Below are 72,089 nucleotides of genomic sequence, written 5' to 3' on the forward strand. Positions count from 1 at the left end.
AAAGATTAAACAAAAGATATGTGAGTTTATTAATGAATAATAATTATTGCACAATACATGCATTCACACGAATGTGTAAATAATTAAATCTAGTCATCCGACTAGTTATATGATCACGCGAGCAGTCACACAAATGGCACAACAACAGCACTCGCAATTGTTAACATCTTCACATAATCACATCACGTGGAAATTAGTCAGTGGCGTCACCGAAACCCCTAATGAGTCGTCCTCTCACATGGCCCATCCTCTCATGACGTGTGCACCAGGGAGCCGATCCCCCATACATGGCCAACTGATCTAATCTTCACTTGACCATCCCTCTCATTGTTTTTCCATTCTCTCTTTTCTTTTCCATACCAACAGGAGGCCACCCTGTGGTTTATCCATATTATATCATCAGGTGCACACGCGGCGCCGATCTCCCATACGGCCAACGGTCTCGTAGATCGCCCTCACAAACCCATGGTGACCCACTTCATTCCAACTCTACACATACAAGGCATAGCATTATCACAACACAATTAATCGAGTATTGCAATTAAATGCAAGCATAGCAAACAATTAATTAACATGATGCAAATACACAAGTAGGCATTCATAGTTAATTATAATTAAATAGAGAAATAGTGATCAACAACATATTATTATAATAATTGATCCATCGAAAATAAATAAATAAATAAATAACTAAATAAATAAATAATAATAATAACAATAATAATAAAATAATTAGAAAACTTTATTTATTATGTATTAAAAAATAATTAATCTAATAAACCAATTAATTTAATTATTGATTAAGACTAACCTAGGTTCTATCGAAATTTCGACGGAATCTCCCCTAGAATTTGATCAAACCATAATTCAATAACAAATTTTCAAAGTCCATCCCTCGGGCAATTCACATCAACTCATCCCATCCGCCATAACTATAATCATTCATTTGATCTCTTACTCAATTCATACAATCCATTCATCGGGCAGTCAATCCAAATAACCCATCCTCCATATCAAATAATAATAATAATAATAATAATAATAATAATAATAATAATAATAATAATATAAATATCTAATCACAAAACAAAACTTTAGTTATTAATATTCCATGCTTAAGCATCATTATTGACTATTTACTATTTACACCAAAGATTTCTTTACCTTACTATCTAAGGTTAAGCCGATTTATAAAGTAATTAATGAACATAAACATCTACCTAACCTCCACATCCTACTAGTCTAAAGTATCCATATATTTTCAAATAACAACTAATTTACAATTTAGTTAATAGATAGCCAACTACTTGCCACTGGATTTGTGACATCCTACTGAATCGAGTCGTTGCATAGAGTTGAGTCGAGTCGGGCCGAACTAGAACCCGGTTCGAGCCATTTAACTCCAGAGTGGGGTAGAATGGGATGTAACTTAAATAAGTAAGAGCAGTGGACTTACTTGCATAAAACAAAAAGATTAAAGTATAAGGAGTAGGACTTACTTGCACTAAAATATTAAGTTAAGGTATTAAAATGTAACATGTAGAAAATGTAGGTATTATTTGGTAATTGTACCATACAATTAAAGAGATAGTTGGGAAGTGTACGAGACTTCCATTTCAGTTTGCTTTCTTCATCTTCATCTTCAACGTCTTCTTCATCTTCATCTTCCTCTTTATCTCCTTCATCTTTCTCTTCATCTCCTTCCTTTCTCCATCAATTTTCATGTGATTTAAACACTAAATTCAACCTAGAACTCTATCCAAGTAAGTAGCTTTTCTTAAAGTTCATACTTTTGTGATATTTTAGATGATTTATAAGAGTTATTATGTATAGGAGAGGGGAGCTCAAAGTAGGAGGAAAAGGAAGTTAAGAAGAAGCTTTAAAGCTCTTTTGGTTGAAGGTTTGATATCTCTTTTAGTTTTTTCACATTTTCTTGCATGAATACTTGTGTAGTGTGTTGATAATGAAAACATATATTACTGAATGTTGAATTAGAGGTCTGTAAATGGTGATAATGCATGGGATGAATTGAATGAATGAAGTAGATATTGAATTCATGCTGAACCAAGTTTGTTGGACCACTGACCAGTAACTTCACCCTGATTTTGACTCTGTTTAACGATGGAATTAGGAAGTGGTATAGAAGAGTTATTTGTTCCTCTATGTTTTAGATGAATTGAATGAATGAAGTAGATATTGAATTCATGCTGAACCAAGTTTGTTGGACCACTGACCAGTAACTTCACCCTGATTTTGACTCTGTTTAACAATGGAATTAGGAAGTGTTATAGAAGAGTTATTTGTTCCTCTATGTTTTATCTGTCCATGAGTTTTTGAATCACCTAATTTGGAGTTATAAATTGAGAGATATGACCAAAATAGTACAGACTGTGCAGGCTGGAAATCAACAGTCTAGACGGACTAGAAGTTGCTCATTTTGGTAAATATTTGACTACCTTACCAACGTAATTAAGAGATGTGGTAGAAGACAAATTTGTAGCCTAATGTGTTATCTAACCATAGAATGTAGAATCACCTAAATTGGAGTTATAAATTGAGAGCTGTGACCAAAATAGTATAACCTGTGCAGGCTGGAAACCAATAGCTGGGCAGACTGGAAGTTGCTACTTGAGCTCAATATTTGACTACCTTACCAACGTAATTCAAAGATGTGATAGAAGACAAAGTTGTACCTTAATGTGTTAGCTAACAATAGAATTTAGAATTACTACAATTGGACGTCTGAATATAGAGTTATGCTAGAATTTGTGAAACATGTGCAGGCTGCCCTGTCATATTTAAAGGCTACATTAGAAATGTTGTTGGCATGCATATGTAGCTTCATGCAACCTAAGATTTACTACTGAATTTGAACTTTCTGAGTGGAGTTAAATTAACAGCAATAAATTCCTTAAACTGACTGGTAGAAATTAAGTTATCTAATGATTGGTACAAGTTGCCTCACGGGTGCATCAATTAGATTTCCATGCAAATTATCAATTGTGTGCTTTTACTTCGATTTATCTATGATATCCTCTTAAAGCATGAAAGAATGAGACAGCATACAGGTAAACAACATGGGTTATGAATTTGATGAAGAATTGAATATGCTTTTGTTTTGTATTCTTGAAATACCGATAATATGCTCCATTGAGGTTAGGCAGAAACCATGTAGATAAGACTATGTCGCGACATAGGATAGCAGATCTGCGCTCCATACAGTTTGGTACTCCAGCTACAGGCCGTTGAGTGGATATGATTATATATGGGCCATATCAGCCTAGCCATCTAGTATTCATCCAATTTCATACAGTATTCATACGGTTCTTCTTATCTCTTCGGTTTCACTGTAACCTTATGGAGCCATACAGTTCGGAGATTATATTATTTCTCACTTATATGATGTAAAAATTTCATAAGTCATACAACATAATGAACAGTAAGTAAACTACTGAAAAGCTAATGCAATATGTGCTTATATGTTTATTTATACATTGATATCATGAAAGTATAATGATATGTGTGCTTGCATGTTTATTTATAAGTTGAGATATCCACTGAGCTTTATTTGCTCAGCGAGTTACTTGTTTAACTCGTAGGTTTTGGGTCTGAACCGTAGAGAATCATCTTACAACTGCTGCAGTTCATCTTTTGAAGATCCAGTCTTCAGGGTAGCTACTCATTTTGATATTTTACTTCTGTCTATATTTATCATGGCATGTACAGGGCTTATAGTTGGGCCCATTTCATTTTGGACACTAGTACAATGTCGTGTAAATATTAAGCACAGTACTAATGTAGAAAGCAACAGCATGATAGTATAGTCAGTATACATTATGATATCAGCATGACAGGACATAGAGTCAACCAGATTGTAGCGTCTCGACTCGGTTCATTCGGGTTTACGGGTGGACCGGGAAGGGATGTTACAAATTTTGGTATTAGAGCACTAGTTTAGTTCCTCGGGCTTAAATGCATATGTCATTATAGTGTACATGCCATGACTACCCTGATGAACTAAGCAGTTGTTATTCTTATAGGAGGATGTCACAGGAAGGTGAAAGCGAGTCACACGCCTCCAGAGTAGTGGAGGGTGAGGCTCCAGTAGCAACAGGTCAGGAGGTGCTGTTAAAACAACTTGCGGATACGTTTAGACAAATTGCAGGGGTAGTACCTCAGGCACCAGTGGTAGTAGACAGAGAAAGAAAGCCACCATTAGAAAAGATTAGAAAATATGGTGCGAAAGAATTCAGGGCTAGCAAGAATGACAGTCCAGAAACAGCTGAGTATTGGTTAGATGGTACTTTAAGAGTCCTGGAGCAATTACAGTGTACACCAGAGGACAAGTTGATTTGTGCCACGTCATTACTGATAGAGGAGGCATACAAATGGCGGACTACTGTTCAACAGAGAGTACCAGCAGAGCAGCGTACCTGGCAATTCTTTTTGGATGAATTCAAGAAAAAGTTCATCACAGAGGCTTACCTTGATGCGAAAAGGAAGGAATTCCTATACCTTAGACAGAACAGAATGTCAGTTGCAGAATATGAAAGAGAATTCACCAGACTCAGCAGGTATGGTGACCGAATAGTGGCTACAGAGGTAGAGAGATGTAAAAAGTTTCAGGAGGGCCTGAACGATGAGATTCAGATGGGAGTGGTAGCTTCTAGATTCAGAGAGTTCTCAGCTTTGGTAGAGGCAGCTCAAGAGATAGAGCGAATTCAGGCCAGTCAGCGTACCAGACGCCAGCGGTCTCAGCAGAAGAGAGATCAGACTCAGAGTGCACCCAGTACATACCAGTCGAAGAGCAAGAGATTCAGAGGTGCTAGTACTTCAGTTGGTCCTAGGCGTCCCTTTAGCCAAGGCACAGCTAGAGGTGCTAACACGCCAGCGGTATCAGTCGTGGCTAGTTCTGCCGGTGGTAGTTGAGGATCAAGCACAGGAACTGGTAGAGGCACCGGTAGAGGTACACGGTCAGATGGTTATACTTTTTCACCTTGTGAGCATTGTGGCAGACGACATGGTGGAGATTGTTGGATGGTGACTGGTAGATGCATGATATGCGGAGCATCAGACCATCAAAAGAAGGACTGTCCTAAAAGGGCAGAAGCTCCTACACAGTTCATAGCAGGTAGAGGTAGAGGTCGGGGTAGAGGTGAGAGCTCCAGAGGGCAGAGACAGCAGTCAGAGACTGTGGACAGACCCGATACCAGAGTTCCAGCCAGGGTCTATGCTATGCGAGCCAAGGAAGATGAGGAAGCTCCAGATGTCATAGTTGGTGCGTTTTCTTTATTTGATCATACAGTTTATGCTTTAATTGATCCTGGATCATCACATTCATACATTAGCATACCTAAACATTGGGTTAAAGGGTTAGCAGTTGCACATGTGAGTCAGGGTATTTTGGTTACTAATCCATTAGGAGATGCAGTAAAAACCCATACAGTAGTCAAAGAATGTCCAATTGTTATTCATGGAAAGGAGTTTCCAGGAGATCTTATGGAGTTACCATTCAGAGAATTTGATGTTATTCTGGGTATGGATTGGCTATCCAGACATCAGGCTATAGTTGATTGTGCAAAGAAAAGGGTGACATTATATACAGCAGCAGGAGAAGAGATTATAGTCGTCGGAAAACGGCGAGATTTTTTGGGTAATGTGATATCAGCCATGGCAGCAAAAAGATTAATTCAGAAGGGTTGTGATGCATATTTGGTATATGCACTAACAGCAGATAAAGAAAAGTTAAAAGTGCAAGACATACCAACAGTATGTGATTATCCAGACGTATTTCCAGAAGAGTTACCAGGGTTACCACCAAGGAGGGAAGTGGAGTTTACCATAGATGTCTATCTTGGAGCAGCACCAGTATCAATTGCACCTTACAGAATGGCACCAGTAAAGCTAAAAGAATTGAAGATTCAGCTGCAGGAGTTATTAGACAAAGGCTTTATTCGACCCAGTGTATCACCTTGGGGAGCACCAGTGTTATTTGTAAAGAAGAAAGATGGATCACTCAGACTGTGTATTGATTATAGACAGCTGAACAAGCTGACAATCAAGAATAAGTATCCATTGCCTCGAATCGACGATTTGTTTGATCAACTAAAGGGTGTAGGCATGTTTTCTAAGATCGATCTCAGGTCGGGATACCATCAGCTGCGGATAAAGGAAGAAGATATCTCTAAGACTGCATTCAGGACCCGATATGGTCATTATGAATTTTTAGTAATGCCATTTGGTCTCACAAATGCACTGGCGGTTTTCATGGATCTCATGAACCGCGTGTTTCATTCATATCTGGATCAGTTCGTGGTGGTGTTTATAGACGACATTTTGGTCTACTCCAGAGATAGGGTTGAACATGATAAACATTTGCGGATTGTACTTCAGACACTGAGGGATAAACAGCTCTATGCCAAGCTCAGTAAGTGTGAGTTTTGGCTGGAAGAAGTTTCTTTCTTAGGACGTGTGGTGTCATCAGAGGGTATCAGAGTGGATCCTAAGAAGATTGAAGCTATTATTGATTGGAGACCACCCAAGAATGTCACAGAAGTTCGAAGTTTTCTGGGTTTAGCCGGCTATTACAGAAAGTTTGTAAAGGGATTCTCCATCATTGCATCACCTTTAACAAGATTGTTGAAGAAAGAGGTTGTATTCCAATGGGATGATAGGTGTTAGCAGAGTTTTGAAACTTTGAAGAAAAAGTTGACTGAAGCACCAGTGTTAACCCAGCCAGTGTCAGGTAAAGAATTTGAGATTTACAGTGATGCCTCTCATACTGGGTTAGGATGTGTACTCATGCAAGACAGTAAAGTGGTCGCTTATGTCTCCAGACAATTGAAGCCACATGAATTGAATTATCCAACCCATGATTTAGAACTGGCAGCCATTATTCTAGCATTCAAAGTATGGAGGCATTATCTATACGGTGAAAAGTGTTTCATTTACACAGATCATCAGAGTTTAAAGTATTTACCGACACAGAAAGACTTGAATTCAAGACAACGGAAGTGGATGCAGATTTTGGCTAATTATGATTATGTCATTAATTACCATCCGGGCAAAGCTAATGTGGTAGCTGATGCCCTTAGTCGAAAATCATTGTATGCTTTGAGCTCAATGAGAATCAGCATGGAGTTGCAATAGCAGGGAGCTATTCTAGCACAAATGCAAGTACAACCATCTTGGGTTCAGGAAGTTACAGAAGCACAGAAGAAAGATGAGCAAATAGCACTATAGGTTAAACAAGTACAGGAAGACCATGGTGGGAAATTCAGACTGGATAACAGTGGCGTATTGTACTATGAAGACAGAGTTGTTGTACCACAGACAGGGGAGATCAGACAGAAGATTCTGCATGAAGCTCACAACAGCCCATATACACTGCATCCAGGCAGTACTAAGATGTATCAAGATTTAAAGAAAGGCTATTGGTGGCCAGGCATAAAGAAAGACATTGGAAACTTCGTAACAAGATGTTTGACATGTCAACAAGTAAAAGCAGAACATCAATTGCCAGCTGGGTTGCTTCATCCAATAACAGTGCCAACATGGAAATGGGATCAGATCACGATGGATTTTGTTACCGGATTACCTCAGACGCAGCGGAAGCATGATGCAGTATGTGTAATTGTTGACAGATTAACCAAGTCTGCGCACTTTCTACCAGTCAGGATGGACTATTCTCTGGACAAGTTAGCAGAAATTTATGTTAGAGAAATAGTTCGACTGCATGGAGTTCCATCATCCATTATATCTGATCGTGATCCAAGGTTTACATCGAAGTTCTGGGGTAAACTGCAAGACGCATTAGGAACGAAACTACATTTCAGCACTACATTTCATCCTCAGACAGATGGCCAGTCAGAGAGAGTCATTCAAATCCTGGAAGACATGATGAGATCATGTGTTATAGAATTTGAAGGCAACTGGGACAGATATGTACATCTCATGGAATTTGCCTACAACAACAGCTATCAATCGAGCATCAAGATGGCACCATATGAAGCGTTGTATGGTAGACGATGCAGGACACCTGTGTGTTGGACAGAACTTAGTGAGAAGAAGATTTTGGGTCCAGATTTAGTTAGAGAAACAGAAGAGAAAGTGGAAATCATCAGAAAACGGCTGAAAGAAGCAAGTGATCGACAGAAGTCCTATGCTGATTTAAAGAGAAAGGACATTGAGTATACGGTTGGTGATAAAGTATTTCTAAAAGTGTCACCTTGGAAAAAGATCCTAAGGTTTGGAAGAAAGGGTAAGCTTAGTCCTCGATTCATTGGTCCATACGAGATTGTTGAACGTGTAGGACCATTAGCCTATCGCCTAGCGTTACCTTCGACATTAGATCGCATTCATAATGTCTTCCATGTATCAATGTTAAGGACATACAGAGCCGACCCATCACACGTGTTATCAACAGAAGAGATTGAAATACAGCCAGATCTCACCTATGAAGAAGAACCAGTTCAGATCCTAGCCAGAGAAATTAAAGAATTGCGAAACAAGAAAATAGCATTGGTAAAAGTTCTTTGGAGGAATCATAAAACAGAAGAAGCAACTTGGGAATATGAAGAAATCATGCGACAACAATATCCGCATTTGTTCACAACAGGTAAACTTCGGGACGAAGTTTTTTATTTAGGAGGGTAGAACTGTGACATCCTACTGAATCGAGTTGTTGCATAGAGTCGAGTCGAGTCGGGCCGAACTAGAACCCGGTTCAAGCCATTTAACTCCAGAGTGGGGTAGAATGGGATGTAACTTAAATAAGTAAGAGCAGTGGACTTACTTGCATAAAACAAAAAGATTAAAGTATAAGGAGTAGGACTTACTTGCACTAAAATATTAAGTTGAGGTATTAAAATGTAACATGTAGAAAATGTAGGTATTATTTGGTAATTGTACCATACAATTAAAGAGATAGTTGGGAAGTATACGAGACTTCCATTTCAGTTTGCTTTCTTCATCTTCATCTTCAACGTCTTCTTCATCTTCATCTTCCTCTTTATCTCCTTCATCTTTCTCTTCATCTCCTTCCTTTCTCCATTAATTTTCATGTGATTTAAACACTAAATTCAACCTAGAACTCTATCCAAGTAAGTAGCTTTTCTTAAAGTTCATACTTTTGTGATATTTTAGATGATTTATAAGAGTTATTATGTATAGGAGAGGGGAGCTCAAAGTAGGAGGAAAAGGAAGTTAAGAAGAAGCTTTAAAGCTCTTTTGGTTGAAGGTTTGATATCTCTTTTAGTTTTTTCACATTTTCTTGCATGAATACTTGTGTAGTGTGTTGATAATGAAAACATATATTACTGAATGTTGAATTAGAGGTCTGTAAATGGTGATAATGCATGGGATGAATTGAATGAATGAAGTAGATATTGAATTCATGCTGAACCAAGTTTGTTGGACCACTGACCAGTAACTTCACCCTGATTTTGACTCTGTTTAACGATGGAATTAGGAAGTGGTATAGAATAGTTATTTGTTCTTCTATGTTTTAGCTGTCCATGAGTTTTTGAATCACCTAATTTGGAGTTATAAATTGAGAGATATGACCAAAATAGTACAGACTGTGCAGGCTGGAAATCAACAGTCTGGACAGACTGGAAGTTTCTCATTTCGGTAAATATTTGACTACCTTACCAACGTAATTAAGAGATGTGATAGAAGACAAATTTGTAGCCTAAAGTGTTATCTAACCATAGAATGTAGAATCACCTAAATTGGAGTTATAAATTGAGAGCTGTCACCAAAATAGTATAACCTGTGCAGGCTGGAAACCAATAGCTGGGCAGACTGGCAGTTGCTACTTGAGCTCAATATTTGACTACCTTACCAACATAATTAAGTGATGTGGTAGAAGACAAATTTGTAGCCTAATGTGTTATATAACCATAGAATATAGAATCACCTAAATTGGAGGTATAAATTGAGAGATATGACCACAATAGTACAAACTATGCAGGCTGGAAACCAATAGCTGGGCAGACTGGCAGTTGCTACTTGAGCTCAATATTTGACTACCTTACCAACGTAATTCAAAGATGTGATAGAAGACAAAGTTGTAACTTAATGTGTTAGCTAACAATAGAATTTAGAATTACTGCAATTGGACGTCTGAATATAGAGTTATGCTAGAATTTGTGAAACATGTGCAGGCTGCCCTGTCATATTTAAAGGCTACATTAGAAATGTTGTTGGCATGCATATGTAGCTTCATGCAACCTAAGATTTACTACTGAATTTGAACTTTCTGAGTGGAGTTAAATTAACAGCAATAAATTCCTTAAACTGACCGGTAGAAATTAAGTTATCTAATGATTGGTACAAGTTGCCTCACGGGTGCATCAATTAGATTTCCATGCAAATTATCAATTGTGTGCTTTTACTTCGATTTATCTATGATATCCTCTTAAAGCATGAAAGAATGAGACAGCATACAGGTAAACAACATGGGTTATGAATTTGATGAAGAATTGAATATGCTTTTGTTTTGTATTCTTGAAATACCGATAATATGCTCCATTGAGGTTAGGCAGAAACCATGTAGATAAGACTATGTCGCGACATAGGATAGCAGATCTGCGCTCCATACAGTTTGGTACTCCAGCTACAGGCCGTTGAGTGGATATGATTATATATGGGCCATATCAGCCCAGCCATCCAGTATTCATCCAGTTTCATACAGTATTCATACAGTTCTTCTTATCTCTTCGGTTTCACTGTAACCTTATGGAGCCATACAGTTCGGAGATTATATTATTTCTCACTTATATGATGTAAAAATTTCATAAGTCATACAGCATAATGAACAGTAAGTAAACTACTGAAAAGCTAATGCAATATGTGCTTATATGTTTATTTATACATTGATATCATGAAAGTATAATGATATGTGTGCTTGCATGTTTATTTATAAGTTGAGATATCCACTGAGCTTTATTTGCTCAGCGAGTTACTTATTTAACTCGTAGGTTTTGGGTCTGGACCGTAGAGAATCATCTTACAACTGCTGCAGTTCATCTTTTGAAGATCCAGTCTTCAGGGTAGCTACTCATTTTGATATTTTACTTCTGTCTATATTTATCATGGCATGTACAGGGCTTATAGTTGGGCCCATTTCATTTTGGACACTAGTATAATGTCGTGTAAATATTAAGCACAGTACTAATGTAGAAAGCAACAGCATGATAGTATAGTCAGTATACATTATGATATCAGCATGACAGGACATAGAGTCAACCAGATTGTAGCGTCTCGACTCGGTTCATTCGGGTTTACGGGTGGACCGGAAAGGGATGTTACAGGATTTATATTTCATGTTATAAAGCAGCTAATTCAAGATTTTATATGTATGTGTAAAACCAAGACTTCAACTAATTTTAAATCATACTAACAATAATCCTAATTATTTTATAATGCTAGTTAGCTCCAAATATGCACTTAATTGCACCTAATAAAATTCCAAATTCTATCCTTTAAAATCTATGATTAAATCCTCCTAAAATCTCCAACTAAATCACAAACTTCAACCTAAAATTTTCAAGTCCCACAATTAATTATCTATTAGGAATCAACTAAATTACCCAATAAATTAAGCTTGGAATTTATATTAAAAATTAAAATAAATTGGGTCTTAGAACATACTGATCGAAAATTGAACGACATTTCCACTATCCACGCTAGGAGATGAAAATTCTGTCCTTTAGTACCTCGCCGGAGGCTCGTCGGCCGGTCGCCGGACCGCCACTGTCGCCGCCGTTCACAGTGGCCGGAAAGTCGATTTTATTAAGGAAAGTATCTGTATTTATCTCTACCATAATTAGATAGTAGACTGATTTGCAAAGTATATCAATTACTCTTGTAAATAGCTTAATGATAGGCTGTAGTTTAGGAGTTAATTACGTTATTTATCTGTATAAATTGAGGTGTGCAGATTAATGAAATTATATCTTTCCACCAACATCTTCTTCATCCTTTTTTAGATTGCCCAGAATTTTGCAAGGACACCACCACTCCAATCAAATTTCGCTAATGGTTCCATTTCTGATGTCAATTAAGCGAGATGGGACCTCTAACTGGCCGGATTGGACTTGACAGGTGCTTGGAGCTTCCGTCCATGGCGGATTCCCTTTCTGAGCTCCATTGCCATGATTGATGGAGGAGAAACCATCGCATTGAGGAGATGAAGCGATCGGCGCCCCCCTTTCACCCTGCAATCACCGGCAACGGCGTGAATCGCTGGAAGTTGATGAACGCCAACTGTCAAGAAAGAACGGCTCCATTTCGCGCCAATGGAAGCTCTTTCCGCGTGAGAGGAGGCCGGAGACGAGACCCGCAGCACCAGACGAGTAGAACGCCACCTCGCTCTCGTTGAGTGGTGACCGGAAACGGGAGGCGTAGAGAATGCGCGCCCTTTGCTGGCAAAGAAGAAGGGAAAAAAAAAGAAAATGGCTTTCTAGAATTCTCTGGGCCATTTTGGTTTGATTCGAACCGATTTGGCTCAAATAAGAGATTTGACCCGATTTTGCTTAGTTTTCTAGTTTTTCGCTTGGTTTTCGAAAAATTTAGGCTGATTTACAGGTCCGATTTAGTATTAGTAAATTATTTTTCCGTTGATTTCATTGGTTAGGTTTTATGATTATATTTTTAAATGAAAAAGTTTTAAAAAGGATTTTTCGGGTCGTTTTACTTATATATCTTATATCTGATATAATATAATTTATTATTTTATCTATAAAATTTATATTTAAATAAAAAATTTATATCTTAATAATTAAACTAGCTTTATTTTCAATTAATAAAATTAAAATCCTTAAATTTTTATATTCTTACCATATATATCTTATATAATATATAATATAATTTATTAATTCATTCAATAAAATTTATATTTAAATAGAAAATTAAAATCTTTAATAATTAAATGAGCTTTATTTTTCAACTAATAAAACTAAAATTTTTAATAATTTCCTATTTAGAATTAGATTGAACTTCCTATAATTGCTAGAACATACTTAATAAATATAAATAAAAATTATTCTATTAATTTGTAAATAGAGAAAGGTAATATTATACTTAAAAACAAGAAAAAGACATCGTTACAAACTCAATAATTTCAAATTACAAAGTTTGATATAATAATTTTTAATAGTTAAAACTAATAAATTCGTGATAATCAATAATAATAAATTCTTAATAGTTAAAACTTAAAAGCCATTAAAACCGATGTATACTTTGACAGTGAAATATATATATATATATATATATATATATATATATATATATATATATATAAATTTTTTTTTTAAGGATAAAACGGAATAGTTGGTTTAGTTTGAGCATAGTAAAAGATTGGCGGTCGTAAAATTGACAGTAGAAGCAGAGGTTTCGGTCCAAAAGCGCGAGTTAGCGGTCCATATTATTATTATTCCTCCTCGTCTTCGCCTCTTCCTCTTCCTCTTCATTTGATGTTTTTTATGGCGTTAAATTTCTCGCTCTTCTGGCTAATTTGCCACCAATTTCTCAATTTCCATTGAGACCCACTTCAATTTACCTATATCAAGTTTTTTTTTAAAAAATTAATTTCCTTAAATGATTATGATGGAGGAGGGATCGCAGAGGGCATTGATGAGGAACTTGCAGAAGGAGCAAGAGAGAGAACGGCGTCGTATTAGGGATAGGCAAAGAAGACAATCTATGAGTGTTGAAGAGAGGGAAAAGCATCTCGCTAGACGGCGTAGAAACTACCAACTCCGTCGTCAGAGAGCTGAAAATGCCCGCTTAGACCCTCGATTCAACCAGAAAACAGCCGCTGTCACCAGCACCATTATCACCAATTCCGTCTCCCCTATCAAAATTGAGGAATACGCACCAATATTTTCCGTCTCAAATGTTAATGTTAGTGCCCAATGCAACACTGGTCTCATTTCAGGGCACAGTAATTGTATAGGTGAGTTTTTCTTTCTTTCTTTTGATTTTCCCTACTCTTTTTTCTCAATAGAATATCTACAGATGATTGATAGTTATTTATTTAATTTGATTTAATCATTATTTAGGTTTGGAAATTCCTGCCAATAAATTAGCAATAGTACCTAGAAGATTGCGTTTAAACCATTTGAAACATCTGGCGAGATCACTTGATGATCCTGTGGGTATTTCTAATAATAATCACAGCATTTCTGTAGATTTGATCATTAAAGGAAACGAAAATGCAAATTCCAGTTGTAAGTTTTTCCTTTATATTTATGAATTATATTATAAGCACATAAGTTTCTTTTAACTTTTTGTGCTGGTTTTAATACAAAGCTTATACGTTCGAGACTCTGGTTCAGGTGTGCCTTTAAAAGGGTTAAGATTAAATCGTGTTAAACGGCTTGCCCGGTCATTAAATTCTGATTTAGAGAAGGGTACAAGTGAAAATCATCAAACCATAATGGAAGGTATGAATTGTGTATATGTGGGTATTTTTTTTAAAGGAAAAATATAATTTGGTCTCTGTTTCTAAAAACTAACTATGAAGTTATAAATCATGACTCTATTAATACTTTGGTTCTTCCGTCCAAAATATTATTAATGGAGAAAAGATGAAATTGATCTTGTAACAAAAAAAAAAAAAAAAAAAAAAAAAAAAAAAAAAAAAAACAAAAAAAAAAACAAAAAGTGTCTTTAAGGTGGAAAAATATAAAATTGGTTCCTAGATTATAGTCCAGCTAAGTATGAGAACTCTAACTTATGATTATGTTGACATGTTACTACCTTTTGGACGAAATGACCAAAGTGTTGATAGAACCATAATTTAGGGATCTCTTAGTTAAATTTTTTAAAAACAAAGATCCTCATGTGTTAATTTGATTTTGTTTTTTTCACTTTTTTAATTATTCAATTTGGATTGAAGTCTGATCCTTTATCATAGTGGGCAGGAATCTGCCGACCCGAGAACTTCAGCCTCAACTGCTGAGTATGAGTAACAGTCTGTCTAAAGTTGATCAACCTTACAGTGTTAGATGTGGAAATGAATGATTCTGCTCCATTGATGGTAACAATTATGGACACTTGATTTAATCTGAAAACTGGCTGCTGCATATGTACATGAAGAATTATGGTTAGAATGTTTGATGTGGTTCTTTGTGCTTTGTTCTCAGAATGTGCTTCCCTTCTAAGCTATTGGAGGAAGATGAGGATTGAAATTCACTAAGCTCCTTGTCATTTTATCTCGATTAAATACACGTGAGTTTCATTTCCAATGATGCTTTTACCATCGTAGTATATACTATGTTTTATTAACTTGAACACTGAATCATTGGTTTGTTTGTTACGCCTTTGCTGGAGGTTATTAAGACTTGGTGCAAAAAGGTTTAACTTTGTTTTCTAATTGTTGAATTATCAGAGATTAGGTTTTTGGGAGAAATTAATTCTCTGTTTCTTATGTATTTGTGATTTACATGTAGGTGTACGTATACACATAAACCTACAACTATATAGAAAGTTTGTGATAAAGGAAATAAATCATGTAAGAACATATAAGTCAACGCTATCTCTCAAGTTGGTGCATAGGTATTGCACATTCCCAACTTGCAAACCAAATTGTGGAATTGTTTGCTATTAAGTCCTTTAGTAAGAACATCTGCAATCTGATTATCCGAAGTTTCACGAGTAAGCTTCAAAATACCCTGGATGGTTTTTTCTTTGATGAAATGTCTATCAATCTCTATATGCTTTGTCCGATCATATTAAACAGGATTTTGAGCAATACTAATGGCTAGGGATGAAAGTTAGACGGGTATCCGCTCTACTCCAATCCGTTTAATGAGGGTACGGATAGTTATCAATGAGTTTGAGATGGATACGGGTAGTGAAATTACTACCTACAACGGATACGGGTAGGGTACGAGTATTAGACTTTGGGTACCCAATACTAATCGCTACGGATGAAAGTTAGACGGGTATCCGCTCCACTCTGATCCGTTTAATGAGGGTACGGATAGTTATAAATGAGTTTGAGATGGATACGGGTAGTGAAATTACTATCTACAACGGATACGGGTAGGATACTTGTATTAGACTTTGGGTACCCGTTACCTATTACCCACTATAATAAACGATTTTCACCACAGTTACTCGTGGGTACCCTACCCATTTATTAGTGAAAAATAATTTAAAAAAATTTGGATTTAGATAATTTAAAATTTGCAGATGACCTATCCGTTTAAGGGCTACTTTAAATAGGTTTGGGACGGATACGGATAGTAAAATTTTAAACGGGTTTGAATATGGGTACTTAGATGGATATTTAAATGAATTTGGGACGGATATGGGTAATAAAATTTTAAACGGATATGAGTATGGGTGGTTCAAAATTCGCAGGTATCCGCCCCGCTTCTATCCCTACTAATGGCAACCTTGTTATCACAGATCAAAGTCGAACCTTCTCCTTTTCGGCATTCACAATTCTTCCATTGTCTTCCTTAGCCATAAGAATTTGCAAACCCTTTGAGCCATAGTTCTATATTCCGATTATGCACTCGAATGTGCTCCTACAGCCTGCTATTTACTTTTCCAAGTAACTAGGTCTCCTCTAACAAAGGTACAATTACGAGAAGTTGATCTCCTATTATCTGGAGGATCTAGCCTAGTCAACATTAGTAAAGGCTTATGTTTTGAGGTGACAATGCTTAGAGAAAAGTAGACCTCTTCCTAGAGCAGACTTTAGATATCTTTAATGCGAAAGGCAACTTCAAGATGAGAACTATAAGGATCATGCATATATTGACTAACTAGACTTAGAGCATATGCTATATCAGGTCTAGCATGTGAGAGATAAATCAATTTGTCGACTAATCTCTAATATTGAACCAAGTCAACCGGTGCTCCCATTCTTGCTTGTAACTTGTGATTAACTTCGATGGGAGAGTCAGCTGGTTTACAACTCAACATGCTAGTTTCTTTCAAGAGATTCAGGATATATTTCCTTTGAGAAAGAAAGATCCCCTTATCTGATTAGCAACTTCTGTACTCAAAAAGTATCTTAGACTTTCCAAGTCCTTAATCTCAAATTTTTGAGCCAACAACTTTTTTAAGCGAGCAATCTCTTCCTCCTCATCTCCAGTCACAACCATATCATTAACATGGACCATTAGTAAAGTGATCTTACCATTATAGTGTCTGATGAACAAGGTATGATTATTTTTACTTTGAGAAATCCCAAAGGAAATCATGGCCTTACTGAATTTATCAAACCATACTCTAGGTGACTGCTTCAGCCCATACAACGCCTTTCTTCAATCTGCGAATATTACCTTTGGTTTTCTCATCATCAAAACCTGGGGGAATATCCATGTACATCTCTTCTTCTAGATCACCATGCAAAAAAGCATTTTTTTGCATCAAATTGATGCAGGCTCTAATCCAGGTTGGTTGCATAGGACAACATGACTCTAATAGTGTTCATCTTTGCAACTGGAGCAAAAGTATCTCGATAGTTCACCCTATAAGTCTGAGTAAATCCCTTTGCTGCTAATTTGGCTTTATATCTTTCAATTGTGCCATTTGCCCTGTGTTTTACTGTGAACACCCATTTGCATCCCACTGGTTTCTTCCCTGATGGAGTAACAAGTTCCCAAGTTTCATTTTTTGCCAAACTTTCATCTCCTTCGCAATTGATGCTTTCCATTTTGGATCTTGATATGCTTCTTGCCAATTTTGTGGAATAGAAACAAAAGAAACAGACAATACAAAGACTCTATAGGAAGGAGATAAAGAGTCATAAGAAACAAATTGGATATAGGATGTTTGGTGCAAGTTCTAACCTCTTTTATAGAGCAATGGGAAGATCAACATCATCAAAGACAGGTCCAAAGTTAGGAATATTAAAGGAATTGCATCAGAATTAGAATCAGGAGTTATAGAAGACTCAACAAATGGTTTTTCAGGAGCTGATTGCAGAGAGCTGACGGTTGACCAGGTGTATCATGCGTGATGGTATTAACCTTCTCTCTTCGATTGTGCCTCTTTAAATCCGGCATGTCAAGTCTACCTTTTTTTTGTTCATGCTCATTACTAGTGTTTAGATTCGCAAATTGTTCAGAAACATATACAGACGTAGGAGCTAAAGGAGCTTTCTCTTCTATCCTAATCTTCCTTTGAAGAGTAGCTAGGAAGAAATAAAGCTCAAACTCTCTAAAGGCCACATCCATACTCACAAAGCATTTTTGGATTGGAGAATGATAATTCTTATAACCCTTTTGAGTAGTAGAATAACCAACAAATACACATTTCAAAGCTCTAGGTTCTAACTTGCCTCCATGCGTAGGATGAACAAAACGAACACAACCAAATACTTTTGGAGGAAAAGTATATGAGGTATTACCCTGTGAGGGTGCTATAGGGCTTTTAAGGTTCAGTGTCTTTAAGAGGCATCCTATTAATGAGATAAGCTGCAAAAAGCTCTAGAAATTTCTGGTGGTATGTGGGCCCACATGCCTCGTCGGATGGCTGCCGAATTTTGGGTATGGTCGGCAGTAGCTCATCCACCTAGAGGGGGCGGTGACAACTCAGTCTCCATCCTAAGGGTGCAATAGGCTTGACCTAACCTAGGGTTTTCTCTCTCTACTGATTTTCTCTCTCTTTCGTAACTGAAAAAAAGGTTAGCATAGCTCTGATACCATGTTGAATTATCAGAGGTTAGGTTTTTGGGAGAAATTGATTCTCTATTTCTTATGCATTTGTGACTTACATCTTGGCATAAATATACGCAAAAACCTAGTATATGTACTCATAAACCTACAGCTATGTGAGAAATTTACAATAAAGGAAATAAATCATATAAGACAGTAATCAACTTGTGCAAAAGGGTACTACTGTATTAGTGTTTATATAAAGACGGTAGGGGGAGGAGGTATTAAAAACTTTGATTATAATGATAATATACTTTTTATACCACATATACTTATATATGGAGGCAAGGATTGAGATATTTGGACCATTATTACTTGAATAGGTGTAAAAAGTAACAAGATAACCAAAAAGTATCTCCTTTATAGTCTGAATTGTATTCTTTTGGAGAAATTTTGTATCACATATTGAACTTCAATTTAAGATGCTTTCATAAAACCTCTTAATGTCGCAAATAACATATAATACTATTTTTAATAACTCAATTTTTTTTTACTTTTCTATGAAAAATATTTGTACATCTGAAGTACATTTTGTTTTTTTTTTTTACCTGCTTAATTTTCTTTAAAATTACTTTTAGAAAACCATATTTTAAGAAACTAAAAAACCTAGCTTTTCTCAACCATGATTTGTGCTTTAAATATTACAAACACAGTTTGCAAAAGAGCAGCCTAACAAAAATGCGAAACAGAACAAATTGGCAATGCTTCTAACTAGTGCACTGTACATAAATAAATGAATATATTCTGAGAATTCTATTACTTATTTAAGTTTAAAATGATAATATAATAAATTTTTAATCAATGCATTATTGTTAATAGAAAAATGGAGATCCTGGGATGCATTAATAATCAGAGGAACATCTAAGAAAATCACATAGCAAGTGTTAACAAGAAAAATTTGTTTTTGACATGTGCATTCAAAATTGTGGTAGATGCTTTTTGATAACTGTAAAATTATTTTGTGGGGGTGGGGGAGTCTTTTGCCTCACAACTACATACAGAACTAATGTAGCAAGTATTCGGCAATACATATAAGAACCATAAAGTAATTCGATGATAAGAGAACACACTTTTGGTGGATGCCATTGGGTTACAAAATGCTGCTTGGCAGAAGCCCCTTCCTGTTCAGTAGTTCTGCACTTGCATATTAATAATACTTTGATTGGTGCAAAAGGATTATACTTTGTGTTTTCCATGTCCTTGCAAGTGACTCAATTCTTGGGTAAGTGGTGTCATATGTAATAGAACAGCACAAAAGAATGCAGTGGAGATTATGTGAAGGAATACTGAGTAGATAACCATAAATATCAGCAGAATGGCGGAGAGCTGTTTTTTTCAGCCCTTTAGCCTTGATCATGAGTTGTTAAAAAAAGTTCGTTTCCCTTGTAACAAGTAGTCTAGAGAGTTTGTCAACCTTTCTGCATAGCATTATCTCTGGTACTGCAAACAATAAGCTAAACATGTTTATTGGCTGTCATATTTAGTAGTAGTAATCTGTCATGAGTTTCAATTGTAGCACAGAGTTTATTTACTTGATAACATTGTAGAATTCCTTTAAAGAGACAGGGAGTTATCTTGGAGAGAGCAAATTTTTTCCATAAAATTCTTCAGTGTTACTATCCGTTTTATGCATTGATATGCATACTTTAATTTCCTTACTTTAAATTGCATTTAAACCTTTAGTTTTTCTTCATTTTTTTCAAGTTAGAAATGATGTTAGTCTATGTGGCATTGAGGTTGAAAATTGCTTTTCAAACAGCATTGTTTTACAGGTTGCAAGAGGCAACTTGAAATAGTTTAGCTCTTTGGGATTTTATCTATCTTTAATGGATCTAATTTACATGTTTAAGGAAGTCTTTTTCTCAACAACAGCACCAATACCAATGGTAGATGGACCTTCACCAACAATCTTCTCTAGGCTTTTGTTGGGAACTTTTTTACTAAGAAATTGCACTTCGCATTCTGTTCACAATTTTTCCCCCGGAAATGAACAACATTTTGTTTGATTCATTTGTTAATTTTCTACTAAGTATAGTGGACATAATAATATCCTTAATATATCATTTAGGCAAGGTTTTTCCAATTCTGCTTGGGACTTCAAACTTTCTTTGTATTGGATAAAGAGGTTGAGTGATTTTGTTCTTCCTAGCTAACCAAGCACCAAAAAGTTCAACCCCAGTCTTACATTGACTGTAGTGGTTATTTAGTAGATACTGTTACTTTGGTATCAAAACCATGTGATATATAATTTGGGAAGCATCAAACTATGAGCTACTAAGGGGAACTTGATTATTACAAGAAAAGTGACTTGCATTAGGATTGATAGAGTTGTACACTTAAAAATGTTGCACTGATTTGTGATTATGGATAAGCCTTGCGACCGTATGAATTAAAAATGACTTGATTTTCTTTCTGATGCACACAGACAGTTGCTTTAATTAATTTTTTTTGGTTAAACAATTCTGTGGATACCATGTCGGCAACTCTTGCTCTAGACAAATTTCATATTTTTCTTTCAGATAATTCTGTGTAGAATTGCAGGATGGAGAAAGCAAAAGCTGCTAGCACAGTGGACAATGGAGCATTGTGGATATACAGTTAGATGAAATTAAGTCAATTTTAGGCTACATGAAGTAGGAATGCCGAAGGCTTGAGCTCGATTTCGCTACCTCGATAATGGGGGGCTAATATTTTTCATTTTTTTATTTTTTCCTTTGGATTGGGGGCTTGTATTTTTCAGAAAAAGGATTTGCAGTCCTGAATGCAAATCCTAAAGACTAAAGACAATCAACAGATTTATAATGCATTTGTCATACAGATTTTGTAGGGATTATTCATTTGATTTGTTATTTTCTTGTGCCTGGCCTTTACAGATACAGTATTAAGCCTTATGTATGGGTAAGCATTATTTGGTTTTAATTGAAAAGTCAAATTGAACCCCTTATCTCAGAATTTGGTTTGGTCCATTTGAATACTCAGTTCAGTTTTGATTTAAAAACCTGAATTTTTAATTATTTCAATTTAATTTAATGTTCTTATACTGAACTAAAATAAAGTGAATTGAACCAAATCGGAATGTAAATATTTAGTTTGTTTTCAACAATTATTTTGGTTGTGTTGGTTTGTTTGTGGAAAAAAAAAAAAAGAATTAAATACCAAAATGAAAAAAAAGAAAATCATATCAAATCTTTATAAAAAATTCAATTGGTTTGATTCTCTTCATAAAAAGTTCCATAATTTTATTTTTAATAATTTTTTATTCTAATCGGAATCAAAATAGAACCGATGTCACCCTTAATTTATGTCACTTTTAGTCTTGTAAGTTGTCTGTAATCCCTTTTGAAAGTGATAGAAATTTCTGGAATCAATGGAGAATCTCTGTTCCGCCAATGGTAGTCAGGCAGGTTAGGTTTTGGTAGCCCAAACAAAGTTTTCATTTTGTTATATTTACACCTCAAACAAAGTTTTATTAGCTAATTCTTTTGGTTTTCTAATGTATAAAAAATTAAGGCCTAATACGAAAATACACCTTTGAATTTCCTCCATTTTCAAAAGAGGATTATTTACATCCCTATATTTGACCATGAATTACTAGTCTGTCCTCTTTTCTTTTTTTTTTTTTTTTTTTTTTTTTTTTTTTTTTTTTTAAATGAACTAAAATATCCCTGCATATTGATTCCATTGCACTCTGTAGTCCTTCCATTTATTTTTTAGCCAAGAAGCCGTTAAGTTGTTCTGAAAAGTCTAGAATGTCCTATACCCCACACTACGTCGTATTGATAATAGGCAAAAGAAAGCATTGGACAGAAAAGGATTGTCCAGTTTTCCATTCTCCATCTTTGTCTTCTTCTTCTAACGAACGAAAAGCTCTCAATTTTTTTTTTCCACGCTAAGGATCAAAAGAAAGGGAAATTTGTGGGAGTTCAATTTAGGAAAGAGTTGTGCATTCGAAAGTTGTTTACTTTAAGGCTACAGGTGAAGGAAAATGGTCATCTAAGAGATATGTTTTGTTCATTGGTCTATTTAATAAGTTTGTTATTAAAGTTCAAATTTTTAGTTTTGGAGTTCATTTTGTCATGTTATTTTGTTTGATGCGTTTTGTTTTTTATTTGCTTGCGATTTGAAATTGAATGAGTTAAGATGCTAGGGTTTTGTGTCTGTTTATTTTCTAGATCATGATGCTCTGTTTTTTGTTCTAGTATGGCTCTACCACCATATTACACTCTTTTCGTTACATATGAAGGGCGACAGGGAACCATTGGCAATGTAAATCTTGAAAGGTACTCCTATATCATCCTACTCACCAATATCTATGAGCTTTTTGGTATAGAATCAAGTTTTATAGAGCTTGTATGCGGTGTAGCTTTTGGGATTGACAATGATGATGATGTGATGTTAATGTTTGAAATATATAATGATAGTATTGAAGAAAAAATTAAGGTCATAGTGCAACATTTTCTACTTGTTGTTGATGGGCCAAGTCAAGTTGTTGAGAACAATGTGGGTAATAGTGTTGTTGAAGTGCTAAGTTAGGTTAGTGAAAATAATGTGGGTAATAGTGGTGTTGATGTGCTAAGTCAAGTTGCTAAAAAAATTTGGGTAATAGTGGAGGTAATGAAGGTGGAGAAGAAACATTTGCACCAGGAAACATGGGGAATGTTGAAATGGGAGAGCAGAGTTAGGTTGGGGATGGAAATCAAAACTCTAGTGAAGGGCACATTAGTATTGAGGGTGATAGGGGCAATATAGGAGGTATGGAAAACAATGAATAAAAAGAAAAAATGTAGGAAATGTTGGTTCAAGCAGGGGCAAAGGGAAAGAGGGAGAGGGATAGGAAGCACTACTATATTTAATTCAAATGTGTGAGGCAATTTGATGCAAGAGCAATCTAGAAATGGATATTGGATGCCACAAAGGGGAAGGAACATGATGATTAACATGGGCAGGGGTCGTGGTATTGGAAGAGGAAGAGGTAAAAGGGGTAGTGTAAGGGTAGGCAAGCATGGCAAGGGGTAGGGGAAATGGAAATTTTGAAAATGGTAGTGATAGCAATAGAAGGGGAAGGTTTGAAAATTCAAATGAGAGGGCCAATGTGGGCCTAGGCCCTAGTACGAATCCCATTGAAATAATTTTTTAATACTAAAAAGGTCTAAGCCATAGGCCCAATCTTGATGAAAACCCAACTCAGCCATCATATAAATATTCCTTTAGGCAAAGAATGACTCCTACTACACCTACTCCTTTATTAAAAGATGGTGAAGATGATAGTGAAGATGATGACTATGGATGGACTGAGAGTGAAGATGATGAACTATGTGTTGCTGATTTAGAAGACATGTACCAGAATCTACAATTCATACTGGAGAGGTTGTGGATCCTTTTGTTGAGTGTGATGCTGATGTGATGACGGAATGCATACAGTGATGTGGACTCTGGAGTAAACATAGAGTTATCGAATAGTGAGGGTGAAAATGATAGTCAAAATGCACCTACATGCATGAAGAGAAGGGACCTATTCAAGAATGTGATGCAAATAAGTATGTCCCATCAAAGACAGGAGATGTTAAGTTTGAAGTTGGCTAAGTTCTTAGTGGTGTTAAAGTTTTAAGAGTGGCAATAAGGGACTATGCTATCAAAGGTGGTTATGTAATTAAATGGGACAAAAAAGATAGGATGGGTTTACTATGACTTGTAAGGTAAATGGTTATAAATAGAGGTTGTATGCTTCCATTTTAGCTGACCAAGTGACTTTTATGATGAAAACCCTTCAAGATGAACATGTTTGTGTGAAGTCTCTTGGGAAAGAAAACCTTAATGTAAACACAAAATGGATTAAGAGCAAGCTTATGGTCTAACTTTCTTCTAATTTTAAGATGAGCATGGAACTTAGGCAAAGTGGGCTTAGCAAAAAGTTGGGCATTGAACCTAAATTATGACGGCTTTATAAAGTAAGAAGCAGTGCAAAGTTGGAAGTGGGTAGAGATCACGAAGAGAGTTATAATCACATTAGAAGACAATGTGAGGCTTTATAAAAGTATAATGAAGGAACTTTTATCAATGGCAATACCCCTTTTACTTTTGGCAGACTATTTATATCCTTCAAGGCATTGAGGGATGGGCTTACTAAAAGAGATACATGCTTTTCATAGGCCTAGCTGGATGTCACTTGAAAGGTTCATATGGAGGAATATTTCTAGCTGCAGTTACCCTAGATGGGAACAAGGGTGTTCTACCTATTGCATGGGCTATGGTTGAAGTTGAGAATCATTCCTCGTGGAGTTTCTTTCTTGATTGTTTGGTATAATGTATTGAGATAGCTATGGAGGAGAAACCATAAATCTTTATGTTAGATAGGCAAAAATGTATATCTAAAATAAGTCATTGTCAGCTTGAATTATTGTTCTTCTATATTAGAGTATAATGCCTTTTTTTGTTTTTGTTAACCTAGCAGGGACTTGTGGAAGTTGTGAAAAAATAATTCCCAAATTCAATTCACAGATTCTGCTGCAGGCATATTTTCATGAATTTCAAAAAGGAATTCCCTGGACTGACTCTGAGGAAGGAATATTGGGCTACTGCAAAGGCAACTTTCATTCAGGAGTTTAATATCATTCTAAAAACATAGGAAAACTTCAAAATGGCAAATCTTTAGAATGGCTTCTCAAGACACCTCTACATCAATGGGCAAGACATGCTCATAAGACCTATGTGAAGAGTGATGACTGCACCAACAATATGATTGAGTCTTTTAATATCTGTGTTTGAAAACTTAGAGTGATGCCTATTGTCAATCTATTGGAATGTCTGAGGAAGAAGTGCATGGTGTGTTTGCATAAGAGGCTAGAGAGAGTATCTACGCGGGAAAGGAAACTTACTCCAAACTATTTGAAAGAAATTAAGAGGATTATGGAAAACAAGAAGTGTAGGATGTTACCTAGTAGCACAAATGAGTTTGAGATCGTGGAGGGTGCATATGCATTTGTTGTAGATTTGGTTCAAAGAACTTGTAGTTGCCAATGGTGGGATTTGTCAGGTATCCCTTGCAAACATGCATGTCTGGCCATTTAGGGTATAAAAGAATTAACATAGAGGATTATTGTGATCCTTACTTCTCCATCTCCAAAGACATTAAAGCATATAGAGGCATTATTCATCCAATTCCAGAAATCAACTTTGAACCTCAAAGTGAAAGTGATAAAATTCTTCCACCAAATCTAAAAAGAAAGCATGGAAGTTCTAAACAAATAAGGATAAGACAATAAGGTGAAGCACTTGCTGTGATTGTCAGTATTAAGGCAGCCATAATCAGACGCAAGAGATGTGGCTAGCCAGGACACAACATCAGAACTTGTGATGGGCCATCTCCTTCTCAGGTAATTTAATGTAAATTTTTAATTTTTTAGGTTAAGGTTAGCATATAATACTAGTTGTTTTTTCATTTCATACAGAGGGTGGGTAGGCAACATAAAAGTTCTGCATCAACAATAGAATGAGGACCTTTAAGACCTGTTACAGATAAGGGCAGATGTACAATGGGGGCAATAGGGGCACTTGCCCCCACTGGTTTTTACGGTTTAGTTTATGGTTTTTTACATTTTAGTGTATATAACTATGTTAAATTATATTTACTCCATCAGTTTTTATCTTTTGCCCCTGCTAAATTATTACTTTCATATATTGCCCCCACTAATTAGATATTCTGTACTCACTCCTGCTTGCAGAAGAGTAGCAGCTGCATTATGTGCAAAAAGCGGGTATGGGATCTTTTTGGACATATACCCTGTTTTTTGTTTTGTGTTGTTAGAATTATGTGATGTTGTTAGTTCTTTTTGGTTGTTAAGTTTGTGTACTATTAGTTCTTTTTAGTTGTTGAAAATATGTGATGTTGAAAATTTTTAGTTTATTTGTGCATATAGGGAGATAGATGGACAAACAACTAGATGCAAATATATAGCAAACAGTGGGGAAATTATGTAACTCTTTCATTTTGGATATGTAACTGGAATTTTATATGCAACCTTTTTTAAGGCAATATGTAATCAAACTTCATATTTATGCAATATAGCTTATTTATTACTTTCATTAACTGCTAATTTAATGTACTATTATAATTATTTTAGCCACTCAATTTCTTTAAATAAAGTCTTCATTTCATATAAAATCAAAGATACAGTGGTCTAACTGGTAAAAAAATTAAAAAAAAAAACTTAATCTATCATTTCTATCCATAAACACCAAAACTGTGACATCCTACTGTATCGAATCGTTGTATAGAGTCGAGTTGAGTCGGGCTGAACCAAAACCCAGTTCGAGCCAGTAGAGTCATGAGTGGGGTAGTATGGGATTTACTATAATAATGATAAGAAGTGGACTTACTTAAATAAAACAAAAGGATCAAAGTATAAGGATTAGGACTTACTTGCACTAAACTATAAAGCTTAGGTATTAAGTTGTAACCTAGTGACAATTGAGGTACCATTTGGTAATTTTACACATACAATCAATGATATTTTGGAGCCTCCCCGAGACTTCCATTTCACTTTCCCTTCTTCATCTTTATCTTCATCTCCTTCATCTCCTTGACTCATCTTCTTTTCTCCACCTTCTTCATCTTTATCTTCATCAATAGTAATGGTAGTCAAGCATTAAATTCAACCTCTATTCTATCCAAGTAAGTAGAATTTCTTGAATTTCATAATTTAGTGATATTTTAGATTATTCATAAGAGTTCTTATGTATAGGAGAGGTGAACTCAAAGGTAGAAGCAAAAGGAAGCTAAGAAGAAGAGTTAAAGCTCTTTTGGTGGAAGGTTTGATATCTCTTTTAGTTTAACAAATTTTCTTGCATGAGAATATGTGTAGTGTGATGATAGTGATAAGATATGTTGCTGAATGTTGAGTAATAGGTTTGAGAATGTTGATTAAGCATGGGATGCATTGAATAAATGCATTGGATATTGAAATCATGCTGAAACAGGTTTGTTGGAAAACTGACCAGTAACTTCAACCTAAATTTGAACCTGTGTACCGATCGAATTAGGACATGGTATAGAAGAGTTATTTGTTCCTTTATGTTTTAGCTGTCTATGAGCTTTGGAATCACCTCAATTGGACTTATCAATTGAAAGATATGCCCAAAATAGTATAAATTGTGCAAAATGAAAACCAACAGCTGGGCAGACTGGAAGTTGCTGTTTTAGCTCACTATTTGACTCCTTTACCCACATATTTCAGAGAAGTGATAGAAGACATATTTTTACCCTAATGTGTTAGCTAACCATAGAATTTAGAAATACCTGAATTGGACTTAAGAAGAAAGAGTTATGCTAGAATTTGTGACACATGTACAGGCTGCCCTAGCAATTTATCAATTGTTTCTACCTTACATGTAAGTTCTCAATTGTTTGCATTATTACTCATTAGATGTTACTTGTATTTGTCTACGAAAAAAAGCATGAAACAGGTTAGAAACATACAGAATGAGATAGCATACAGGTAAACAGACTGGTTTATGACTTTCATGAATAATTTAATATGTTTATTGTATTATTGAAATACAAATAATATGCTCCACTGAGGTTAGGTGGAAACCACATAGATAAGACTATGTCACGACATAGGATAGCAGATCTGTGCCCCATACAGTTTGGTACTCCGGCTATAGGCCGTTGAGTGGATATGATTTATATAGGGGTCATAGTAGCCCAGCCATACAGTATTCATCTAGTTTCATCCAGTTCTTCTTATCACTTAGGTTTCATTGTAACCTTATAGAGCCATACAGTTATGAAATTGTGTTATTTCTAAATTATACGATGTTTAATAAAAAAAATTGCATAATTCATACAACATAATGAACAGCAGGTAAGATCATGAAAGTATATTGATATGTGTGATTACATGTTTATTTATTTATTTCTTATTAAGTTGAGATATCCATTGAGCTTTATTTGCTTAGCGAGTTACTTGTTTTAACTCGAAGGTTCTAGGTCTGGACCGTAGAGAGTCATTGTACAACTGTTGCAGTTCATCGTTGGAAGACCCAGTCTTCAAGGTAGCTATTCATTTTGATATTTTGGTTCTGTCTATACTTATCATGGCATGTACAGGGCACATAGTTGGGCCCATTTCATTTTGGAAACTAGTATAATGTCTTATACATATTAAGTACATATCTATATTTTACTAATGTAAAAAGCTACAGCATGATATATTATTCAGCATACATAAGGATATCAGCCTGAAAGGACATAGGTTCAACCAGCTTGTAGCGTCTCGGTTTGGTTCATTCGGATTTATGGGTGAACCGGGAAGGGATGTTACAAATTTTGGTATCAGAGCGTAGTTTATTTCCTCAGGCTTGCATGCATATGCCATTATAGTGTACATGCCATGACTACCCTAATGAACTAAGCAGTTGTTATTCTTTTAGGAGTATGTCACAGGAAGGTGAGAGCGAGTCACATGCCTCCAGAGTAGTGGAGGGTGAGGCTCCAGTGGCACCAGGTCAGGAGGTACTGTTAAAACAACTTACAGATACTTTTAGACAGATTGCAGGGGTCGTACCTCAGGCACCAATGGTAGTAGACAGAGAAAGGAAGCCCCCACTAGAAAAGATAAGAAAATACAGTGCAAAAGAATTCAGAGCTAGCAAGGATGACAGTCCAGAGATAGCTGATTATTGGTTAGATGGTACTTTGAGAGTCCTGGAGCAGTTACAGTGTACACTAGAGGACAAGTTGATTTGTGCTGCGTCATTGCTGATAGATGAGGCATACACATGGTGGCATACTGTTCAGCAGAGAGTACCAGCAGAACAGCGTACCTGGCAATTCTTTTTGGATGAATTCAAGAAAAAGTTCATCACAGAGGCTTAAGGTATAAGAATTCGCTCTATCTCCTGAGCTGCCTCTACCAAAGCTGAGAACTCTCTGAATCTGGAAGCTACCACTCCCATCTGAATCTCATCGTTCAGGCCTTCCTGAAACTTTTTATACCTCTCGGCCTTTGTAGCCACTATCCGGTCACCATACCTGCTAAGTCTGGTGAATTCTCTTTCATATTCTGCAACTGACATTCTATTCTGCCTAAGGTATAAGAAACAGGTTTGTTGGAAAACTAACCAGTAACTTCAACCTGAATTTGAACCTGTGTACCGATGGAATTAGGACATGGTATAGAAGAGTTATTTGTTCCTTTATGTTTTAGCTGTCTATGAGCTTTGGAATCACCTCAATTGGACTTATCAATTGAAAGATATGCCCAAAATAGTACAAGACGCCAGCGGTCTCAGCAGAAGAGAGACTAGACTCAGAGTGCACCCAGTACATATCCGTCAGAGAGCAAGAGATTCAGAGGTGCTAGTACTTCAGCTAGTTCTAGGCCTCCCTTTAGCCAAGGCACAGCTAGGGGTGCTAACGCGCCAGCGGTATCAGTCGTGGCTAGTTCTGCCGGTGGTAGTCGAGGTTCAGGCAGAGGAGCTGGTAGAGGCACCGGTAGAGGTGCAGAGTCAGCCGGTTATACTTTTCCACCTTTTGAGCATTGTGGCAGACGGTATGGTGGAGATTGTTGGATGGTGACTGGTAAATGCTGGACATGCGGAGCATCAGACCATCAGAAGAAGGACTGTCCTAAGAGGGCAAAAGTTCCTACACAGTTCATAGCAGGCAGAGGTAGAGGTGAGATCTCTAGAGGGCAAAGACAGCAGTCAGAGACTGTGGACAGACTTGATACCAGAGTTCCCGCCAGGGTCTATGCCATGCGAGCTAAGGAAGATGAGGAAGCTCCAGATGTCATAGTTGGTGAGGTTTCTTTATTTGATCATACAGTTTATGCTTTAATTGATCCTGGATCATCACATTCATACCTCAGCATACCGAAACAATGGGTTAAAGGGCTAGCAGTTGAGCATGTGAGTCAGGTTATTTTGGTTACTAATCCATTAGGAGATGTAGTAATAACCCATACAGTGATCAAAGGATGTCCAATTGTTATTCATGGAAAGGAGTTTCCAGGAGACCTTATGGAATTGCCATTCAGAGAATTTGATGTTATTCTGGGTATGGAATGGCTATCCAGACATCAGGCTATAGTTGATTGTGCAAAGAAAAGGGTGACATTATATACAGCAGTAGGGGAAGAGATTACAGTCGTCAGGAAACGACGCGATTTTCTGGGTAATGTGATATCAGCCATGGCAGCAAAGAGATTAATTCAGAAGGGTTGTGAAGCATACTTGGTATGTGCACTGACAGTAGAGAAAGAAAAGTCAAAAGTACAAGACATACCAACAGTGTGTGATTATCCAGACGTGTTTCCAGAAGAGTTATCAGGGTTACCACCAAGGAGAGAAGTGGAGTTTACCATAGATGTTTATCCTGGAGCAGCACCAGTATCAATTGCACCTTACAAAATGGCACCAGCAGAGTTAAAAGAGTTGAAAATTCAGCTGCAGGAATTATTGGACAAAGGGTTCATCAGACCTAGTGTATCACCTTGGGGAGCACCAGTGTTATTTGTAAAGAAGAAAGATGGATCACTCAGACTGTGCATTGGCTACAGACAACTGAACAAGCTGACAATCAAGAATAAGTATCCATTGCCTCGAATCGACGATTTGTTTGATCAGCTAAAGGGTGCATGCATGTTTTCTGAGATCGATCTCAGGTCAGGATACCATCAGTTGCGGATAAAGGAAGAAGATATCGCCAAGACTGCCTTCAGGACCCGATATGGTCACTATGAATTTTTAGTAATGCCATTCGGTCTCACAAATGCACCGGCAGTTTTCATGGATCTCATGAAGTGCGTGTTTCATCCCTATTTGGATCAGTTCGTGGTGGTGTTTATAGACGACATTTTAGTCTACTCCAGAGACAGGGTTGAACATGATAAACATTTACGGATTGTACTTCAGACACTGAGGAATAAACAGCTATATGCTAAGCTCAGGAAGTGTGAGTTTTGGCTGGAAGAAGTTTCTTTTTTAGGACATGTGGTATCATCGGAGGGTATTAGAGATCCTAAGAAGATTGAAGCTATTGTTGATTAGAGACCACCCAGGAATGTCACAGAAGTTCGAAGTTTTCTGGGTTTAACTGGCTATTACAGAAGGTTTGTAAAGGGATTCTCCATCATTGCATCACCATTAACAAGATTGTTGAAGAAAGAGGTTCTATTTCAATGGGATGATAGGTGTCAACAGAGTTTTGACACTTTGAAGAAAAAGTTGACTGAAGCACCAGTGTTGACCTTGTGACATCCTACTGAGTCGAGTCATTTCATGGAGTCGAGTTGAACCAAACCCGGTTGGGGTAGAATGGGTTATTAAGTGGAGTTACTTGAGTGAGAGAAAAAGATCAAGCACTTGGGTGAGGATTGATTTGCATTAAAAGATTGAGCTTGGGTATTAAGTTGTAGCCTGTTTACAATTGAGGTACCATTTAGGAAGTTTTACATAAAATCCCTTGATTTTTGATGGCCTACCCGTAATACTCATTTTCACTTTTCCATTTTCATGTTTATCTTCATCTTCTTCATTTTCTTCCTTTCCTCTTCCACCTTACTTTTAATGGTAGTTAAGCCTTAACTTCAATTTTTCTTCTATCCAAGTAAGTAAATATTCTTGAAGTTCATAATTGAAACAATTGGTGCTATTGTTTTAGAATTCATAAGAATTTTTATTTATAGGTGAAAGGAGTTCTAAGAGTGTAGAGAAAAGAAGCTAAAGAGGAGCTTAAGCTTTTGGAGTGAAGGTTTGATATCTCTTGTTATTTTCCATTTTCTTTGCATGAGAATTGTGTGGTGTGTTGCTAGTGAGACTATATTGCTTCATGTTGAGTGGGAGGACTGGTAATGGTGAGAAACAGGGGAGAACAGGGGAGGTATTGAATAAATGAAGTGAATATTGAGTTTATGTTGAAACAGGTTTTGCTGGAAATTTTACCAGTAACTTCATCTTGATTTTGACCCCATTTAATGATGGAATTAGGAAGTGTCATAGACGAGTTATTTGTTCCTCTATGTGTTAGCTTTACATGGGTTTTTGAATCATTCAAATTGGAGTTGTATATTGAGAGATATGACCAAAAAAGTACAGACAGTGCAGGCTGGAAGCGCGCGCGCGAATTGCATGACGAGTTCGCGTTGCCTTCTCGCGCTCGCGAATTTGAACTACGCGCTCGCGACTTTCACCTGAAACTCTCTGACTCTCATTTGGCACATCTCGCGCTCGCGACTTTCAAGTGCGTGCTCACGACTTGTGCACGCAAACTCTCTGACTCTCATTTGGCACATCTCGCGCTCGCGACTTTGAAGTGCGCGCTCGCGTACTTGGCCCTTGGCTTGTAAGCGATCGCGACCTTCATCGCGCGCTCGCGAAATTGGCTTGGGAACTCACTGTCTCTCATTTGGCACTTCTCGCGCTCGCGACTTTCAAGTACGTGCTCGCGACTTGTGCCTGATAACTCACTGTCTCTCATCTAGTGCATTACGCGCTCGCGACCTTGCAAGGCGCGCTCGCGACTTGTGTTTTCATGCATTTTTGGACTTCTTTTTCAATGCAAATTGTATTCCTTTGCTTCACTTATATGCCTCCAATCATTTTAACATCAAATACAACATTAGAACATGTATCAAAACAACATTCAAGCATGCAAATGATGTGAAATCAAATAAACATTATGAAGTTATGAACTATTAATATGATGTTGTGTTATATTATTGACATACCAACATTATGCTCCATTGAGGTTAGGTAGAAACCATGTAGATAAGGCTATGTCGCGACATAGGATAGCAGATCTGCACCTCATACAGTTTGATACTCCGGCTACAGGCTGTTGAGTGGATATGATTATATATGGGGCATAGCAGCCAAGCATACAGTATTCATCCAGTTTCATACAGTTTTTCTTATCACTTCGGTTTCACTATAACCTTATGGAGCCATACAGATATCTTGTGTAACGTCCCATTTTTCTGTGTCTGAAATAGTAAGTTATCGGTCTGTGAATAGTGCCATCGGTCCGGGAATAAGTATTATTTTGGTCCGGAAAAATTACTATCTATGTGTTATATTTTATTTAATATTTTTGGAGTATGTATACATTATTTTTATGGGTAGAAAGTAAGTAATGAATATTTTTTGGAGAAATTAGAGAATTAGTGAATAGTGAATTATGCTGTTATATTAATTAAAGAAATTACAGAAATTATTTTTATGGAGTAAATTTGAGATGGTGTTATATTAATTAAGGAAATTAGAGGAATTATTTTTAAGGATTAAATTTAAGAATTTTTATGGAGATAAATAATATTTTGAAGGAATTTAATTTGGAGAATATTTGTAGCCATTAGATTGAATTACATTGCTCAATCCTAGCCATCCAATTTTGGTGAAAGGACCAAATTACCCTTTAGTCAACTCCATTATTTGAGCAACATGTTTTCTTCCTCTTCCTATCCATCTAACGTGAACTTCTTTCTTCTTCTCCTCCATTTTAACTTGAGCCTCTCTTTCTCTTCTCTTTGTTTTCTTCACTTATACTCACTAAATCCACCAATTTGACACCATTCAACTTGATCTAATTAATCAATCTTTGAGATTAAAGCTTGAGAAATGATATTTGGTGAATAATTTCAAGTAATTAGGAGGACAAAGGGTGGAGAACTTCCTACCAAAGACAAGGGAAAACTAAGGCATCAAGAGTCTTATTTAAGCTTGTTAGAGCTTATGTTTAAGGTAAGTGTTCATAAATCCTCTTACCTTATTTAAACTTTTGATTTTGTGAAGTTTATACTATTTGTGAAAATTGGGAATTTTATATGAAATGATTTGATTATTGAATTTTGGTGGTATAAATGTGTTCTTGGGAGATTTCTAAGCATGCTTATATGTTGACTTGATAAGGAAAACAATTTCTTCTTCATTCTTCAAGAGTGGCAGAACCTATTGATGAATAAAGCCTTAAGTTTTCTTGTTATTCTTTGTGGATTTATGATCTTAAGATGATATTTGATGAGTATTTAGTATGTGGTAGAAATCTCTACCTTGTATATGATGTAAGTAAGCTGAAATTAGGAAAAAGTGTTATTGGGTGTGATTAAGGACTGTTTTTCGATCCTTTTCATTTTCCATTGGTGTCTGAGTCCTTCATGAAAGTTTTAGGTCTACTTCTTAGCTTTCCAACCCATCCTCTTGTGTCCAAGTTGGATACATATAGCTCAACTTATGGCTAAAACACCTAAACTGACTCTGTTATGACGGGCTACATGCATCACTGACTTGAGTGCCCATTTTGACCACTATAATGATAAGATTATGTTCTGAGTTCTTCATCAGAGTTGTTTCCTTGTGTCTTGATACTTCTCTGGTTTTGGATTGGTTTGATTTGAGTGTTTGGATAAGTAGGAATTTGATAAACATTGAAATTAGTTCTGCTGAATCAGGTCTGGACTATTGGTCAGTGTTCCTAGCTTTTTTTTGCCATCTTAAAGATTGATCTGGGCTGTGGTCCCTTCATAACATTTGTAGTATTTTGTCTTAGCTTTCTAATGAATTAAACATCACTCAATTTGGAGACACATAACTTAAGTTATGTCTTAAAAACCTAGCAAAGGTCAAGGTTATATTAATGCTGAAAATTTTCTATGTCTTAAATCATAGGTTTATTTGGATGAAAGTATGTATAAATCATGTGTGATGAAGTTCTCTTGATTATTTGTATGTTTTAGCATTTATTTGACAAAAATAAAACATAAGTTTGAGAAGTGTTGTAGTGGATATGTTTAAATGGATATAAATTGAAAAAGTGTGGAATTGGTTTAGATAATGCATGATGAGGGTTGAAATGGATACTTTTGTGCATAAGAGTTATGTTAGCATGCTTGATTGGAGAAGCAAATTCCTCCCCTTGTTTGTCATTAAATAAGCAAATTCCACCTAAGGGTACTAAGGTTTATTTCATTATTTTATATATATGATATAAGTATGATTATTTGATAACTTTTATATGTTTAGAGTTTGAACAAAGAAATGGGTATCTAAGGTGTATGTGCTTTGAATTTTGAATAAGGAAAATATGATTTTATATGATAAGAAATTTCTTATGATAAATTTCATTATGACTTTAAGAAAGTTTTAAAAGAAAAGGGATTTATGATAAATTTCCTATATTACGTAATTATGTTTAAGTATATGAGTTACTTAAGTTCTGAAGTAAGCTTACATGTATGATTTCATATGATAAGAAATTGTCTATGTTCAGTAATTATGTTTAAGTATGATTCTAAAGTAAGCTTACATTATGAATTTAGGAAGACTAATGAATAAGACAAGTTTTCTGATAAGTGATATGAAGTAAGAATTAAAATAAGGATTTTGGGCTCTAATATACTTAGTGTGAATTTGATGCGTGATTTGATTTTATTCTGTCTGATGAGCATGCTCGGCATTTGATGCCATTCTGATAAGAAGCTATGATCATATGCTAGACACGTGGGTGTCTTCTGTTCTGTTAGGGCGGACGCGCTCTATATGTTCTGAATCTGTTCGCGACCTAAGGCCATTCTGAATCTGTTCTGAAAACCTATCTGCTTCTCTTTCTCCTAAGTGTATGAGAGCCCTATGGAAAATATCTGTAATACAATTAAACGAATGAGATCATATTATTTTAGCAAACATTACTTTGGAAATTACTGATTATGTTATCAAATGAATTTTCAAAGCATGATATTTCGGTACATGATATTAAAAATAAAGAGTATATGTATTGGTATAATGTTTAAGTAATGAATTTATGATTTGAAAGAATTATTTATGTTATTAATTATAAGTTTATTTGAAGGAACCAAAGTATTTATGATGATAAAATGTCTTAAGTAAAGGATTTATGGTATAAAGAATTAAATTCTTTATGTTATTAATTACTAGTATATGTGCTATTTGTTTTGCTATAAATGGAAATGTATGTTGAATTTTAATGCATTTATGATTGTAAATAATTTTATGAAATTTGTTTTTAAGTAAGTTGCCATCGCAATTTTGGTAAGTATGTGAATTATGAGCACCACTGAGTTTTATACTCAGCGCGTCGATTTTTATCACGCGTAGGTTGAAGATCGTGGTTGCTACTTGAAGATTTGAAGAGTAATATCAAAGCAGAAGTGACTAATTTGGTAGTAGTCGATTGAGATTTATATAATGAAGAATGATGGCATGTATAATTGTTACATTTTCAGATATTATGTTATTTGAAATATAATTGAAGTATGTAATTATAAAGTATTTTGATGTATATATTTGGAGAGAAGAATAAGATTTATTAAATGATTGAATATGAAATATTTGAAGTCAGTTGATACGATTAGTTCATTAAGACTTGATAGATATAATGAATGCAATTAATTGATGGATCTAAAATACTATTGAGGATTTATTCAGTTATAAAAATATAAAGGTGTTGTTATGTTATAATGATTATTTGGAGATGTTGGAAGTTTAGAGTTTAATTGAGAGTATTTTGTATTCACATGTTTGGTGAGCTCAGTTTTTATAGGGATATGCTTACAGTATTTCTGTAGGATTTTTCCCAATGTATATATATATAAAAAAAAAAAGATAAGAAAATGAAATGAAATTGCTATTATAAAAATAAAAAAAAATTTACTTGTGAAACTGGTGACTACTCAGTTACTTCTAATTATAAATTTTAGTTTTATGATTTATATGTTAAGTTAAGACGGTGTCTCCGGCACCGAATGTGGCATCCGCCGTCGGGTCTCTCGGGACTGGGCGGCGGGTGTTACATCTTGACATAACATTTCATGAATTATACAATATATTATAAACAGTACAAAAGATAATCAGGTATCATGAAAGTATCATGATGTGTGTGCTTATATGTGCCATATGTGTTTACATGGTTCTTTCTATACATGTATGTGCTTAATTGTTTCTTTATCTGTTGAGATATCCACTGAGCTTTATTGCTCAGCGAGTTACCTGTTTAACTCGCAGGTTTTGAGATTGGACGGTAGAGAGTCGGCTTACAACTGCTGCAGTTCATCTGTAGAAGACTCAGTCTTCAGGGTAGTTACTCATTTGGATATGTATCTTTGTCTACCCTTTTTATGGCATGTACAGGGCACTCAGTTGGGCCCATTTCATTTTGTAAACTAGTATCATGTTTTGTAAATATAAATTACATTATTTTTGTATACAGTATCAGCATGCTATTATATTCAATATACATTATGATTTAAGCATGTCAGGCCATACAGTCAACCAGTTTGTAACGTCTCGACTCGGTTTATTCGGGTTTACGGGTGACCGGGAAGGGGTGTTACAGACCTAGCCAGTGTTAGGTAAAGAATTTGAGATTTACAGTGATGCCTCTCATACTGGGTTAGGATGTGTACTCATGCAAGACAGGAAAGTGGTGGCCTATGTATCCAGACAGTTGAAGCCACATGAATTGAATTATCCAACCCATGATTTAGAACTAGCAGCCATTGTTCTAGCATTCAAAGTATGACGACATTATCTGTACGGTGAGAAGTGTTACATTTATATAGATCATCAGAGTTTAAAGTATTTATCGACACAGAAAGACTTGAATTCAAGACAATGGAAGTGGATGCAGATTCTGGCTAATTATGATTATGTCATTAATTACCATTCGGGCAAAGCCAATGTGGTAGCTGATGCCCTTAGCCGGAAATCATTGTATGCTTTGAGATAAATGAGAATCAGTATGAAGTTGCAACAGCAGGGAGCTATTCTAGCACAGATGCAAGTACAACCATCTTGGGTTCAGGAAGTTATAGAAGCACAGAAGAAAGATAAGCAAATAGCAACATGGGTTAAACAAGTACAAGAAGACCATGGTAGGAAATTCAAATTGGATAATAGTGGAGTATTATTTTATGAAGACAGAGTTGTTGTACCACAAACAGGAGAGATCAGACAGAAGATTCTGCATGACGCTCACAACAGTCCATATACAATGCATCCAGGCAGTACTAAGATGTATCAAGATTTGAAGAAAGGTTATTGGTGGCCGGGCATGAAGAAAGACATTGGAAATTTTGTAATAAGATGTCTGACATGTCAATAAATAAAAGCAGAACATCAATTGCCAGCTGGGTTGCTTCATCCAATAACAGTGCCAACATGGAAATGGGATCAGATCATGATGGATTTTGTTACCGGATTACCTCAGACGCAGCGGAAGCTTGATGCAGTAAGGGTAATTGTAGACAAATTAACTAAGTCCGCGCACTTTCTACCAGTCAGGATGGACTATTCTCTGGACAAGTTAGCAGAAATTTATGTTAGAGAAATAGTTCGACTACATGGAGTTCCATCATCCATTATATCTGATCGTGATCCAAGGTTTACATCGAAGTTCTGCAGTAAACTGCAGGAAGCATTAGGAACAAAACTGCATTTCAGCACTGCATTTCATCCTCAGACAGATGGCCAGTCAGAGAGAGTAATTCAAATCCTGGAAGACATGATGAGATCATGTGTTATAGAATTTGAAGGCAGCTGGGACAGATATGTACATCTCATGGAATTTGCCTACAACAACAGCTATCAATCGAGCATTAAGATGGCACCATATGAAGCGTTGTATGGCAGACAATGCAGGACACCTGTGTGTTGGACAGAACTTAGTGAGAAGAAGATTCTGGGTCCAGAATTGGTTAGGGAAACAGAAGAGAAGGTGGAAATCATCAGAAAACGGCTGAAAGAAGCAAGTGATCGACAAAAGTCCTATGCTAATTTAAAGAGAAAGGACATTGAATATACGGTCGGTGATAAAGTATTTCTAAAAGTTTCACCATGGAAAAAGATCCTCAGGTTTGGAAGAAAGGGTAAGCTGAGTCCTAGGTTTATTGGTCCATACGAGATTGTTGAACGTGTAGGACCATTAGCCTATCGCCTAGCATTACCTTCAACCTTAGGTCGAATTCATAATGTCTTTCACGTATCAATGTTAAGGAAATACATATCAGACCCATCACACGTGTTATCAGCAGAAGAGATTGAGATTCAGCCAGATCTCACTTATAAAGAAGAACCAGTGCAGATCCTAGCCAGAGAAATTAAAGAATTGCGGAATAAGAAAATAGCATTGGTAAAAGTTCTTTGGAGGAATCATAAAACAGAAGAAGCAACTTGGGAATCTGAAGAAACCCGCGACAACAGTATCCACATTTGTTCACAACAGGTAAACTTCGGGACGAAGTTTTTTATTTAGGAGGGGAGAACTGTGACATCCTACTATATCGAGTCGTTGCATAGAGTCGAGTTGAGTCGGGCTGAACCAAAACCCGGTTCGAGCCAGTAGAGTCCAAAGTGGGGTAGTATGGGATTTACTATAATAATGATAAGAAGTGGACTTACTTGAATAAAACAAAAAGATCAAAGTATAAGGATTAGGACTTACTTGCACTAAACTATAAAGCTTAGGTATTAAGTTGTAACCTAGTGACAATTGAGGTACCATTTCGTAATTTTACACATACAATCAATGATATTTTGGAGCCTACCCGAGACTTCCATTTCGCTTTCCCTTCTTCATCTTTATCTTCATCTCCTTCATCTCCTTGACTCATCTTCTTTTCTCCAGCTTCTTCATCTTTATCTTCATCAATTGTAATGGTAGTCAAGCATTAAATTCAACCTCCATTCTATCCAAATAAGTAGAATTTCTTGAATTTCATAATTTAGTGATATTTTAGATTATTCATAAGAGTTCTTATGTATAGGAGAGGTGAACTCAAAGGTAGAAGCAAAAGGAAGCTAAGAAGAAGAGTTAAAGCTCTTTTGGTGGAAGGTTTGATATCTCTTTTAGTTTAACAAATTTTCTTGTATGAGAATATGTGTAGTGTGATGATAGTGATAAGATATGTTGCTGAATGTTGAGTAATAGGTTTGAGAATGTTGATTAAGCATGGGATGCATTGAATAAATGCATTGGATATTGAAATCATGCTGAAACAGGTCTGTTGGAAAACTGACCAGTAATTTCAACCTGAATTTGAACCTGTGTACCGATGGAATTAGGACATGGTATAGAAGAGTTATTTGTTCCTTTATATTTTAGCTGTCTATGAGCTTTGGAATCAGCTCAATTGGACTTATCAATTGAAAGATATGCTCAAAATAGTATAAATTGTGCAAAATGAAAACCAACAGCTGGGCAGACTGGAAGTTGCTGCTTTAGCTCACTATTTGACTCCTTTACCCACATATTTCAGAAAAGTGATAGAAGACATATTTTTACCCTAATGTGTTAGCTAACCATAGAATTTAGAAATACCTGAATTGGACTTAAGAAGAAAGAGTTATGCTAGAATTTGTGACACATGTACAGGCTGCCCTAGCAATTTATCAATTGTTTCTACCTTACATGCAAGTTCTCAATTGTTTGCATTATTACTCATTAGATGTTACTTGTATTTCTCTACGAAAAAAAAGCATGAAACAGGTTAGAAACATATAGAATGAGATAACATACAGGTAAACAGTCTGGTTTATGACTTTTATAAATAATTTAATATGTTTATTGTATTATTGAAATACAAAAAATATGCTCCACTGAGGTTAGGTGGAAACCACGTAGATAAGACTATGTCGCGACATAGGATAGTAGATCTGCGCCCCATACAGTTTGGTACTCCTGCTACAGGCCGTTGAGTGGATATGATTTATATAGGGGTCATAGCAGCCCAGCCATACAGTATTCATCCAGTTCTTCTTATCACTTAGGTTTCACTGTAACCTTATGGAGCCATACAGTTATGAAATTGTGTTATTTCTAAATTATATGATGTTTAATAAAAAAATTGCATAATTCATACAGCATAATGAACAGCAGGTAAGATCATGAAAGTATATTGATATGTGTGATTACATGTTTATTTATTTATTTCTTATTAAGTTGAGATATCCGCTGAGCTTTATTTGCTCAGCGAGTTACTTGTTTTAACTCGCAGGTTCTAGGTCTGGACCGTAGAGAGTCATTGTACAACTGCTGCAGTTCATCGTTGGAAGACCCAGTCTTTAGGGTAGCTATTCATTTTGATATTTTGGTTCTGTCTATACTTATCATGGCATGTACAGGGCACATAGTTGGGCCCATTTCATTTTGGAAACTAGTATAATGTCTTGTACATATTAAGTACATATCTATATTTTACTAATGTAAAAAGCAACAGCATGATATATTATTCAGCATACATAAGGATATCAGCCTGAAAAGACATAGGTTCAACCAGCTTGTAGCATCTCGGTTCGGTTCATTCGGGTTTACGGGTAAACCGGAAAGGGATGTTACAAAAACAACTACTAACACTGACCATTTGGCAACTCCATTCATACCAAACCTACTCGCATTAACTACCCACAACGACCATGTACAACACTATAACTCCACAACTACTACACATGCTCCAAACCCCACTTAAACCCATCTACACCTTCTTCAATAGTAGTGACACAACCAAGATGAAAATCAAAACCAGGGCAAGCATGCGAAGAGCAGTCAACAACTTCAAATTCCCAATAACTATATCCAATCCTATAAGCCTCATAAATAGCTTCCAATTTCTGTCCTTCACATGGTACATAACATCTTTCATGTCTAGCATGTCTTGCACAAGACTTAGAATTCGGGCTTCATAATGGCTTAAATTCCTAGATCGACTGGAAAATTCTCTAGAATCCCTAAAGTTGCTTCCTTCAAATTGGTCCGTGAACTTGCACCAATAAAGAAAAATGCCACATTCAATATTTTGACAATAGTAGTTGAGCTTGTTTCTATTTTACTTGTTTCTGGTATTCTAATCTCTGCCATCTTCCCATATTTGCATAGAGTGTTAACAAACCTTCCTTCCCGTTCGCTTTCTGCAGCACTTGATGAACTCATGGCTCACTTCCAATCTCGCAAACCCTAGCTTCTACAAAGAAGAGAGGAAACCAACAAGAGAGATTGTGTTATTTAATTAGGTCAATCACTTGACCTTTATACAGGTCAACAGTGGAGGCATTTTGTATTTAAAATTTATCATCTCTCGTAGGACCACCTTTTTATGCATTGACTCATGGTTTCTTTGCTAAAAAAATGAACGAAAAGATTATAAAGTGTAACAGAATTGATACGTAATGATATTTTAGTGTATGTTAAAAAAAATAAGGACGAACTAGTCATTTTTAGTAAAATATGGGGATGTAATAGTAATTTTTCTTTTCAAAATGAATTGTAAATTTGCTACTATTATTTACCTTTTTAAAATGCGCTAATTTAAAACGTGATGGCATGTAAAAAAAGTGTTGAAGTATGAAAAATAAAGTTAAAAAAGATTTTTTTTTTTTTTTTATTTCTTCTTTATTTTTAGTTGTCTTCTTTAAAGCTCAAACTTTAGAGTTATTGATCCTCCATCTCCATGGAGACCTCATTCTGGCACTTGGTTTTTTCAACAAGCATCTCAAAATCAGTAAGTCAAGAAAAGGAAGTTAATCTATTCGTTATATTTGATTCCTTTTTTTCTTTAAAAAATATCTCTGTAAATGTTCTATTATTTTTTATAGTTTGGTGTGTAAATACAAAGCAGAAGAACCGTTCTTGCCTGAAAAATCCAAAAGCTACCTAAGAATCAAGTAATATACTTTTATATATTTATTTATTTATAACAAATAATGAAGTAAAAAACACATGTATAATACTAATTAATTAACATCCGAGCACTCTTATTCTTTTCTCTCAATCCTATTTACAATCCTATCCACCTTCAGTGATCTGAATAGGCCGCTGCCGATGATTCTTCACCGGCATTAGCCATCTCTCTGCTTTTATTTACATTTTCTTTTCCTTTTTTTTCTTATTTTCCTTATTTTTAATATTTTTCCTCTACCCCTTTAGAGCTCTATCTAAGGTTTATCCCTTTTTTTCCAAGGTAGATATATGATTCTACTTTTATTTCATGCAGATCTATGCATGGGGTATCCACTAGAGGAGTTCTTGTTCATATATCTTTATATAGAGTTCATGTATGTCATTCCACAAGGCGATGAAGGTGTTATAACAGGATGGAAGACTGGTGATTTGGAGACGTTTCTTCTCACTCCCTCTGTCATCGATTGCTTAGACAATATTTAGTTCACTACTGGCCAGCTCAAAATGAAGTTCAAGAGTTTCTCTCAAGATCCAACCTTTAAATCCAACAATGATGGTGGTAGTAGATAGGATGGTGTCTATAGGCTTTCTCCTTTCATTGTTATTCTTGTATGGGTTTGAGATTTTTTTAATGGTTTCATCTTTTTCTGGATCTTGTATTTTAAACTTCATTTGACAGGTTTATTTATGTACTCCTACTTTATGTGGAATGAATTTATCATGTGTTCAAAAAAAATTTAATTAACATCTTAGCAACCAAAAAATAACTGCTTGCTTCAAATTTCTACTCTTTCCCTCTCTCTCTCTCTCTCTCAAATTTTGAGATTCAAATGATCCATTAAGTTAATTGAGCATACCTATTGCCAAAGGAAAAAATGGAAGCAAAAGATGGGCCAAACCAATTGACAATATCCGCACGGTCTTGTCCCACATATGAGAAACTTCCCATAACGTCATCCATCCTAGAATTTCTCTTAAGCGAGCACACTGAACTTTGAAGATCTTCCAACTCTTCAATCAAAAGGCATCTCTGATAATTAGTTCTCTCATTTCAATATATGATTTGATTTATTCTTGTGTCCCCTATTCCACTACCCTACACTACAAAATTTGATGAAATAAAAATTGACACTTTCATGCTTTAACATTTTCTTATAAATTGACAGCCCTCTATCATCTCAAATGATACTTGAGAATCCTTAGTTGGTTGATCCTCTGAGACACTTTTGCTCTCTTCTTCATTTCATTCTTCGTGCATTCTAAGTAAGCAAGTTTAAAGTGCCCTCGAACTTACTTTCTCGATGTTTTCTATTTTCTTGTTTTTAGTTTAGAGCGTCTTTAGTTTTTGGTTCTTTTGGATTTAGATGTCTTTGGATTCTATTCCTAGTCGAAGGATTTAACGTTCTCCTTGAATCTAAATTCTCTATGTTGAACCTCCGACCTGGCAAAACTCTAGCTGCACTACCTTCCGAGTTAATTAACAGAACAAGACGAAACCTCTACTAATGCAAGACCAAATATATAGACCTCCAAATACCATAATTTCAAATCTCTTCTTCTTTTTAATCATCACTTGGTAAGCACAACTCCAAAACATGATAAAATAAGACCAAAATCAACCTTCATGATTTGATTGCATAGTTCTGATTCACATCAAAGAGATGTGCAAGCAAATTCAACATTGAGCCCAGTTGCGACCAAATAACTAGAACTGACATTATTTTAGGAGATGTTTGATCATCCTAAAATTTCAAACATCTCCCTAAAAAGGAGTTGCGACCATATAATTTCAAAAAGTGGCTAGAATTTATACCTCTTGATTATTTTGAATTTGATTTAGTTTAGTTATTATTTTCTCTTTATTGAGAATGTGAATGGATATTTGTAATTGTCCTGCATAAACTTGCCATGCATATTATAGTTGCTTATTAAAACCAAATTTCATAAATTGATCTTTATTTATTTATTTAGGCCAAAATGGAAACTGTGAAAACTGAAAACCTAGTCCCAAATCTATCTTGGTTTCGGTAACTAATTCATTTTACCATTGCAATAATATTCAATTTAGAATTTTTTTTTTTTTAAGCTTTTTTTTTTCCTCGAATTAAAACTTTTAAGTTCCAACTCATTTTCAAAGCATAAATCAGACTAAAAAAGGTTTTTTCTGTGAGTCCAATCCAAATAAGCATTTTGATCCCTTTAGCGAATTGGACGAGTTACTCAGATCGGGGCCTCTCACCTATATATTCTGATTAGGCTCGGACTAAGTCAGCCATGTAAGACTCTCATGTATACCACACTTGACTTGGGACCTGAAATTATAAGTTTCCCCTTCTAATTTTTCTACCTCCTCACTTGCCCCAAATTGAAAAACTAACAGCCAAAAGCAAATAGGGAAAAAAAGGACCGAAGATGGAATTAGAAACTTTTGCCCAATCTTTGAATATAGGACAATTTCAAACTCAATTTCTTGTTCTTATTTTCTGCCTTTTAAGAAAAAAAGGGGAAAAAAAAATCCATTTCAACTAATATATTTATTACAAATGAAAATCAGAAATAATATATAACTATAAATTTGTAACTTTCTAAATCAAACAAATACAAAAAATTAATAAACATCTTATACAAATAGAGAAAACAACCGGAAAGTATAGGTTTCAAAATCAAACAAATATTAAAAATTAAAAAACAAATAATTTTTAATTTTGAACATTAATACAAAAAGAGATATCTGAAAATTATGCGCAAAAAGTTAAATAATCGATCTAAAAAACTCTCAGATGATACAGCTCATTGAATTTTCTTAAACAAAAATCAGAAAAAATTTCTTATTTTATCTCGAATTTTCTCAACAACCAAACAATAAGGAGAGTACTCAAAAATGATTTTGGGAAGAAAGTGATGGTAGCGGCAACTGTTCCGCTCTCTTTATAAGTATCATATCCGAAATTGAAACTTCAAATTCAATAATTTTAAATTTAACAAATTTTAAAGAGATATGTATAAAAGTGAAATAAAAACCTCAACAATCTTTCTTCAAACTTACAACTACATTTTGCGGTTGTGTAATAATATTTGCATTGATAAAAAATTGATTAGCAATAATATGTTGGCTCATGGAAAAAGACGTAGAAAAAAAGTATTAAAAAATAGAATTTCAACAAGTCGTATTTAATATAATTTAAGAATCTTTAATTAAAAAAAGAAAACAATAATAATTAGCAAAAGAATTATTAGAGGTTATAAAGTTTGATGGACTTATAAGTTAGAACGTCATGCATGTGCACCATACACCAAAATAATAATAATTAATTAATAATTAATTGATGAGTCTATCTGTTGGGCTGTGTGGATGAGTGGGAGGACAAGCCATCCCTTCTGTCTTTCACACTTCTCCAACTTTATTTTATTTTTATAATAATAAAAAAAAGTTTATAAACAAAGTTGATTTTCTTTCTTTTTTTTTTTCTTATTAATATTTTTTTAAAAAAAAAAAAAAAAACAATCTTATCTATTAAAACATATATTTTATGGTAAGTATCCACTAGTGGGATGTGATTTCTCAGTTTTACCTATCAACTTATTCTATTACCCTATTCCATATTTTGCCTCTTCATCAAGCAAACATTCTGTGCTAATTCAATTTCTGTCGTGAGAGACCTTATTCTAACACCCTTTTATGCAAATTTTTTATATGGTATGAGAGAAATGTTATTTAAAATCATTACTATTATTAGGATCAGACATTATCAACTATAAGTTATGGCAGGACGTGAATTTTTTTTATAAGATGGGACAAAAGTTATATGTATATATAAACCACGGGCCGATCAACAAAACACCACAACCTTTATAACTTGTAGGAATAACATTCTAAATTGACTTTAGTACCTTGGATTCTACCTCATTAATTTAAATATATTCAGCCTAAATGCAAAATTAGCTAGAGTTTTACAATATGATAGTAATAAAGTGGGTCCAAACTAACTTCGGTTAACTTAACTCAATTCCTTAAAATCAAGCAAAACGCATCGTTTCATAAACCTAACACAGAAAAAATTTCTAATTTCCCAATTCCTTCTCCTTCTCCTTCTCCATCGTTAATTGATCAATTGAAAAATTCTCGTTGCACATAACGTTGACATACGGATTTTCCATCCATGGCCATCTATCTTTGTATGCCGGTCTTTTGGTTGCGCGTTCGGTTATAGCAAAATTCGAGTGAAACAACGACGAGTTCATACTAATTTAGTTGGATATGGAATCCACAAATAGGGCCGTGGCAGCTGTAGATCCAGTGGCGGAGGCAACGGTTGTGGTCGTAGAAGTAGACCTATGTGATTGGTTTTCAAAGGGACTAATTGGACTGAAGAAATAGCTGACTCTTCTTTTTGTTTTTTTTGTACTATGTTTTGTTGTAGTTGCTACTGCTTTAGTGCTAGTTATTGCTTTGTTTTGCACCTCATATTTTTATGTTCTTCAAGTCAGTCCACAGAAAGCTAAAAAGGAACAAAAAAAAAATGGATAAATAAAATGAAATAATAATAATAATAATAATAATAATAATAATAATAAAAGAGCTTTGTGGATTGGTTTGCTTTCTTGAGTGTAGCTTTGATTGTGTGTGTGGATTCCGGAAAAACGAGATGAAAGTTAAGAAATTGAAAATGCAGAAAAATTGTGGATAGAGGATAATAGAGAAAAGAGTGATGGAGAAGAAGGAAAATGAAAAGATAAAACAGTGCGCCTTGATGATTTTAGGGACTTGGGTTAACTTAAACCAAGCTGATTAGGTGGGATCCACTTTATTACTATTATATTGTAAAATTCTAACTAATTTTATAATTAGGGTGATTATATATTTAAGATACTGAGTCAGATGACTGAAGGACGAAAGTGAGTTTAGGATAATATTGCAACAAATCGCAAAAAATGGGGAATTTTAGTCGGTTAACCCTACAAAAGACAATGATAAAAACTGTAAATTATATTTTATTATAGTAATTATCTTCTCAATTAAAAATTAAAATATGAATTTGTATCCTTTAATTGTCTTCTTATTTATGTGGAGATAGAAAAAATTTTGGATTTGAGTATCACAAGAAGGGATGATTAAAATGCACTATTCGTATCCAATAATAATTTAGGTATCCGAACCCATTTAGAAATTTACTTTTAGTACCCGAATCCGATTATAATTATCTCCTTAAATACCCGAACCGTTTAAATACTCGTTTAGCAACAAAAATATTTTTATTTTTATTTTTCAAAAATAAAAAGTAAGTAAAAATTATAAAATTATTATTGTAACTTTATAAAAAATACAATGTAAATATTAAATATAATTACAGCATCAATTATAATTAAAAATACATATTATATAATTTTCTTTTTTAAAAAATAATTAATTTAAATATTTTTATACTATTAATTAAACGGGTAACAGTTAGCAGGTATTCGAGTCCTTGAACCTGAATTTGAGTCGAACTCGATACGAATAGTAAAATTACTACTTGAATCTATCCAAATCCGTTTATTCACTATAATTTGCTAAAATCGGTTCGAATCAGACACTCACTAGTTCAGGTAAAATTGCAATTTAAGATCACAAGAGTCATTTAATTTTATAAGTTAAAAGGAGGATTATCTTTGTTGTGTAATACATAATAATCTCATTAAAACCTATTATGATTGTTAAGATGATTAAAGGACATGTAGGTTAGAGTGACCGGTGGCCTCAAATCACTTATTACTTCTATCCAACAACAGTTTTTTGAAGCCTAGGTTAGAGCTATTTCTAATATGTTCAGGGAAGATAACACTTGTGCAGATTGGTTGGCAACTTATGCTTCAAATCTAACATTGGGAACTCATGTTGTCTGTAGAGTAACGTATTCCAAATTGTGTTTCTAGAGGATTTGTTCCTCTTCCTTTTTGTAACCAAAAAAAAAAAAAAAAATCCCATTTCACATATCAAATTCCAATGAATGACAAAACTCTTACTTCTAGTATTTTTATCTTCATCTAATAATTTATTGGTGAAATGCTTCATTTAGCCCCTGTGGTATTATATGATATGTATAGGATATTCATCAAACTGCTCACACCGATTTAAAATTGTGGTTTTAAATAATTGATGGTTTGATTTGGTTTTGTAAAATTTAAAAATCAAACTTTTGGTTCAATTTATGCTTTTAAAGTGAAAATTGCTAAATTGAACCAAACCATTATATATATATATATATATATATATATATATATATATATATATATATATATATATATATATATATATTTAAATTTTAAATGATAAATAATTTCAATTCAATTTTTTTTAATGAAACTTTTCTTTGCAGTGATTAATTAATATTGGATAGTAAATTATGAAATTAATTTATATTGAATGGTAATTAAACAATAATTTTATATTAATTGGATATATTATATAATTATTCTATGCAAAGTTTAAATGTTAAAAGTTGATAGAAAATAAATTAATATATATTATGCAGAAATTATATGTAAGTAAAATTATAGTTTTTTATAATTTTTTTAATAAATATAAAAATAAATCAATATTTAAATTCCATATTTATAAGTACCTAATTAACATCATATTAAATATATAATATTTTTTTATACCATACTCAGAATAAACATATAAAAAAAATTAATTTAAAATATGTTAACAACTATTTAAAATCATGTGTATTTTATGTCATACTTTGTATCAATTACTTGTTATACTTAGTATAATTTTAATCCTTCTTTTCTTGTTAACTAAATAAATAGAAAATTTTAATCTCTTCATTTTCGAATTGCCTGAACCATCAAATTGAATCAAATCAAATCAAACTGCCATTAAAGGTTTAGTTTGATTTGAAATTTTGATAATTTAATTTGGTTTAATTTTAATATTTTCATATCGTCACTTTAAATTTGATTCAATTATTGTATTCAAAGTGACGCGTGGACAACCCCATGCTAATAATGATATATATCATACAACTCATAAACAATAATTAAATGCTAAAATTAAAATGATACTTGGAATTATATTTTATAATAAAAAATAAATTTTTTGAAATTTATTAAATATATGCAATTACTTGAAATAAAAGAAAGAAATATACATAATTAAAATAATACATATTTATCACAAAAGAATTATAATAATTGCATTTAACTTTCAATTATCAAATCATTTATACATGGTAAATATTTCATGCATTTATAATTTAACCAAAGAACAAAATTTTAAAGATCAAAAGAAGCAAAAGACACATTCCTTTCTCCAAGTCAAAGTAATTGCTTGCCTTTAGCCTTTTTTGTCCCCCCTTTTATTAATACATTTAGAGATCTTCAAAACCAAGCTTCTAAAAATTTGTCTCCTCTCTAAAATTAAAAAAAATAATAATAAGAAAATAAAAAAATAAATACACCTTTTACCTACCTTTATTTCTTAATTCGGCTAACTTATTTTACTAATTGTAATTGTAAACCAAGTGGTTGGACAATTTAACAGCACCAAACAAATATCATACACGTGCTATTTTGAATTTTTTTATACATGTCAAATGACAAAAAAAAAAAAAAAAAAAAAAATTTGATACTTTTTTTTTTTAATTTTGATTAATTCTTTAATGTTCTAAATTGATAAATTGTATTTTATTTTTTATAATAATTCCGACTTTTATATAGTTATCGTCCAAATTCACCTAACGTGATTGTTCAAATTGATTAGTATTTGATAATATGAAATTTTAACATTGATTGAAAATTTATAGTGTAATATATACTGTCCACACGGTTAATTTTAATGCTACGCAAACTATAATTGACAATTGAATTTGAATGATAATGATATATAATAAGCTACAATTGTTATGAAAAATAAATTATTTTGTATCGATTAATAAATAATTTTTTTTATCAAAATCCAAGATTTGTTTTGGCTATCTTTCTTGCAATTTTCTTGACCATTTACGCTTTTACCCTAATTAATACTATCCTAACGTTCAAATTCTTGTTCTTCTAAATACATTTATGCCTCTCCTAAGCAGAGTACATATAAGGATATAATATGGATACTTTTTATTAAAAAAATTTTGGGAATATTTAAAATTTACAAAATATCAATTTGTATTTTATTTCCCCAATTGAAGAGAGGGAAAAAAAAGGGCAAATTATCAAATATTGTTTTTTATTTAGCAAATAATCTTTAAATGCTTGGGTCTCTTAAAATAGAAGGGCAAGGGTTTAAATTCTAATTTCCTTTACACCAAAAAAAAAAAATCTAATTTCCTACCTTCTTTTTTGAAAACTTGTAAATGTATTATTAAAATAAAATATATTAAATGAAATTGGGCAATTGATAAGTGATCTTTCGAATTATATGTCAAGTGCATTTATGAATATTGGATAGAATCACATTTAATTTGAATAATTTATTTTTGAGTATTAAAGAGAGGAATTAAATCTAAATTTATTGTAAGATCGTATATACACTTATTACTAAACTATGTTTAGTTGTGTAAATCTAAATAACTTGATTGAGTTGTAAATGCAATTTTTCAATTTGAAGAATCATATTAAAATGAGAAAAGTGTTAATTTTATTTTTAAAAATGAAAAGTGTAAATAAATAAAATAATATATATGGCAGAAATTTTTTCCACTTCACGTCTATTCTTATAAGACGGTAAACAATAAAACTATTTTTTATAATTTAAATGGCAATAATTTATTGAATAAAATTCACAAATTTATTAATTTTACATTACTCTTACAATTTTTCCAAAAAAAAAAAAAAACTCTTACAACATATATAACTCTTTTTTTAATTTTTGAACTATAAAATTAACGGAAATATAAAAAATAGGAGGAGGACAGGGACTCATTGGGGAAAGAATTAGGGTAATGTACGGTTGGGAAAATAAAATAGATTATAAAAATACATAATTAGTAAAATACTATTAAAATAAAATAAAATAAAATAAATAATGGTTTAAATTTAAAATTATTAAAAACGAAAAAACTCAAAATTTGGAAAGTCACCATCTTCTATCGTCTCCCATTGTAACTTTCTTATTCTTACACACGAGAGGATAGCCAAACCTTTCTCACTCTCTCTCTCTATCGCTATATATAAATTTTTTTTACATATATATACTCATTTTTGTTGCAATCCCATTTTCTCTCTTGCATCTCTCTCCCTCTTCTGGTTGATAAAATCTTCTATATCATTTGGTCGTATATATGTGTCTAATCTAATTGAATCATTAACAGTGATTACAAGAACGCAGACATACAGAGAGAGAGGGAGAGAGCAATAACAGAGGGCCTCTCTCGCCCTCTTTTCTTGTTATGCCTCCTCTCAGATCTTAGATTCTCTCACTTTTCTATCTTATTTATCTTTCTTTGGTAAATTTTCTATCAAAAACATGTTTTTCTTTTTGATGGCTGTTTTATAGCTTCTGGGCTTTGGATCCTTTGCTTATTCGTTTTCAAATTTGATTGTTTTTTCTAATTGGTTTTTAGGAATTCTTTATCGCTGGTTGATCCATATTTGATCGGTTAAAGTCTGAAGGTCTTATATATGCTGTTGGATTGAATCCATAAGCACCCATTTCGTAAATACCTGTAAATATCCAAGCTTTGTTTTATTTCTTTGTCTAAGGTATTATTTCTCTTTGTTTAATCCGCATTTTCATATTTTGTATTTGATTGTTTTTATCAACATAATATTGTATTTTAGATTGTTTGAAATATTTTATGCCAGTGATTATTGGGTTGTATATCATTATTTCTGCATCCAATTCTGTGTTGTAATTTAGATCTGGTGTTTGATTGGTACACTACTAGAATAGCTTATTTTTTCTGCGATGTTTGTTACGATGCTTTCATTTCCTTTTATTTTTCATTTGTTGAGAATTTTGTTGATGGGATTTGTATGCAGAAATGGAAATGGAGCTTGGGAAACTGTTCATTGGTGGGATTTCATGGGATACAAATGAAGACCGTCTTAGGGAATATTTCCAGGCTTATGGAGAAGTTATGGAGGCTGTGATAATGAAGGATCGGGCTACAGGTCGTGCCCGTGGCTTTGGTTTCGTTGTTTTTGCTGACCCTGTTGTTGCTGAGAGAGTTGTGATGGAAAAGCATCTGATAGATGGTAGAAATGTAAGTTTTTATGTTTTAATTCTCGAACAATTTAAATTTGGATCAGCATTTAATCACTGATTTTGTTTCTATAATAATAGTAAAAGGTGTATTAGACAAGTAAATGTTTGGATCGTAATAATGTGGTGGTGGTATAAAATGGGATTAAAGCAACAGGTAATTGATAATTTATTGGTTAACAACCCATTAAATCATTTTCTTGTGGGGTTTGCTAGAGGTATTTTATTGGCTAGATATCGCTATTGGATAACTCAGATATGTTGAAAAATATATGGCATGGTATTAATTCCTGAGACCCAAGGAGGTAATCATAGGATTATCAAGATCAAAGTTCATGGGTTGGCAACTCTAAATGCCTACTAAAAATTAGTATTTGAGCAATAATGTGAATGCCATTTTCGAAACTGACAAATTCTGTTTTAGAAGGAAAAACCTAAAGTGACGTTAGGAGTGGCTTCCTCGAGAGTCAATTCAATTGGAAGGCACAATTAGGTATGAATGAAAAGGGCAGTAATTAATCGCATTCAATAGAATGATGCTATTGCAAAAGGCTCAGTGCCACAACTAAATATTGTTTGAAAATTCTGGATGGGAATGTTGGGACTTGGAAATTTCTAGATAGGAAAGCGTTTATCAGATGCTAACTTCTAGCATTCTACTTTGCATACCTTAATTTTGGTAGGCTGTCCACAGCATATCATTCCTTGAGCTGCTAAAGGATACTTTTATATTCTTCATGATTATGTAAGCATATCCAATGTTGAAAATAAATTTATTAACTAAAAACATGAAGGCTGTTTATCTATTTTCTCAATTATCATACAAGCTTAAGCCAGCTTACCGTACAACTTTGAAATTCTTATTTTAAAAAAAAATTGCTGTAATGTTCATGAGGAAGCTGAGAAGACGTGAAAGTAGTTGGAAGACATGAATTTGGAACTTTTGACTATTTATTGGATGGGATGGTATTTTTGGCTTCCATGTAGACTTATGCTTCTGAAGCACTTGGATGGGTGGAAAGCAGGGTGTCTAGAGTGGAGCTCAACATAATTGTGGAGAATATTGCCTTTTTTTTCCTCTTCATTTTTTTTTTGGTGTCTAGTGCTTTGTAGTTATCTAATGAGTTATATGGGAGGATTCCTCGTCCTCCTTGGTAAATTCTCATTTATTTATTTCTGAATAAATTTCCTTTTTTTTTTTTAAAGAAGTCTGTAATATTTATAAGCATGAAAATATATTGTAGACTTTTCATTATTAAGCTTTTTATTCTCAGGTTGAGGCAAAGAAGGCAGTTCCTAGGGAGGATCAAAACATTCTGAACAGAAGCAACAGCAGCAGCATACATGGATCACCTGGTCCAGCTCGTACTAAGAAGATATTTGTAGGAGGTTTAGCATCTACGGTCACAGAGAACGACTTTAAGAAATATTTTGATCAGTTTGGGACGATTACAGATGTTGTTGTTATGTATGACCACAACACTCAAAGGCCAAGAGGGTTTGGATTTATTACTTATGATTCAGAGGAAGCAGTGGATAAAGTGTTGCACAAAACCTTCCATGAACTCAATGGTAAAATGGTAGAGGTCAAGCGGGCTGTCCCAAAAGAATTATCTCCAGGACCAACTCGCAGTCCGTTAAGTGGATATAATTATGGTGCCAGTAGAGTTGGCAGCATTCTGAATAGTTACACTCAGGGATACAATCCAAGTCCTACTGGAGGACTTGGTGTTAGAATGGATGGTAGGTTTAGCCCTGTTACTGTTGGTCGGAGTAACTTTTCTCCATTTGGTCCTGGTTTTGGGATGGGGCTGAACTTTGAGCAGGGGTTAAGTCCTAGTTACGGGGGAAATTCCAACCTAAGTTCTAACCTTGGTTATGGGCGAATTAGTCCTTCATATAATGGAAATTCAGGCAGATATGATAATCCTATCGGGTTTAATGGTGGTAATGGTGGAAATAGTTCTGTCTTAAATTCCACAGCTCGAACTTTGTGGGGTAATGGAAATATTAATCATGCTTCAAACTCCACAAGTTCCAGTAATTTTATGGGCCCTGGAACTGGGAATTCTGGAATGAGTTCTTTTGGCAGTATTGGAGCACTTTGGGGTTCATCAGCTAATTCTGTACAAGGTGGTGGTGCTGGCTCTACTTATAATAGTGGCAGTCTTAGCTACAACAATGGAGATTTCGGTGTTGGTTTAGGAGGGGTAGGATATGGAAGAAACAGTGGGACAAATGTTGCACCAGTTTCATCTCATGCTGCATCATATGATGGATCTTATGAAGATATTTATGAAAATGGCTCATTGTATGGGGATTCTGCCTGGCGATCTTCAGCTCTAGAGCTGGAGGGGTCTGGCTCATTTGGTTTTGGGCTTGGAAATGCAGCTTCAGATGTTGTGAGTAGAAACTCTGCTGGTTATGTCGGTGGTTATAGTGTTGCCAGTAGACAAGCAAATAGAGGTAATTGGCCTGTGCATTTGACTTTGAAATGTCCTTGCTTTTTAACTGCTTATCCATGCATGTTCGTTGTCATGTGCACGGAATTTCAGTTGATAGATGCCTTATTCAAAATTTTTTACACCCGATCCTGAAGAGTCGATATTCTTATTTTTTTTACCCTTTTAGGGATAGTTGGATTCAGAACATTCTATTAACTCTACTAGTAAATTTTGAAGCAATGAACTAGATCTATTTTATCTTTCTTGAATATAGTAAATCAGGGAGTTGATGAATGCCCACACTAGACCCCACATCATTAGCACTTTCAGGATTCAAACTGGAGTTTATCTTTTTCCTCACACTATTTTCTTCCAATTGCCAATGTAGACTAATTACATCAGTATATTGTTTGTTTGATTTTCAACCATATAACTAATTGTCTACTTGGGTCGGAAGAATTTCAAATTGTGGAATTTTTGAACAAGTACGATATTAGTTTAAATTATTTGAAAGAAAGTTGATCCTTCAATTTATTACATTCATCTATCTGATGAACACTTATTTGAGGTTGATTTAAAATTTCACCTTCTTATAGGTACTTCAAATCCACACACAAATATAAACGAAATATTTATCAAATCCAAATATTGCAGTTTCAAAGCCTTCCATCCACATGCAACATATGTTATTCTAATTTATTATCATAGCTTCTAAAATCTCACATGCTGTTGGTATTGTTTGTTTCAGGAATTGCTGCTTAGGACAATTATGATGTGAATGTCAAGAGGTTATTGTAGGTGAAGTATATCTGATAAAGCAAATTTCGTACATTTTCCTTGTCCAGATGTTTCAGTTTATATAAGAACTTGGTTAGAGCTAATCAGTTTGCCTGTTTTGATGAATTTATGGTAGAAATGCAGTCTCACTGAATTCCGTGTAAGGTTTGAGCTTTGAGGTTTTTATGATATAGGTTTTTCTTTCTTTGAATTCGATTACGATGTAAAATCATATTGCGGTGTATACGCAGAATTACTGTATCATGCATCTCTGGTGACACAGTGATACACAAAAAGAATGAATATTTCTTCTTTTCTTTTAACATTTTCTTCCCATGATTTTGGGTTTCAATTCCTTTTATCCCCCCCTCTTTTACTGCTGTGATATCCAGCAAATTGCTGGTTATTGGTAAGTCTGTTGTTAGGTTTTTCTTTTCAGAAAATTGTAAGTGATGTTTGTTTGATTTCCTTTTCTAGTGTGATGGTCATTTGGCCTCTAAAAGATTAACTAAATAATTATTATGTAGTGATTATGTTTATTGGCTAGTTTTCTGATACTTTCCTTAAATATTGAAAGAATTGTATAGCTCCTTTAAGTTCTGCAGTAAAAATAATAATAATAATAATAATAATAATAATAAAAGAGGAACTTGGATTCTATATAATCTTAATAAACACTATCTGTAAAAAATTTTAATTTTACAATATGAATGAGCAAATGGTCGGTTCAATTCAAAACTGAATTGAATTAAGTAGGAAAAGGGAAATTGAAATTTTAGACAGAGATCCAATTCAAATTGAAGTTTATATTTGAACTGAATCCATCCAAATTGATTGGTTGGTTTGATCTGTTTTTAATGAGTCAATTGGATTTAAATCAAATTGATTGGTTTGTGCAAAATTAGGCTGAGCTAAAAGAGAATTTTGGTCTAAACTATTTAAACCGACACCTACACTTTCTTGTTGGCAAACTGACCAAATCAAATCGAACCAAATCGGTTCGGTAGTTTTGCTCACCTCTATTTTGCAATATATATCTGCAAAGTACTCTATGCTTGTATAAATAAGTTTAATTGTCAAATATATAAATTCACTCATATATTTTATGTGTGAAAAACTTATAGCGCTTCAAAATTTACGATAGACCTATTATGCCCCTAATAAAGTTCTAATTTTGGTAATATTATATATCTCTCTATACTAGTAATAATAATTTTTTTAGTTCTTTTAGCTTTTATATCATTATTATAACTTTTACAACAATAATTTTTTTTTTAACTATCCAATAAATATTTAATTGGTTTAATTTTAAAAGTTGAAGTGTTCAATAAATTTTACCAAGTTTTTAAATGTTTAATATGTTTAATTTTATAAGTTAAGCGTTTAACAAATCAAAATAAAAATCGACAATGCCATAAATTTATAATACAATACAGCGGCGAATTTATGCGTTTCGCTTAAGTCTACTTGAACTCTCATCATATTTGCTTGTTTGGTATGTAAAATTACTTATTTCAATTTTGCAACTCTTAGCCTATTTTACAAAAAATTTAGTATAATCAAGTAATTTCTATTGTAATTAGTAAAGTTTGAATGCATTCCACAAGAAGTTTTTAGTTAAAATTTTAAACTAAGATGCCCAGTCTCTTCTTCTTCTTCTCTCGTTTTTTCTCTTTTCCATCTACAAAACAATATTTATTATTAGTATTATTATTATTTGCAATAATACAACTCAGTTAGGTTTACTGTGAAAAAGTTAAAAATGTCGATCTATAATATTTATCTGAATACAAAATTTAACCTTCGAATTTTTAAACAAAGATTTAATGGATATGACATTTATAGCATCCTAATAATCACCCTTTGACCTTATAGCCCTTTTATAATAATCTCATACCTTGTAGAATCGAAAAATAAATCAACTTTAGAGTTCGAAAAATAAGATTCACAATCACTATACTAAAATTTAGATTTAACAACACTAATTTAACATCATTTAGTATTTGTTGCTAAAAATAATAATCAACAGAGTATAAATTTTAACAGCACGTTGACGGTCTCATCAAATACTGGTGACTTTTATAATGTTATTAATATTCAAAATATAACAAGTAATGATTTTTTTTTTTTATTATTATTATGAGAGTTCTAGGCAACTCAATTCCATATTGTCCCACCAAGAATGAAGTGGTAGGAGCATATAATATAGTGAAATATAATATTGTGATTCAAAATGGAATCCTCTAAAATTTCCTGAACATGTGGTCATTTTGACTTCTTTTCTAGAAAAGAAATGTTCAATTTTAGAGTTTTGAAGTCACTTTCATGGATATGAGTCTCCTTCAACATCCATAGGTAGTAATATCAAAATGTCATAATTATTGCATGGCCCATTTGTTTTGGAGCATGGTCCTAATTAGTAGATGAAAATCCCTTTGGGTCACCAACTACTGTCTACTGCCACTGGTTTTTGCATGCTAACGTCTGACCCAACTAGTTGCTGTAGCCAATAGGTAAGTGTTACCAACTATAGTTATACTGACAATGATTTGATTATTTATTATTCATCGGTAGATTTAATGGACCGAAATAATATTACGAGCTATACATGATTAAAAAGACTAAAACTATATCTAATTGACACGATTTGATTATTTTTAATCTATTAGTGTTTTAACGTTGAAATACCATTAATTGTAGCACATGAAATAAGTTGATATTTATGCTTATAATATTTATAAATGATTAGCTTTATTGTTACTACTTACAATTATCTTTTTAATCATGTTATATAGCTGAGTTTTTATATTTTTATTTTACTTGTTTCGTTGTTTTATATGTAATAGATACATTTGAATAAATTGAATATTGTGCGTAAATCTAGATTCATGTTTGACGGGCGTAAGTATATATATATTTTTAGCTATCACACCTGCCTAAAGGTTCAAATTTAATTGTGTGATTTTACAAATGAAATTTAGTTAATTTACTTGCTTTGACACGTCTTCTTGCTTAACTTTTTTATTTTTTCTTTTGCTATTATTTTTTATGAGTTCAATATTTTGAGTTTATGATATATTTTATCTAACATAATTATTTTGTTAAATTCTTTTTTTGCTATATTAAATTTTAAAAAGCTTGAGCTTTGTAATGATTGATATTATGGCATGAATTATTTATCGTATATAAGGTGTTGATATATATTTGGATCCAAAGGTAATAATTAATAATCTAATCAAAATATTACAAGGTAATAAATTTTTTCTATTAAATATTTGATAATTAAATATTTACGTATTTTTTTGGAATGATTTAAAAGGAAGGTACAATGACTAAATTATCATCATGAATAAATGCATTTATCAAGGATTATAAAACTATAAGTTATTATAATTCTGCAGCATTAACGTTATTATTTTATTATAATTATTGTTATGTATTGGCATATAAATTCACATGAGTTCATACTTTGATATCTAATAGATTTCTTTGGTAACTATATTCTTATTATTATATTTGAAGCATATTAGCTCTTGTTCTAAAATTATCAATAATATTTATGCCTCGAATATGCTTCAGAAGTAGCAATATTGAGAGAAAAAAGTTTTAAGATATATTTTGAATTTATTTCATGTGCATTTATCATTGAGCAAAATAAGCTCTTAATAAATATTATGAAGTCTGCCCAAGTGGATTTGCTCTATTCATTTAAGTGAATGAAATATAATATAATACTGGGTATGATCGATAATCAAGTCCTCAAGTTAGATATGATGCATTATCTGAGTGAATGCAATAATATATAATATTGAGTGTGGGTATAAACAATAATAAAGATATAACTTGTCATTGAGAATATTAATAAAATCACATTTGAAATAATGATTTTAGCAATTATGCTAGCTACATAAATAATTAAGGATAAATCTTACTACTAGAAGTGGTACAAATAGTGGGCATGTATTGATATTGGTCATGTACTTATTGCATACTAAAATATAGAAAAATAAATTTGATTTTGATAGTAAAATAATATTTAGAGGCTCCAAAAAGTAAGTATTATTACTTAGAAGAATGAATTTATGCATAATACTTTATTATTTCTCTAATCTTCTAGAATTTTATTAAGTTTCAAAGTTATTTAATAAAATGGATCTTATATGAAAATAAGATTGAAATTAATATGGTTGTAAATCAAAAGTTTATAAATCGAAGTACTTTATTATTTGACATGATCAGTTGGACCATCCCAATCAGTAATGATGCGAAAAAAGAAAATTGAATCCTTATATAGATATTTATTGAAGAACTAGAGTTTCTTTAAATCTATTGAATTTTTCATGCTTAGTTTGTTCTTAAAGCAAATAAGTTGTTGAGCCATCACCAAGTAAAGTTCAAATTGAACTGCTTGCATTTTCTGGAATATATAAAGGGCAATTATTGATCAATTTATCTATCATATAGAGTATTTAGATATTGTCTGGATGCATGCAAAAGATAGTTATATGATTATTATTAACTTATAACCTAAAGTTTACAAGATTATTTGCGTAAATGTTGATTCAACTCATAATTTTCAAATTATGATATCATGATAACTTATCTTGAAAATGACGGTGAATTTTTTATATCAGGCTTTTAATGACTATGATATGTGTTAATTGGAATAATTATAGCACAAACTATTGTTGCTTTTATTTATACTAAAAAATGATTTAGTACAATCATTTATTAAATTATTGCGATTAATGTGTAACATCCCTTCCCGGTCCACCTGTGAACCTGAATGAATCGAGCCGAGACGCTACAATCTGGTTGAACCTATGTCCTGTCATGCTGATATCATCCTGTATGCTAAATATAATTATATCATGCTGTTGCTTTATACATCATTTATATACAGACATTTATTTAATATATACAAGACATTACACTATTTTCCAGAATGAAATGGGCCCAACTTTGTGACCTGTACATGCCACAAAACCAAAATATCAAAATGAGTAGTTACCTTGAAGACTGGATCTTCAAAAGATGAACTGCAGCAGTTGTAAAGATGACTCTCTACGGTCTAGACCCAAAACCTGCGAGTTAAAACAGGTAACTCGCTGATCAAATAAAGCTCAGTGGATATCTCAACTTAATAAGAATTAAATAAATAAGCATGTAAGCACACATATCATTATATTTTCATGGTTTTACCTACTGTTCATTATGGTTTATGAATTATGCTAATTTTATTAAACATCATATAATTTATAAATAACACAATTTCATAACTGTATGGCTCCATAAGGTTACAGTGAAACTAAAGTGATGAGAAAAACTGTATGAAACTGGATGAATACTGTATGGCTATGCTGCTATGACCCGTATATAAATCATATCCACTCAACGGCCTGTAGTCGGAGTACCAAACTGTATCGGACACAAATCTGCTATCCTATGTCACGACATATCCTTGTCTACATGATTTCTACCTAACCTCAGTGGAGCATATTATCTGTATTATTCATAAAATGCATAAATCATACTGTTTACCTGTATGCTGTCTCATTCTATACGTTGCTAACATGTTTCATGCCTTAAAAGGATTTCATAGACAACTACAAGTAATATCGAATGAGTAATAATACAAACAATTGATAACTTGTAAAGGAACTTGCATGAAATTAATCTAACTGTTGCACCCACGACGCAACTCTTACTAATCTTTATGTAACTTAATTTAGAACATTCGAATTAAGAAAATTTTTGATTTTAATTTAAGTACTAATCTTAGGCTGAATGAATCTACATATGCATTTCAACATCATTTCTAATGTAGCCTTAAAATCTGCCAGCAGCCTTTACATGTTTCACAAATTCTAGCATAACTCTTTCTTCTTAAGTCCAATTTAGGTCATTCTAAAGTCTATGGTTAGCTAACATATTAGTGTACAAATATGTCTTCTATTATCAGCTCTCTGAAATATATTGAATTAAAGTAGCAACTTCCAGTCTGCCCAGCTGTTGGTTTCTGGCCTGCACAGTTTGTACCATTTTAGTCATATTTCTCAATTTATAAGGCCAATTTAGGTGATTCTAAATTATATGGTTAGCTAACACATTAGGGTACAAATATGTCTTCTATCACCTCTCTGAAATATGTTGATAAAGTAGTCAAATATTGAATTAAAGTAGCAACTTCCAGTCTGCCAATCTGTTGGTTTCCAGCCTGCACAGTTTGTACCATTTTGGTCATATCACTCAATTTATAAGGCCAATTTAGGTGATTATAAATTCTATGGTTAGCTAACACATTAGGGTACAAATATGTCTTCTATGACCTCTCTGAAATATATTGGTAAAGTAGTCAAATATTGAGCTAAAGTAGCACCTTCTAGTCTGCCCAGATTTTTGATTTCCAGCCTGCACAATTTGTACTATTTTAGACACATCTTTCAATTTATAAGTCCAATTTAGGTGATTCCAAAGCTCATAGACAGCTAAAACATAAAGGAACAAATAACTCTTCCATACCACTTCCTAATTCCATCGGTAAACAGGTTCAAATTCAGGTTGAAGTTACTGGTCAGTTTCCCAACAAACCTGTTTTAGCATGAAATCAATATCCAATTCATTTATTCAATGCATCCGATGCTTTATCAACATTCTCAGACCTATTACTCAACATTCAGCAAAATATCTTATCACTATCGTCACACTACACATATTCTCATGCAAGAAAATTTATTAAACTAAAAGAGATATCAAACCTTTAACCAAAAAGCTTTAAACCTTCTTCTTAGCTTCGTTTTTCTTCTCACTTTGAGCTCACACTCTCCTATACATAATAAAATCTTATTAATCATCCAAAGTCTCACTAAATTATGAAAATTCAAGAAATTCAACTTACTTGGATAGAGTAATAGGTTGAATTTAATGCTTGAAAGGTTGAATATTAAGGTAGAAAATGGAGGAAGATTTAGGAAATGGAGAAGGTAAAGTGAAGGAAGAAGACAAAGGAGAAGATGGAGAAGGTAAAGTGAATGGAATTTTCAGGTAACCTCTAAATATATCTTCTAGTATGTTAAAAAATTACCAAATAGTACCTAAATTTTTAATATTTTACTATTTAATACCTAAACTTTATACTTTATTTCAATTAGGTCCTAATCCTTATACTTTTATTTCAATTGAGTCTAAATCTTTACATTCTTTTAATGATTTAATTTAAATCCCATTTTACCCCACTCTGGACTCTAATGGCTCGAACCGGGTTCTGGTTCTGTCCGACTCAACTCGACTCTCTCAATGCAACGACTCGATTTAGTAGGATGCCACAAATTACAAGACAATTATTATGATAATACAACTCCTTGTTTCTATAAGGACATACTATTACATGTAGTAGTACTTACTCGGATCAGACGAATAAATTATTATAAGTTCTCTCTTTTATAATTAGTTTTGAATCATGAACCAAATATTACCTATCGAAGAACTTTTTTGAATGTACGGTGTATATATATATATATATATATATATATATATATATATATATATATATATATATATATATATATATTATTCTAATTGATTATACTAAGATGGGTCCTCAAGGAGTTCGAAAATATATGTAGGATACTTATAGTTAAATATCTACAATTTTTACAAGAGAGATTTGTATATGGCCAAATTTGCTAATTGTTGTGGATTCGACATTAGGAGAAAATTAGCAGCTAGAAGAAATTAATTGAAAAAAAATTATCATTATTATATCTTGATTCTCACGCAAGATAATGTGAAATGATTCAAAATATTTCAAATTAGTTGCCAATATATTTTTTGATCCAAAATGAGATAATTAAATCTCGTATACTAGCTACAAATACTTCTATTAGAATTGAAGTTCATGAAAGACAAATTGCCTATACTAATAAATTTATGGCACACATGAAGCATGCTAAATTGATGGGTTCCAAAGATAAAAATCAAAGAAAATGAGCAAACATTCAAGATAGTCAAAGTCTAGAAAAATAAATTCTAGAAAAGATTCTAGACATGACTAATAAGTTTTCTGAAGAAATTCAAGAACTTGAAATCAATAAAAATTATGAGCTCTCTATAAATTATGTCGTGTCAGTATAAATATAAAACCAATATAAAAGAAATGTTAACGTTTAACTTTATGAAAGATTACGAGAATCTTGAGCACTATCTATTGGGAGTGTAGGCACGAATTGATTGGCCAAAAAAATGCCACGCATTTGACATTTAATTTATTTGAAAAGTAAATTTTAAAATTTTAATGTGGACATTAAAAAATATCAAGCTAGTAGGAATACAAATATATATTTATGAAATTATAATGGAGCTATGAGATATAAAACACAACTTGTTGCATAAGTTTTTAGCAAAGAACTGACATTGATTATGAGAATAAAATTTCTCATGTGGTAGATACAATTATAATTTGATATTTGATTTGACCATTTATGCAAACTCAAAAAACATCATGACTCACTTGATATAAATATCCATATAAAAATCCGAGAAGGATTTAAGTTGTTTGAAGCATAAAAATCAAATTCTCAATAAATTTATTCAACCAAATTATACAGAGCGCTATGTGAATAAGTGGATAATAAAATTCATGAAAAATTGAAGCATACTTAAAGCAAAAAAATTAAAACCAAGGAAGTGTACTGAGAAAATTTCTATATGGATTAAAAAAATCTCGATACATATGATATAATCGCTTTAATGATATTTATTGCTAAGCAAATATTATATTGTTTTATGATTTATATTCTATCGTCGAAGCTATAATTCACATGCTTTTATATTTTTTATATTTATTTTATATACTATCATACAGCGAGAGATGTAGATATCCATATGAAAATCTTTGAAGGATTTAAGTTGCTTAAAGCATAAAAATCAAATACGCACTTCGTATTTGTCTTCATTTTCATTTTTATATATTCATTTACATCTTATTCATTTATTTAGGCACAAGTATCCCTAAATCCTTTTTGAATATAAAACTAATCTCGTTTCAGAATTTGTGATTGTCCCTCCTATAAGTGATTTACACATAGTTAAAAGTCAAAGTGAATTCAACGAAACTCTTCTTTTTTTTCTCTCAAATTCTAAATATTACTAATAAATATTGAAAAATTCAATCAATAAATGTATATTGTTATTTTATTGAATTTAGTTATACATTACGTAGTACTTTTAAGATAAAGATATGATTTAAATTTTATTTTAATATGATTTAATCAATTAATTAGTTAATTTTCAAATTAAGTATAAAATACTATTTTTTTATTTTGGATGTATAAATTAAATTATGTTTTTATAATAAAAGTTTAGCTTATTTATTTATAGTGTTTGGATTTATGAATTTTGTAATATAAAATTAATCACACCTTAAAATTTCATCACTTTGTAATATAAAACTCTAATAAAGAAATATATATTATTATAAATAAAAATGTGAAATATGGAAAATATATCTATATAGAAAACTCCAACAAATATTTTGAAAAATGTAAAAAATTAATATATTATAAATAAAATGTAAAATGTAAATAGTGTGCCTGGAACCCTGGTTGATGAAGGTCATAATGTAACCAAATTACCACTCAACTACACTAAAATTACAAACATATAATTCATCGTAAAGATTTGTAAAATCTGTGGGAGCACCTTCATCTGATTAATATAATCTCTTGATTAATGAATAATAATTGAAAGAATATTATAATAATATTATTATATGTTATGCATTTTATATAGAGATTTGAATAAAACTTATCATTATTTGGTTCATGGACATTATTAAAATTCCCGAAGAGTTTTTCTAAAAATTATAGATACTTCAAAGGAAGAGTTGAAGATGAAAAACTCTAAGAATATAAAGTTTTCTCTCGAATTGAAGATCAAGTATTTTATAAATGTTACTTTTATCCATCAATCCACATATAGGATTAACATATTAAAATGATTTTATATGGATTAAAATGATTGTGAGGTCACTTGATGAGAAAAAATAATTTTCAACTTTAAGGAAATTATGAAGAACTTCTTAGTCTTGAAGTATTATATCTTAATGCAATAAAGGTATTAATGTATCTTACTAATTATATGACTTGATATAAATATTTTTGTAAATTTTATTTGCAAGATATAATTCTTCTTGAATTTGAAGAAATTGAATGAAGTTAAGCATATATTTTGATATTTCTATGACATTACATATATATGTTTATATTATAACTAATATGTCAAATTAGATTTAATTAACTATAAAAATTCATAGTATTTATCTAATTCACATCATGTCATATCACAAACAAGTCATTTATATTAATGTGAAGATACAATTATTTCGTGGCATTTAAGAAATAAAGTATTGTTATTATGTTTTTAGCAATAAAGAAATTTTAGTAACTTTATGAAGAAAAATTATAATATTTTACTTGAGATAAATATTTCAATATATTTAAAATACGTGTCTACTCACGCGTATCTCTCTTGAAAGAAGGATATATTAACGGATACGAGAAAAATATATTTCACTATAAAGTTTAGAGTTTTAAATTCACTTTCGTGGATATGAGTCTCCCTCAACCTCCATAAATAGTAATATCAAATATCATTATTTATGGCCCAGTCTGTTTTGTAGCATGGTCGTAATTAGTAGATGGAAATCCGTTTGGGTCACCAACTGACCAGAGTCCATTTGGACCCACAAAATTTGCATAGGCCAATAGAAATAAAGCATTGGAACCAATTTAGACTTATTTTTGAAATATTAGAAGGTGTTCAAATTCAATCTCTTGCATTTCTTTTGTCTAGATCTGATTTTCGGTCAAAGTACCCAAGACTAACTTCAGGATGAAATCTATATGGGCTCAAAAACAAGACAAACTTTTTAGCCCAAGTTAAGGCCCAAGTCAATTGCTACCTGTTTCCATGGGAAGTTACAAATAATGGGCAGACATGAAAAATCAAAAGTGATAAGAAGGAGGTCATCTTGAAGCTAAGTTCAGAATTGAATGTCCCACTTATAGCCATGACAGAAATTTTTAAAATGTTGAACTTAATAGTTGTACATGCATAAATTTGTTCCTAAAAATCAAAAAATAAAAATACAAAAAATTACGAATTTTTATATATAAAGAATAAATGGATAAGTGCACGGTTTCCATTAGGAAAGTGCACTGCTTTCTTTTTCCTCTCTTCCTTCTTTGTTAAAATTTTATTTTCTTTTCTCCATTGAAATACAAAATATTTTAAATGGTTATTAAAATAAAATTATTGGATAAAATTTTTTTATCGCATTAAATAAAAATTTTTACTATATCTATACTTTTCTTGGAAGTTATATATTTATTTTTTATATACAATTTACATAGATTATTTTTATCTTTAAAAAGGTTCTAATTTACTAACATTGTTTATCATGTGATAATGAGGGTACAGATACCGACCGTCATGTTGGAGATTTTCTAGAACTTAAAAGATAATGAAGCTTCTTTTTGTGGACAACAAAAATAAAATTTCATTATTCAATTATTAATTATGATTTATTAATATCCGTGATATTCATTTTACTATTTTGGAAATTGCTTATAATTTGAAAGACGATGGGAGCTTCTTTTTATAAAGAATAAAAATAAAATTATGGATTATTATTTTTAATTTCTATACTAGCATGGTATGATTCTTTTTTTTTTTTTCTAAATTAGCATATATTGTAATTTTATTTTGATATTAGAATATTTTTATGTAAAGAAACATTGTACTGTGTTTTAAAAATATAATAATTTTCAACGGGAGAATTAGAACCAGAACCAAAGAACAAAACCGAAAAACTGTATTGAAATTGTACCGAAAATTTAGTTCGGTTCGATTCTAGTTCATTATTCCTTCGGTTTTCATTTGGTTTGGTTCCGGTTTCTCTTAAGAATCATACTGGAACTGGACTTGCACAGCCCTCATAAATATGATACTTTGGTAGCCTCAGTTTGTAAATGTATAACTTTGGTAGTGGAGGTCCTAAATAGGAAAGAGGTTAACTTAGAATTACTTAGGAAAGTTGTCGCAAAAGATACATGTTCTATGAATATTTTGGAAGATATAACTACAAACATAATCAAATGGAGACAAAAAACTTCATGTAACATACCCTAATTAGTTGTTGCACATTTTATATTTTATTCTATTTATTAAATTGATCCTATTAATAGTGCAGAGAATGGGTCTGTCATCTTAATAGAGATGATTTTTTATCTCGTCAGGTATTTATTCTAGTATCTGGAGCACGGAATATATGGAAAAGATTACGAAGTATTAGAACTATATATCAAATGATATTAAAATTCGCTTTCAAAAATTTTATCTACAAAAAGTATTTGAAATTTTTTCCAACGTATATAGCTTTTATCGATATTAACTTGACTGCAACATATATCGCAAATAAAGGAGTTATACAGCTGACATGTACACAAACTATTTTGAGAGTAATGCTTGCTTGTACTACAAATCTACAAAAGAAGAAAATGCCTTTTAACACCAATAAGTTTTATCCAAATAAGGTCTAGTAATAATTTATATGCCTTTTCACAAAAAATGGTACAGAAGGATTAATTGAACAACATATATCATGTAGTAATTTTTAATCTTCTTCCAGTCATTTACATTTGCTACACCTTCAACTTTATCTTCTTCAGCCACCATAGACTCAGAACAACGCAAATGCCACTAAAAGAAACATTTTGACAAAATCAAGAAAATGAACTAATGGAGAAGAAGAAACACGGGCAACATTTGAGGCAGATCCATGCTGGCAGAACAAGTGATCAGAAAACATAATCTGTGTTTATGTTCTTGGGGCTTTTAGATTAACAACACCCTCCTTTTTGAGTTTCTGGATTGGCTTCTGGGACTAAATCTTCTCCTTGCAAAACCACGGTCTTCCCATTTCCCATCATGGGAGCATCCTGTTTACTGAACTCGTTCGACATAACTTTCCGGCTTAAAATATTGTAAATCTCTTTAACTACTGTTTGAAAGGCTGCAGTTACATTGGAGGAATCGAGTGCTGAAGTTTCCATGAAAAACAAACCCTGTGCCTCTGCCAAGGCCTTGCCTTCGTCTGTAGTTACCTCTCTGGCATCCATCAGATCAGACTTGTTTCCGACAAGTATTGTTACAACATTCATGTCAGAGTGAGCTGCACAATCACAAAATAACAGAAATCAAACTTCTGTTCATCGCACTTGATGTGAGATAGAAAGTAATGCCGTTGACATCAAGTACAACAACAAATCCATATACAAAGGAAGTGGCAAATCAACACAAAGCAAGCACTAAAAGAACAGATAACTTTGCAATATTTTCAATCCGATGATGATGACAAAACCATATCTGCAAGGTGCAGGAAGGCATTCAGGGAATAATATTGATCTAGAGAAATCAAACCCGAAGTCTGCCATAACATTGCTATGGCTCTCATTATCATGCTCTAGCAACATCATTCAGGAATTACTATCCTAATGGCACTCTATTCAGATTAATCCCATTCGAAAAAGATTCTTAATAAAACTAGTCTAAATATAAATGTTTTGATATATTGAAAAAAAAGGTATCTTTCAAACAATCAAGCCTGAATTCATATCTGATATAATGTTAACATACACAGGAGACATAAAATTACACATGAAATCCTAATGTGGCCCATGAAAAAAATAAGCAAGGAACTTAACTTAAGTTGAGAAATACAATGAAGAAAGGAAATAAAATAAAAAGATCCAAAAATTCAAAAAAGAAATTGTGGCAAGTCTTACTGTGAAGCTCATTTAGCCATTTGCCAACACTATCAAATGTCTGGCGCCTACTTATGTCATAGACTAGGAGAGCTCCCACTGCACCTCTGTAATATGCAGATGTAACAGCCCTGAACCGCTCCTGACCTGCTGTGTCCCAGATTTGTGCTTTAACTTCCTTCCCATTAATATCCATCTTTTGGGTTTGGAACTCTACACCTATAGTTGACTTAGAGTTGGGATAGAATTCATCTCTAGCGAATCTTGCAAGCAAATTTGATTTCCCAACAGCTGAGTCGCCAATCAAAACAATTTTGAAAAGGTAATCCTCTGTTTTTTCTTCCTCAGCACAGACCTCCATCTTCAACCGTCACTAAATTGTCACTCTATAAAAGCATGTCAAGCACGACTAGCCCAGTGGTTATAGATCTGTCTAAGGGAGATTAATATTCACCTAAGAATTATTAAAGTCTCTCCAACCAAGCACAAGGTAGAATAAAAAGGAAACTTGACAAGTGGGGAAGGTATTTAGAGGACAGAGGCTGCAATTTATCAAAGTTTTAGAAGAACATAGCAGAATCCAGAAGATACCTATCTTCTTGAAGTAACATTTAGGGCACAACAAAAGAATAGAAACTTCCACTCCGACTTCTGCTTCTTGCCAATCATAATCGAACAGGTGCTTTTTAATTTACAATCTAACAAAGCCCTCCCATATCAGGTTTAAGCTCCCTGCAATTCCAAGAAAGCATCAGGATCCAAGAAAGTAGACTAAAGTTACATGCTTAACGTTATCCATTCTATGGTTTAACAGACATTGTCATGCTTAATGTACAAAAAACCAGTTGCCCAAATAACCTTGTTTATAGAAAGTAAACGGATCAATCACCAAAAGATCATGTTTACTTACGATTAGAAGTTTAAAATTTTAGAAGTAAAGAATAACATTTAATTCTTTAAGTATTTTTCCTATGTGCCAACATTGTACATTCATGTGTTTACATGCCTGAATCTCCTTTAGCCTCTTCGAGAAAATAATTATTGCCTCAATCCTCTAATTGACTCAGTTTACAGGCTTCTTCTTACCTTGAGTACCAGATAAGCTCTGGTGTGCTAGGTGCTGCTATAAACGCTAGGAGTACAAGACAATGGATTGGATTATTCTTGCATATATTAAAATGCACAAGGTTGTCTTCTAGGAAGATAAAGGCATTGACACTGTACTAGAAAAAAAACATATCACATCAAATAACAATGAAAAGATCCAAATTTCCATCATTTTCCATTATCCATCTAGTATACCCCATATATGTACCATATGGAGATTGACAAGTGGTGCATGCTTGTCCAAGATTATCAGTGAAAAGCAAATATAATTCTTCTTTTACTCATTCTCTGTAGTGCTGTAAAGGATCTAATCTCCCTCTCAATAGATATAAGAATGCTCCTTTTGCTAGCACTTAGAAATCAAAAGGTCATTTATCCTGTTTTCCTACT

At 33.2% G+C, this 72,089-nt stretch overlaps 3 protein-coding genes across 10 annotated transcripts in view; 2 read left to right on the plus strand and 1 right to left on the minus strand.

The window, feature by feature from the left end:
- The first annotated feature begins 13,357 nt into the window (after nucleotides 1–13,357).
- Nucleotides 13,358–21,532, plus strand: LOC105635566 (zinc finger CCCH domain protein). 3 transcript variants are annotated; one of them, XM_089718063.1, is made up of 6 exons: nucleotides 13,358–13,960; nucleotides 14,067–14,234; nucleotides 14,343–14,450; nucleotides 14,924–15,046; nucleotides 15,153–15,237; nucleotides 21,203–21,532. In XM_089718063.1, the coding sequence occupies exons 1-4, from the start codon at nucleotides 13,603–13,605 to the stop codon at nucleotides 15,028–15,030; spliced, it is 741 nt and encodes a 246-aa protein (XP_089574189.1). In that variant the 5' UTR covers nucleotides 13,358–13,602; the 3' UTR covers nucleotides 15,031–15,046; nucleotides 15,153–15,237; nucleotides 21,203–21,532. The 3 variants fall into 3 exon arrangements, with proteins under 3 accessions (XP_089574189.1, XP_089574188.1, XP_089574190.1); XM_089718062.1 differs by having other exon boundaries at nucleotides 21,225–21,532; XM_089718064.1 differs by having other exon boundaries at nucleotides 14,931–15,046; nucleotides 21,225–21,532.
- A 30,918-nt stretch (nucleotides 21,533–52,450) lies between these two features.
- Nucleotides 52,451–57,092, plus strand: LOC105635564 (heterogeneous nuclear ribonucleoprotein 1). 3 transcript variants are annotated; one of them, XM_012218641.4, is made up of 5 exons: nucleotides 52,451–52,790; nucleotides 52,908–53,009; nucleotides 53,326–53,549; nucleotides 54,823–56,014; nucleotides 56,741–57,092. In XM_012218641.4, exons 3-5 carry the CDS (start codon nucleotides 53,328–53,330, stop codon nucleotides 56,752–56,754), a joined length of 1,428 nt encoding a protein of 475 aa, XP_012074031.1. In that variant the 5' UTR covers nucleotides 52,451–52,790; nucleotides 52,908–53,009; nucleotides 53,326–53,327; the 3' UTR covers nucleotides 56,755–57,092. The 3 variants fall into 3 exon arrangements, with proteins under 3 accessions (XP_012074031.1, XP_012074032.1, XP_012074030.1); XM_012218640.4 differs by having other exon boundaries at nucleotides 52,452–52,790; nucleotides 52,908–53,046; XM_012218642.4 differs by lacking the exon at nucleotides 52,908–53,009.
- Nucleotides 57,093–69,347: 12,255 nt separating this feature from the next.
- Nucleotides 69,348–72,089, minus strand: part of RABA5A (RAB GTPase homolog A5A) — a 4,000-nt gene continuing 1,258 nt past the window's right edge. The window contains exons 2-4 of one of the 4 annotated variants that reach the window (XM_089717911.1): nucleotides 71,184–71,324; nucleotides 70,614–71,025; nucleotides 69,348–70,000 (exon numbers count right to left, since the gene is read on the minus strand). In XM_089717911.1, the coding sequence (XP_089574037.1) occupies nucleotides 69,669–70,000; nucleotides 70,614–70,953 (672 nt within the window). In that variant the 5' untranslated portion in view covers nucleotides 70,954–71,025; nucleotides 71,184–71,324 and the 3' untranslated portion in view covers nucleotides 69,348–69,668. Of the gene's footprint in view, nucleotides 70,001–70,613; nucleotides 71,325–71,598; nucleotides 71,620–71,678 lie in introns of those variants that run through there. The other 3 variants (XM_089717912.1, XM_089717913.1, XM_089717910.1) reach the window with 3 other exon arrangements.

This window comes from Jatropha curcas, chromosome 2 (genome assembly GCF_041381405.1).
Source record: "Jatropha curcas cultivar XTBG-Jc1 chromosome 2, XTBG_Jcur_1.0, whole genome shotgun sequence".
Taxonomy (NCBI): Eukaryota; Viridiplantae; Streptophyta; class Magnoliopsida; order Malpighiales; family Euphorbiaceae; genus Jatropha; species Jatropha curcas.

Bases quoted from the DNA above. Each gene is read 5' to 3' on its own strand.
- LOC105635566 (XM_089718063.1), top strand. From the start codon at position 13,603: ATGATTATGATGGAGGAGGGATCGCAGAGGGCATTGATGAGGAACTTG. The intron at 13,961-14,066 runs GTGAGTTTTTCT...ATCATTATTTAG, and splicing joins AGGGCACAGTAATTGTATAG to GTTTGGAAATTCCTGCCAAT. The intron at 14,451-14,923 runs GTATGAATTGTG...CCTTTATCATAG, and splicing joins TCATCAAACCATAATGGAAG to TGGGCAGGAATCTGCCGACC.
- LOC105635564 (XM_012218641.4), top strand. From the start codon at position 53,328: ATGGAAATGGAGCTTGGGAAACTGTTCATTGGTGGGATTTCATGGGAT. The intron at 53,550-54,822 runs GTAAGTTTTTAT...TTTTATTCTCAG, and splicing joins ATCTGATAGATGGTAGAAAT to GTTGAGGCAAAGAAGGCAGT.